This window comes from Perca fluviatilis, chromosome 1 (assembly GCF_010015445.1).
Source record: "Perca fluviatilis chromosome 1, GENO_Pfluv_1.0, whole genome shotgun sequence".
Lineage (NCBI taxonomy): Eukaryota > Metazoa > Chordata > Actinopteri > Perciformes > Percidae > Perca > Perca fluviatilis.
The window spans coordinates 31,855,380-31,916,327 of record NC_053112.1 but is presented as its reverse complement, the minus strand read 5'-3'; the positions used below and the strand labels follow the sequence as shown (position 1 = coordinate 31,916,327).

General features: G+C 40.1%; 2 protein-coding genes and 1 long non-coding RNA gene across 5 annotated transcripts; all 3 read right to left on the bottom strand.

The window, feature by feature from the left end:
- Positions 1–1,003: 1,003 nt before the first annotated feature.
- mmaa (metabolism of cobalamin associated A) lies at positions 1,004–10,955 on the bottom strand. 2 transcript variants are annotated; one of them, XM_039781573.1, is made up of 7 exons: positions 10,847–10,955; positions 10,214–10,643; positions 7,826–7,948; positions 7,464–7,634; positions 6,355–6,440; positions 5,194–5,343; positions 1,004–2,210 (listed from the first exon to the last, which is right to left on the bottom strand). In XM_039781573.1, exons 2-7 carry the CDS (start codon positions 10,641–10,643, stop codon positions 1,911–1,913), a joined length of 1,260 nt encoding a protein of 419 aa, XP_039637507.1. In that variant the 5' UTR covers positions 10,847–10,955; the 3' UTR covers positions 1,004–1,910. The 2 variants fall into 2 exon arrangements, with proteins under 2 accessions (XP_039637507.1, XP_039637425.1); XM_039781491.1 differs by having other exon boundaries at positions 10,854–10,924.
- Positions 10,956–14,895: 3,940 nt separating this feature from the next.
- smad1 (SMAD family member 1) lies at positions 14,896–32,441 on the bottom strand. Of its 2 annotated transcripts, XM_039780955.1 has the most exons (7): positions 32,294–32,441; positions 22,798–23,370; positions 20,284–20,556; positions 20,052–20,168; positions 17,403–17,624; positions 16,911–17,167; positions 14,897–15,472 (listed from the first exon to the last, which is right to left on the bottom strand). In XM_039780955.1, exons 2-7 carry the CDS (start codon positions 23,195–23,197, stop codon positions 15,329–15,331), a joined length of 1,413 nt encoding a protein of 470 aa, XP_039636889.1. In that variant the 5' UTR covers positions 23,198–23,370; positions 32,294–32,441; the 3' UTR covers positions 14,897–15,328. The 2 variants fall into 2 exon arrangements, with proteins under 2 accessions (XP_039636964.1, XP_039636889.1); XM_039781030.1 differs by lacking the exon at positions 32,294–32,441 and having other exon boundaries at positions 14,896–15,472; positions 22,798–23,270.
- A 7,707-nt stretch (positions 32,442–40,148) lies between these two features.
- On the bottom strand, positions 40,149–42,272 carry LOC120561691. The gene is made up of 3 exons (XR_005639636.1): positions 42,025–42,272; positions 40,566–40,737; positions 40,149–40,336 (listed from the first exon to the last, which is right to left on the bottom strand). It is a non-coding gene; the product is annotated as an uncharacterized LOC120561691 (long non-coding RNA).
- Between the last annotated feature and the right edge of the window lie 18,676 nt (positions 42,273–60,948).

The window sequence follows — 60,948 nt, the reverse complement described above, 5'->3', positions numbered from 1 at the left end:
TTACAAAAGTTATGGGAAAACGCATCAAAATAGAGTTTACTTACAACACAAGGTTTATTTCAACTGACGGTCAGATTGGACTGGTCCAACATGAATAAATAAATAAGGACCATGTCTACAGAACAGGACGTTTTACTGGTTGTACAGTATAAAATAAATAAAGAGAACAGGACACAACTTTTCTTTCGCTTCTCTGATTCATTCTGTTTTGTTTCTTCACTTACACGGTCTGTCGAAATATGCACACACGTGGTACGCTACATAGGGTTTGTCACGTAGTGCGTGCGCGGATGTGCACTAACATGTGCAAGTGGCACAGTAACTGGCCAATGAAACATGATCATTATAGCGTTTCAAGCGAGCTCTAAATCGAACACAACTAAGCCACGCAGCCAACAAACGGGACGCAGCACTCCACAAAATATTGCACACTTTCGATATATTGCGATAACGATATTGAGTCGATATATCTTGCACCTCTAGATATATCGCGCAACGTGATATTGCGATAACGATATTGAGTTTATATATCTTGCACCCCTAATTGACAGATCAATAGATAGTAAAAATAACAGTTGCAGCCCTCATTTGTACTGATATTTTAAGCAGGATATTACCACTATCCCCTTACCCTTAACATAGATTATACATACACGTCACTGACACTGTCGACAACTACTGTTATCCTTAATAAAGCAGCATTTCTGTTTAAATGAATACAGTAGCTGCACTGGAGTTATGAGTGTATGACTTCTCTTTGTCTTTAATTCTCAGGAGTGCAGTGCATTATGAAAGTAATTCTGAAAATATTAAAGTGTGTTTTGCCTGATTTAGAAGCAGCTGACTCATTCAGGGGATACCTAGCACTGACATTTCTGGCTCCAGAGTGCAGAAAAAATTCATTAGGTCTTTGACAAATCTCAGGACTAATATTCGTAGGAGGTAACATTAATCACTCCCTTTTTTCATATCATGAGCAAACACAAGGACGGAGAAAAGCTCGGCCAACTCTACTGACAAATTTAATGTTATTCACACCAATTTCTTTTTATATAATATTCAACTCAGTAACACACATAGTGAATAAAAACATTTTATAAGTCAAGTCGCTTTGCAAAGGGAAATGAGCTTTTGATACAAGAGCAATGACAGTTCAACAAGAGAAACACCTGACCATAACAAATCTGATTTCTCTAAGTCTGATCCTTTCATTTAAAATGTTATTTTTGGGTAATACATAGTGTGTATTATTGATCATTGGATGAGAAAAGGAGGACAACAGTGTCAGTAAAAATGATCACAGATCACACCACTACAGTACATGTCATGTCAATATTTATGGCATGAAGAACAAGTCACAGCTTCACCAAATAATGACCCTGTTCATAAAATTGATGGGTATTGTGCAAGCCCCAAATGTACCAACATGGCCTTTACACCCCTCTGTATGTTTTGCACTAATCTCATTAAAACAGATCCTGAGGGTCTGTAGTGTCTTTGTCCAAGTAGACAATCCCTAGTATCAGCTTTAGAAAAACCAGGCTATTGGCGGTGCAATATTTCGTATCTCGCAGTGACTGAAATGTATTATTTTGCTGTCTGCTGTCCAAATGGATGTGGATGTGTCTTAAAGCAGTAGGTGAGAAGTGGAAACTGTCAGCACTCTCTTCCCTCTCCTGATTTGAATTAAAGCATGCAGAAACCAAAGTTTCTGTGGAGGGGGTGACTTCTTTCTTAGGTGTTTTAAATTTCAAATTAAGTGTAAAAAGGGCAAGACAGCTTTTTTTGTGTGCAAACCACAGCGTCAAGGGCACTTATTCTCAATCTGTCCTGGCTTTCCTTTGCATTGAGTGGCCCTGATCAGCCATGAGGCATCTATCCATCCATCCCCAAAGGTGCAGTCCCACTGATTACTGTGGTGATGATGATGATGATGAGAAGGCTTTGAGAAGCAGGTCAGCAGCCAGGCCTGGGGAGATGGCTCCTTTGGTGACCCTCTCCTCGAGGTGGGGTAAAGCCTCTCTGACACTGGGGTGATTCTGGAAATGGCAGAGGGCGTTCTCCTGGATCAAACTCCACATCCAAACCTTCTGCTGGGCCCTCCGCCGCCCCTGCAGTTCACCGCTGGCTAGCATGGCGTCCCGGTACGACTCCATCTTGGCCCAGGCCTCTGGGATGCCCTCACTGGTGTGTGAGGAGGCACGCACCACCTGGAGGGGAGGGGAGGGGGATGCATGTGTGAATTTAAAGAGTCTCTTTTTCAACCACCAGGTAGTCACTTCATATAGTGTTTGCTTTTTCCCCCCATTTTTCTTTATGTTGGGCCTATGAATACAACCACGACACGTTTACATTGATTTTCTAAATGTCAGCGTTGATTAATGTGCATTGTGTATAAACAATAAAAAGTAGCCCTGAATATGTGTGTCGGTTTTAATTGACAAATACAGAATTGAATGGTGCATTACGCTTTGTTTTTTATAATACCAGAGGGTTTTGCATATAGTCAGTTGCAACTGAGTCTGGGGAGTTGCTGATTTTTCCTTTTTTTCCCCCCTATGTTTTAAGATGTTTTTCTTGTGATGCACTTCCATCCTGTAAGGAGCGGTCATGCCACTTCACAAACAGTATCTGTCATCCTAGAACACCTTGTTCACACAAGCAATCTCGGAGGCGGGTGGGTGTAAATGTCACTTATGTGTTTAGTTCAACTGCATGTCTCTTTTCAGAGCTTGCTGCGGATTTAAAAGCACATGATGAAATTTAGGGTAATGTTCAAGTTCAACGCAGACACAAAAGTGAAAGAGCCTCAGAATACAAAAAAAAGGTCAGGCCATTCATTCAGATGTGCATTTAGGACCCATGAAACTGCCTTTATAAAAGTTAACCTTCTGTTTTTTCTCACTTTATCACACTTGTGAATAAAAAAAAAAAGAGAAAGGGGATTTTGGCGGAGGAGAGACGAGACTAGACCTCAGTGTTGATGTCAAATAAAACCACAGATACTCAACAATCTCCAGGCTGCTAAAGTGTAATGAAATTACATGTATCATTTGGAGATAATTTGGCATCAACTGGTAAACGACAAAGTTGAATGTGACAGCCTGATAAATATTGGCGGCCAGTGATCCACAGCCAATTATAAATCCTCTAATTACATCATTATGTTAATCATTTTACGAGGACTTGATTTGAGTCTGATGCAGAAACAGGAAATCAAACTTTGTGAGCCTAAATGTACTGCACATTCACTAATTATCCCATTTAAAGGGCTAGATCAAAATCAAATCAAACATATTACCTTACTGGGGTCTAGCCATGCAGACAGATTTAGTTTTATTTGTTCATGTTTTAACATACCTTATCAGTCTCTAAGAGCTTCGCCTCCCCCCCGGTACATCGGAGTTGAATGGAATTGTGTTTATTGTGCAATAATTTTAATTTAAAGCGTTTTTTTTTTCTTCCAGAAACAAATGCTCCTGTTTCTCTGGATAATCCAGACCTCACTGTGAATGGTTTTCAGTGGAACAACTTTTCTCCTGATAAATTTGTCTTTTATGAAAACTGTTAAGAGGGGTAAGAGAGAAAATACATTGGTGAACTGACCCTATAAAGGGCTACTCTAGCAATTTAGTGTTGTACTTTCTTAAGATTGAAAGAAAACTTGCAAGAGACAGATCAAGCTCCAAAACACTGCATCCTACACTTCCCATAATCCAACACCTTTCAAACTCCACGCCACGGCCCTTACGTATGAGTAGTCTCCTATCTCAAACCGAGATTAGAACTAAGTAAAGTAAGTAAGGGTTTTCCCTCCCTTCCCTTATTTATACAGCACTTTTCAAAAGCGGGGTTACAAAGTGCTTGACTTTAATAAATATGTAAGACAATTGAAAATTGAGAATAAGAATAAGAATAAACTTTAAACAAAGTTTTTCCACCCTCAGGAGGCTAAGCCCAACTATTTTCATAATCAATTATATAAGGTCTTTTTTAACTCCAAATGTTCTCTTGATTCCAGCTTCCTTAACATGAGAATTTTCTGCTTTTCTGTGTTTTATATTGATGTCAATTGAATGTTGGAAGAGTTTTGGAATGTTAGGAGGACAACAAGACATTTGAAGATGCCTCCCTGGGCTCTTGAAACTTTTGATGTATTTCTCTTTAACAGTTTTCTGACATTTTATAGATCAAATAAGAATTGATTGAGAAAAGAACGGTTAGTTGCGGCCCTAATTGTTAGTTAAAGTTAATCATTAAGTCTCAAGATCTTTCACGTATTATCAAGAATTTAAGAAATCAAAGTAGAATTCATGTCATGCCATTCATGTTTTACGTTTTCACAGTGATCAAGGTGGACAAAAGAAGGGAGACTGATAGAGTGATGAGAGACTAAATCTTAGAATATGCTACTGTAGGCCACACAGACAGACACAAAAGGGGGCAAGACAGCAAAAGTAAGGATAAATACAGAGCGGAGACTACGAAGAGCAGCCTATCAGCTTTTATGTTGAGTGCGCAGGCTTCTAATCAGCAAAATGCATGACACAGCAGCAGAGTATTCAGAGCAGAGTAGGCGGATGGGGGTGAGGAGGAGAGGGGTGGGGGGTGGGAGGTGGGGGCGTTTCCTGGCAGCTTGCCCAGTGGGCAGATGCTGCATTGGGCTGGGAAAACAAAGGGACAAGGCCAGGCAAGCAGGCGGGTGAGCTGGGACATGCAGGGAGGGGTGAGACACTGCAGTACTGAAACCATGATGCCATGACATCATCACCATCATCATCACCCTCATTCTCCCGCCACCTCCTGGGTCAGCTGACCTCTCATTGGGGTGGCTTGTTGGGTCCACAGGGCAGCGAAACTGGCTCCCCAGTAGGTCAAACAGTTGTCAATTAACCCTTTTTTTTTTTTTTTTAATGCCTAATCATTCTGTTTGGCTCCGTCACTTACCACACACACACACACACACACACACACACACACACACACACACACACACCACACACACACACACACACACACACACACACACACACACACACACACACACACACACACACACACACACACACACACACACACACACACACACACACACACACACACACACACACACACACACACACACACACACACACACACACACACACACACACACACACACACACACACACACACACACACACACACACACACCTTAGGGTTCCAGGACTTGGACTGTCTCCTGAGCAGCTTGAGTGCGCTGGTGTATTCAGTCTGGATCCTCCTGGCTGGCACCACCAGGTCTCCATCCGACTTCGTCACCACCACCAAGTCTGCCCTCTCAATGATGCCCCTCTTGATACCCTGGACAGAGATTTTGGCATTAAACAGCGAGGCTCATTTACTTCTCAAAACACTGTCAATAAATGTCATGTCTAGACACCTAATCTGCTGAGGGATCTGTGTGTACAGAGTGATGGATGGATGGAGATGGGGTTGGCTGCCAGTTTACTTATTTATTATTTTGGATATTGTTGCTTTCTATCCATCCCTCACTGCTCTCTGCTTCTAACTGATCCAAAACAGGGAAAGCCTTTAAGCGTCTTTGTAACGGTTACTCTAAAAAGTGCCTTTCACCTTTTGAAATGTAGTTTCAGTCAAACCGTGCTGTTTTGAATACTGTACTTGCAATCTGAATAACATACGTTTACCGTTTAAGATATAATTACAACAATCAAAACAAATTCCAACTGAGCTGCTTAATGTCCCACACTAATCACCATAATATTAATCCTAATGAGTTGTGCTAATTAAGTCATTAATCTAGCTCTAATGATAAATTAGCATATAGTTTTTGTCAACATACTCCTCTTTACATACGAATGCGGACAGAAAAGTCAGTTTAGCGTAACAAACTACATCTATTTTCTTCATCACGGAGCCTGTGGTGTGTAATGAGGCTGAAATCAAAAAGTGTTTTCACTCCATAAAATGGAGGGGGATGACACGCAGCAAAGGGCAGCAGGTCGGATTCAAACCCTGCGCCGCTGCAGGCCTCAGCCAACATGGGGCAAACACTCTTACTGGGTGAGCTAGAGGCCACCCCCATAACATCTTTTTGCTAAAACTTTTAACTGAAAAGTTGTGTGCAAAGTAAACAAACATATCTGAAGCTTATATAGTGACAACAGCAGTAAAGAATAAAGTTCAGTAAACTGTTCTAATGCCACTAAGCAGAACCAACTTTATGCCTGCCAGATTAGACTTCAGCATTATTCAATCTGACACATCTTTTATTCTCTTTCTTCCAGCTCCCAAAAGTTGAAACAAGATCTCACACCGATGGGCTTGTTGCTGCTGGTGTTTTTCACTGACCTGGAGTTCATCGCCCCCTGCTGGCGGAATCAGCAGCACAAACATGTCAACCATGTCAGCTACTGCAAACTCTGACTGACCCACACCTGGAGACAAACAGACAGGGTTAAGTGTCACCACTGATCAGTAATATGACAAAATAACAATGCGTACTCTTACTGCAGATCACGTAAGTAAGTAAGTGAAAATCCTCAATCTAAAACTAAATCCACAATGATGAGCCCCCAATATGTTGTATCCTGCAGTGACATTGTAAGTTAAAGTGATTTTACAGTATCATGTATGATCAGGAAAAAAAATAAAAGCAATTCGCCATAAAAGGGTCTAGGTCAGGCCTTGTTCAGAAGTTCAAAAATGATTTTTTTAATAATCATGAGCTTCCACAAACTCACACTGAATCATTTCAAACCTCAACACTTTGTACTGTACTGACCAAACTGTGTCTGTAGCACTAAGTATATATGAGAGTTACAACAGATACGATTTTTGTTTAATTTCTTAATTCTTTGATCAGATAGTTCCTGACTTTAAAACGCAATTTTATTCATTTTATACTGTATTTAATTTGGCAAAGTTGTTGTAAGGAAATGAACAGCACTGAACATTGATGAATTAGTAAGGTTTGGCTTATTTTCTTAAACACACAAAAAGGGATTGTGTCATTTCTGACACTGGCATCTAAACATTTAGTAATATGCAGCCCTACTGAGAAATATGGGTGGGAATCCCCACAGTACGATATTATAATGATACTTATGTCACAATACGATATTATTGCGATTTTAAACATATTGTGATATTCTGCTATATATCGCAATGTTTTACCTTTTTTTCCAACTTCAAATTATTTCCCCAAAGGAAAACGATTTTCAACATCCGTTTTATCTAAAAACTCTACTCCGTTTGTTCATCTCACTTCAATTTTATTATTTCTTTTATTATTCTAGTACCAAAAAGTTTAATTCTCATGTGTTCAATTTAATATAACAATCAGTTAACAGGGTGAAACCAGGATTACTTCAAAAGAATCTCTTTAATGAGGATAAAAAAATACAATATTATAGCCTGAAAATTCACTTTGAGATACACGTGGAAACACAGCGTCTTACCTACGGTCTCTACAAGGACAATGTCATATCCCGCCCCCTCACAGAGAACAATGGCCTCATTAGTTGTTCTGGTGACTCCACCAAGTGTTCCTGAGGCCGGAGATGGCCTGATAAAAGCCTTCATGTCCCTGGAGAGTTCAGTCATACGAGTCTTATCACCCATCAAAGAGCCTGCAACGACAGGGATGAGTCTGGTTGTAGCATGAATTTGACATTCATACATTAGTTTAACAGTGCTACTGTTGATTCTACAAATACTATAGTTGTAGACTAAATTATACATCACAAACATAGTCACACAACTAAACTCTATTGTGCATCGTAAAGCACCCGATAAGTTTCATATGACGATCTGGGTTTACCTCCTGTAGTGCAGGAGGACGGGTCAACAGCCAGCACTGAAACCTTATGTCCACGTCCTGTCAACATCTTCCCCACCACCTCAATGAAGGACGACTTCCCTGCTCCTGGAGGACCGGACAGACCTGAAAAAAAATCAACAAAGCAATCGAATCAGCAACAAATGGCACCAAGAAGTGATTTCTCTGACTTTATATAACTTTAAAATAGGCTTCAATAAAAAAAAATGTAGCAGTGTAAATATCACCCCTACATGTTTTAAACTGGTGACTGAACTGATGTAGCAGCTCTCTAAAAATCTAATTATCATTGGAATGACAAGATGAAGAGTGCATCTGCATGCGGGATGCACTGCTCTCACTGTGTGTGTTCAAGGAGAATGACTTTAAAAAGGAACACGCCGAGTTATTGGGACTTTAGCTTATTCCTCGTATCCCCCAGAGTTAGAGAAGTCCATACATACCCTTATTCATACCCCTATACATACTGGGAACTATATTCTCAGAAAGGCGAAGCACTGCTACTTGGGCGGAGTGATAAGCGCAACACCTGAAAAGCACCGTTGTTACTCTCTGCTCCTCACCACAGGGCTTCAGGTGCTGCGAGCAAATCACTCCGCCCAAGTAGCAGAAGTAGCAGTGCTTCGCCTTTCTGAGAATATAGTTCCCAGTATGTATACGGTTAGAAGACGGCTGTGTCTCATGTGACCTTGTTATTTGTACACGCTGTGACTATACAAATCACAACATGTAAACAGGAAAATGATGGTGTTATTTTGTCACTTATTGGGAGCAGTAGGCTAGATGGAACCGGTTACCTCCAGGATCTGTGCTAAGCTAGGCTAGCGGTGGGTGCGTCAGACAGAGTTACAACACGCACGGAGATGAGAAGGGTACGTATGGACTTATCTAACTCTGAGGGATACGGTGAATAAGCTAAAGTCCCAATAAGTCAACGTGTTCCTTTAACAACAACAACGTCACGAAGGTTCAAGCCTGTGTATATAACAACTATGACTGCAAATGTGCATGACAAATCCGATCACCAAGTTTAAAAACTTCAAACCTCAAAAATATTCAGCAGTTTAAATCAGTTCACTTTGGATTTTAGGTTAGTTTAAAATTAATTTAGAAACTATGGCGCAATGTTTTGTTCACAAATGCAACGACGAAGCGTTTTGAATTTGCTTCAGAAGTTGGCATACAATAAGTCAATACTTTCGTTAAATTATCCAGGAGATTCCCGTGTTTCTGTGTTGAGGAACATGAGGAACACTTTATTTTGATAAGAAAACTTTGAAATGGAAATTCACAGTGAGGAAAAATGCATTCACAACCAGCAACTCCTCCAACCTCCCAACTGTAGATCATGGGTAGTGCATTTCTGTGTCTTGTAGAGGGGCCTTGTGTCAACACCTTTTCTAAAGAAGTTAATTTTAGCTTATATTGTGCTAACAGGTGCACAATCATAAATAAAGTTATGTTTAATCAAACTACCACAAACTAACTGACACACAGCAGATTGTGTTTTTACTTTACTTGCTAGGAACTTAAAGGAGGCATGGCATACGTATATACGTTAGTGGCCACTTTATTAGGTACACCTGTAAAAATCTAATGTAATCCAATAAAACAGCTCAGTCATAAACTCTACCTTTGCAAAGCCAATAATGTTCAGTTTTGATTGACACTGCTAGAGAGGTATCAAGTTAACTACAGTATATGTTTATTACTAAGGTTGTACTTTGCAGTAGTGTTGAACTGGACTGGATTATACTGGTGTTTCTAATGTTCTAATGCATGGGCTTGTAATAAAGTAAATTGTATATGTGTACCTAATGAAGTGGCCAAGAACTGTATAGTATAGTGCACAGGGGGTACTTCCCCTACAGCTTACTGTAAGCACCCATCCTGTAGAGCTGGGCAATATATCGATATTATATCGATATTGTTATATGAGACTGGATATCGTCTTACATTTTGGATATCGTAATATTGTGATATGACATAAGTGTTGTCTTTTCCTGGTTTTAATGGCTGGATTACAGTAGAGTGATGAGATTGTTTGAATTTACCAGACTGTTCTAGGTTTTCTATTATTTGCCTTAAGCCACTTAGTTATTATAAACACATTAATGATGATTATTTGTCAAAAATCTCATTGAGTAAATATTTTTTTGTAAGCACCAATTGTCAACCCTACAATATCGCCGCAATATCGATATTGAGGTATTTGGTTAAATATATGATAATGATATATATGATAATCGTGATATTAGATTTTTTCCATATCGCCCAGCTCTAGCATCCAGTTTGCATAGAAGAAGACACAGTTTCCCTTGGTGTGGTCTTCACAAAAAAGCATTAGCCGCTCAAACACCGGCCACACACCTACTCTGAAGGCTACTGGCTTTCCTCCATTACGACTCTCCTGCTCCCTCCTGTAGGCCAGCACCCTCTGCAGCAGCACCTGGGCCAGCTCTTTTTTCCTGGGATGCTGGGTCTCCACCAGAGTGATGGACTCAGCCAGAGACGCCCGCTGTCCTCCAATCAGCCCTTCGTACAGTTTCTCCAACAGCCTCTGCTCAGGCCCACTCAGGTCCTGGATGTGCCGCCTGAGGGCTGTGCTCACACCCCTCCTGTGCTGGCAGCTGTGACCCGGGAAGGTGCCCTGGTAACAGGTGGGCGAACCAGTAAAGACCCCTTGGTGGAGGGAGAAAGTCCTGGTGACCGAGGGGGCAGTGAACGAGGAGGGAAGGGAGGAGATGTGGCGGAGAAGGGAGAGGCCAAACCGTCGCATTTTATGGTAAATGTAGGGCATCTAGGAGAAACAAGGTGAGTCAGTGGTGATTTTTTTGGACTAACGTTAAGTAACTATCTCCAATGTTAGTTTTACGATGACTTTTGCGGTATCTCATGCTGAAACATGTGCCGTTTGCCCGTCCTGTAAGTGTAAATACAGCTGTCACAAATATAGCTAATAAAACACAACACACATTGTTTAAAATGAGAATTCATGCTGACCTCGTACCAGCTGCATGAAGATGTTCAACGGTTGTTGTTTAATTCATCTTTTTCCTGTTTCCGGTGACGTACGGCACCTCCCCCAACAGCAAATTCACGAATCATATTATGGCCACGCCAAGACCCGCCCTATGAAGCAGCTCGATTGGTTGGGGTTAGGCATTTGACCTCGTGAAAGAAAGGATAGGACCTGAACAAATGGGGTTACGTTACCTTGCGTAAGCATGGCCAATAAATGCTATTGAAGGGCGGGTCTTAAACGGTTCCGTCGATTCTTTTTTTTCGTTTTCAATAAAAATATCTTTAAAATCCCTAAAATAGCGATATATACTAAAGGTATTTAGACGGCCTTTGTAAAATTGATATATACATTATATGAACGTTATGAGTCGTTTACGAAAAGTAAAAGTCTAATGATGACAATAGACAACTTTAGCCAGCAGGTGGGAGCAAAGGTTCATTTTCACATCTCATCTGAATCGACAAGCTGGTTTTTTCCCTAAATCCATCAAATTTGACAACATGTAGCAATATTATGACTCCCATATTGTTAATTGTACCTTGTCTGCCGGTATTACTGCCAATGCATTCTTTATTAAATACTACGAACCTCGTTTTTCGTGAGCTGCAGAGTATTTTGGACAATCTCTTGACAGTAATGATAATAGAATATACAGCTTGCATTTCTTGCTTTTTGAATTCCTAATCACAAACACCTGTTTATCATTATCATCTCGTTGGTAGAAACCTTAAATCATTAAAAGTTTTTTTTTTAATGGTTATAATTTTTTTTAAATAGGACTGGTATAGGCTACTCCAAAGGGTTTGATCATAAGGGATACTTTGTTGAGCTCTTTTTAGTTGAGCTCTTGGACTCACAAAGTACATTGCAGGCATTGAAATAGTAAGAAAATAGTGGGCCTTCATTTTAGTAAACGAATGGAAATGTGAGTTATAATTTGACTTGCAATACTGAAAATAAATAAAACCATAAAATACAACTGTTGGCACAATAAAAAATGCACAAAATTTGCATCCATTAAAATGCATTTTATAGGACTATACTGCAAGACAAATCTTCATGACATTTGGTTTTCAGTCAGTTTGAAATTAAATAAGGGAGACACCTTGGGTGGATTATCAGTACATCACAGGGCTATAATACACAGCGTAGATAACCCAACACTGTAAGTCTTAGACATTCAGAGTCTCTAGTCCACCTGGCGTGCCTGTCTGTGGAATTTGTGAGAAACATGCAAACTCTTGGGGGGCAACAGTACTAACCACTGTGCAACCATACCACCCACGTCATGTACAGTCAAACGGAACTCCTGCACGCACAAACACACACACACACACAGGCACAAATTTAAGTCAGTGATTTCCAGGGGAAGATTGTTGTTACTGTTCCAGTACTATCACACTGTGCCCCATAAAACAAAGGCGAACACATTATTTCATGCATTTTCCAGCAATTTCCTGGAAAATGCAATTACGCTTAACATTAGTGCAGTTTGTGTGCTTTCAGATGCACTTGTAATTGTTGTGCCTCCCTAATTGAAGGTCTACGTCCACACACACACACACACACACACACACACACACACACAGGTTTATGTTTTTGAAAGTCCCTGACAATAATGAGATGCATATTTTCTTAGCATGGGTGGCCTGTAATTAAACAGACAGGCACACAAAAACACACAGATACACACATAGGCACACACATGCCCTGACACAGTGTTCATAAAAGAGACAGAGATAATGCAAAGTAATGAAACAAATTTATTGAATCTTCCAGTAGAGGCTTGATATTCATGGAATAAAACTGCTTTTCTGGGAGTTTTACTGAGCAAAACCACAAAGGAGAAAACAAAAACAACGAGGCAATGTGTGAAAGTGCAGACAAACAAAACAGAAAACATGTTCAAAAAATACAAAAAGAATGTAAAGAGTAATACAGTTTAATAGCAAAGAGGATTGCTCAAAGCATAAAAGAATTGAATGGCAAAATCTGCATTTTATAAAAAAAACAACTAACTGATACCCTTTTCTCAGTCGACAATTACAATTTGAATGCTCAACATTTTCCCATATCAGTCATTTAACAAGTTTTGTAATAAGAGAATGAAGCACAGTCACTGAAATATTGATGTCCTTAATGTGACTCATATTTGATACATCAGATTTTTCTGCAGAGTATACAGCAAGGGACAAACTACACTCTGCTGCATGTGGTGTTCAGCTACCAGTCTTAAATGTGTAACACTACACTAACCAAACTATGCTTTGCAAAACCAGACTGCACAGCACATATTCTAATAGTGAATATGTCTAAACACTATTCTTTTTTTTTTTTAAATCCATTTGAAACACGAGTGTAACACAAGATGAGCAACATTTAAACAAGTCTTTTTTCTCAAAAATCTGAAATGCCCTTTTAGTGCAATGCCCCACACTAAACCCCACTCTAAACTCTCAAACTCCCCCTAATTTTGCCCTCTTATTAGCATATTATTTTTCATGATCTGTTAGATGGGATTTTATTTTTCTAAGAACTTTGTACTGCTTTTATTTATTAGCCTAAAAAAAGAACATTTTGAGGAAACGGCATACTTGCTTAAGTATCTGGAGATGATTTGAATGATGACATTTTTCAGTCATACTGGTCAACCTCCAAGTTCCTGCTAACTTTTTACATGCCGTAAGTACATTTCATGCCAACCTCATTGCAGTCAGGGAGTAGACAGCAGCCGACTGCAATTTTGGTGACCTGGAATGTCCCATAATTATTGTTACTACACACGTATATATCTGGATTTCAGAGGGAATATTTAGATGAAAACTAGTTAATGAGTCAGAATAATAGAACAATGAAAAAGAGTCCTTGTTGGAGCAAGATCAGGGAGGATACTTGCGTCATGATGAGTGTGATGGTCTAATTATTACAGTTGGTCACAAAGATCAAGTATCTTCCAGATGCATCACGCTCACTTTACTTACTCCTCTCCCAGACTGTAAATGTGCCCAATTCAGACATCCTTCAAGTAGAGAACAAACCGACCCATTTAACAACCTGCCCAGCCCTACTGGTCCTAGATCAGAGGCCTGTACTACGAAGCAAGACATGCGTTAACGAGGTAACTTCAGGTTCAACCCAGGGTTTTGTGTATCACAACGTTGGATCACTTGTTACCGGGTTAAATGACCGTGGTAACTTATGCTGAACACCTAACCTGCTCGGGAGCAGGCGGTCCGCAGCCCTCCGGAGCTGATACGCAGAGCTTCTATTTTTGCCGGACGCCGGAGAGCTCCGCAGCAATTCAGCACACGGCAGATAGTGCGGGACAGGAAGTCGAGCACAGAAACAAAATAAACATCCGGTTAATTTTCAAAATAAAATACCGGATCATATTTCCCTGCACTACACCTTGAAAACACAGCACAGAGCTGTTTCCCCTCTACTCCTCTGGATGGAAACTGTTGTTGGTTTTGTGGTTCTATTCTACCTGAATTCGCGAGATCTCGTGGGTCCTCGTGACTACAGCTGTCAGTCATGGCCGCAGCCGTGCCGCAACAAATCTGGACCTGGTGGGTATTGACGGACGGCGGAGCACACAGCAGACACGCAGCGGAGACGGTCCGCAGACGTTCTGCATCCAGTGGAAATCTGGAGTTAGGAGATCAGGCGGAGCTCGGTGCGTGGAGAGAGAGAGGTGCACTCATAAAAGTTAAAACATTTAGAGACCGACAAACCCGTTTTATGAAAGATGTAGATTTTCAGTAGAGGGAATTACGTAGGCCTATAGGCTATTTGTCGGCTTCTTCAGCCGTGTGTTGCCAATGCGCACATCAGTTTGAATTATGTTTTTATATTTTTTATTTGCTCTCACGATCGCTTACCACTGCCAGGGTTACAACTGGAATAATAGGCTAAAGCAACGACAGTTTATGGAAAGCACAAGTGTAATTATGGTCAGATCTTGTGCCTGACTGATGGAGAAGTGATATTGATAAGTGTTTTTTTGCCAGCTTTCCTTCCTGTATTGCGTTTTGCCTGTAAAACCGTGTCTGTGTTCTTCATAATTATGTAGAATTATAGTTTGCTCTTCTTATGTAAAATATGCGGCTCTGGTAGATGTTTGCGATTGGTCGTGCTGTGTAAACACCACATCTTTTACGTGAACGCGCGCGTCGCTGGATTGGGAAACCCTGGGTTGATTAAACAAGTTGTTAACCACCGTCGTGACACAGCTTATGCGGGACCAAGGTTGTTAGGTTTGGTGAAGCCGGGTAACTGATATAAATCCAGGGCATGTTGAACTTGCTTCGTAGTACAGGCCTCAGCTTGTGTTTCAGTCAAAACCTCAGTTATCTGAAAAGGCAGACTGGCTGAGCCACAAGCCAATCTGTGACCCTATTCCTGCTACTTAGACCAAAATGCTGGGGTATGGACAGCTATGGGGCTGAGGACAGTGAAACCTATGAGACAGAGGATATAGGGTTGTGGGGGGAGCCCATCTGGGTTAGCACCTTATCCAACCACTGCAGGGGACCATGCAGGTGAATCTCAATCCAGCAGGGTGTGCTGGTCACATCCTGGCGGTGGTACTCTGCTCCCCAGCCCTGCAACACATGAAAACACATAATTTAGAATTTTTGCCACAAGTTGTATTAGTTCTTGTTGTACATGTTCCTAACTTTTAAGACTCATTCAAATTCTATTTTGACTGTCCAGTGTTGGTGTTGAGTTCTGCTTGAGTCCATGTTAAGATTGTACTTTGTATCAAAATGTCCCCTGTTAACATTTAAATGGATACCCAATTCAGAAAAAGGTTATTAGAATATCTGATGGGTTCATTTGTGTTTATATAGATTTTTCATTAAAAAGGTGCATCAAGTAATATAAAATAGAGAAAGTGAGGAGAAACCACAAATTAACTACTTATTACTGTGCTAGGGTTGGGTATTGTTTGGGGTTCTCTGATACCGGTTCTAAAACCATACTTTTAAAACAGTGCCGGTGCCTAAAAAGCGCGTGGACCGATACTCAAAAAAAGAAGAAGGTCAAAACGACAGTTGGCAACATTAAGGAACGGCTTGTTTATTGTTAAGGCCATACCGTCAACTTAAAATAATGTATTTAAAATAACAATAACTTATTTCACCAATCAATTGCTGTTAAACAACAATAAGAAGAACCACTAGATGGCAGAAGGGTACTTTACTTTCTCGAGGTACACTTGAATGCGCCATGAGCTTACAAGGTGCAATTGAACGCACCCTACAACTCCGACTCTGGCAGTGGCCATGGTGGCTCAAAGTGCAGCTAGTCTACTTTGTGTTTTTAGCTGCAGACTGTTATATGTCCCAGTGTTGGACTCCTTTCTAATGTAATAAAACCGTTTTGCATTTAACCGTGTTTACTAGTGTAATGTTAACTAGCGTCATGTGCACTGATGCTTCTGTTGCCTGTAACGTTCATTTTGGAGCAGATAGTTTGTGTTTTTTTAAATCCAATGTTCACTTAAAGGTAGAGTCTGAGATTCTAACCCAGTACACCTTTTGTTAAATTCAGTGAATATCTCCTCACGGTCTGCTACTGTCCATTCTGTGAGTGAGCTTTAAAAGAAATGCAGTGTTAATACACAGTCCTGGCTCTGAAATGCGAAACAAACAAAGTGACTCGGACCAAACCACACAACACTTTTCTGTATGTGCTCTTGCACAGGACAGGGGAAAGGCCATGGATCCATAAAGAGAAAGGCAGTGGGAGTGAGAGGGACGGTAAATCTGTTCTGTGCTAAAGTTCTGAAAGGAGGGATGTATTTGTTTGGAAGTTGAGTTCAAATCTCCAGAATCGCAGACCCCACCTTTAAATAAACTTATTTATGAACAAAATGTATGAACACTGAGATGTCTTAAAAATAAAAAAATAAAAACAATGGGCACATTGATACAAAGTATTAACAGTGACTCAACTGTAAAACTTGATCAAGTCAGTTCAAACTAAATATAGGAAGACAATCCCAAAATGTAACATTACTCAATCTGATCAGCGTACTTTAACGAAGCTCATGCGGATGGTACACATCTTGGTGAGCTCATAAACGGCCTCGAAGCCGTGGTTGACGGACTGGGCCAGCAGCTCAGCAAACTCCTGGTTGTTGAAGATTTTCAGGCTGCAGCCGCTGGGAATCTTACAGACAGTTGTTGGATGGAAGCCGTGGTGGAAGTTACAGTTACGACTCTGGACGAAGATACTGCTATCACTCAGACATTCTGCATACACCTCCCCACCAACATAATACAGATGGACACCTGAGAGGAAGCAGGAGAGAATAAAGTGTTGGTCACCTGGAGAAGCAGAGCTGTTGTGTCACTTTCATCAGCAAATACAACGGCCCCAAAACATCAGTGTGATCATCTTAAAATCAATACACTAAAATGTTTTCTCAATTTGTTGTTATTGTTCTTATTGACAACATTAATTGATTTAGTCTCGTCTGCTGACAGTCGGTGCATTGCATTAATTGACAGGCTTTCCATACTGCACCTTTGCCGATGTGCCGCCTGGTGTTTTCAATGGTGGAGTTGCGGTTGACGTTGGAGAGCAGGCCGAGGCAAAATCGGTTGCGGTTGTTGGAGGGATCTGTGAAGCCATCAACGAGCACGCTGGTGGAGGACGCTTGGAACGCCTCTCCAACCCGATTGTTGAGCTCATAGTAAACAATAGAGCACCAGTGCTTGGGTTCCTCATAGGCCACGGGCTGCACATCTACGCAGGAAACACATTAACAGTCACAGGAGTACACTGTACACGCAGACACATTTAATGCACATTTAAGACTCCTCTGAGCAGACTTCTGTGCAGACAAGCTGCAAGGAGCCACTGATGCTACAGAAGTTCAGCTGTAAATCTTACTCATCCGCAACAATTATTTCTTCCAAATTGTTCCCCATAGCCCATAACAGTGATTTGAATAAATATATAGGACCCACTGGCTACATTTGTGTACATTTATGCTGATCAAAATCAATGCAGATGCATCCTAAAGTATGCCTACTGTCTGAGGTCTGTGTGCCAGCCTTTATTGAGCAGAAAAACAGTCAATAGAAGGTGCCTGGCCATTCTCTCTGAGCCAGTGCCAGCTGGCCTCACCCACTCTTAGAGGCGAATAAATCATGTTTATCTAAGCACATACTTCTCCCAAACTTCCTCTGTAGCATGGCACTGGCTAGCAGGTGTGTTTTGTCTGTCCCCTTCCCAGAGCTGTTTTACAATAGAAGCCAGCTCCCCTGTACAGGATGCAGCTTGTGGAAAAGAACTAAAAAAACTCCCTAAACTCACACCCAGGGCTAACAGCAAACATTTCAGCTCATTCAACAGCTTTTCTCGCTATTGCTGTCACCATGTGTGGGCAGAAGTTTTGGGCCTTGGATGCATGATCATAAAACAGTACAAATATTTTGTTGGTCAGGTGTGTAAAACTGAAGTTCAGACCAAAGTCCAGCGGTTATTCCAATGTGAGGCGAGAATATTTTAATTGCAAACACCTGCATGATTTGTTAATGTAAAAATTTAAAATTTAACCATTCAAGAAAAGGTTTGGTTTATTAAAACTTGGGTCTAGTTCCGTATCGGTTGTGATAACATCATGCTCACCAGGCAGGCAAATCCTGAGATTTGAGAGCGTGGCTACATTGTTACAACCAAGTTTGATGGGGAAAGAAACAGGAACAAGTAAGTCAGTCAGACAGGTTGTAAATAAGGCAACAGGTTAGCCAGTAGCTTGCAGTCACAACATTAATTAATAGATTATAAAGATATTCTTTTGAAATACTGAATATTTTATCTCTTAATGCCTCTAAAATCATCCTGAGAAGGGAAAATCACTCTTTGATTGCACTGCTTGCAACTCACAGACATTGCTTTGTATAAAGATGTCACAAGCAAAAAAAGGTTGGGAGCCACTAATCTAAACCACCTGATATGTTGGTAACAATCCCTACTGTACTTGGTGTTAAACCTTAGTTAAAATGTGTACAATAGGTAACAGTTGTTCCAGTAAGTCAGTCTGTAGCTGTGATGGAAGATAATGATTTTACAATTCACCTGTTTTTCTAACCTGGGGGTTTGTTTGGACTTTTAGTAATGTTTCTGCGTTCTCAGATCCCACCCATTAACTTAGCAAGTATACTTCTTATCATTACTAATAGAAAATATGACAATTACCTTTAAATCAGATGGCTCTGTACATTGTTCTGTATCGTCTAATGTGTAGGGGTGGGAATCACCAGAGGCCTCACGATACGATATCATCACGATACTTATGTCACGATACAATATTATTGCGATTTTAAAGATATTACAATATTCTGCGATATATTGCAATTTATTACCTTTTTTCCAACTTCAAATTTTTCCCAATTTCAAATTATGTCCCCAAAAGAAAACTTTGTCAACATCTGTTTTATCTAAAAAGATACATTTCTCTGTTTGTTCATCTCACTTTAATTTTATTGCTGCAAAATGGGATTGTCAAGCAGACAAACTGACCAACACATGTATAATAAAAGATCGATACTTAGCGTCTGTGTATCGATACAGTATTGCCACGGAAAATATTGCGATACTATGCTGTATCGATTTCCCCCCCCACCCCTACTAATGTGTATTCATGAATGCAGGGTTCAGATGTGTCTCTAGCACAATAAAGCCCAAACCACAAAGCCGAGATAGCAGCAATTATACACCACATTACAGATCTGAAAGTTGGAGGTAATTAGTGAATCTTATCGTTAACGAGTTTCAAGTCATTACCACCAGCAGAGATGACATAAGCCCCAGCTTTTATAGACCTCATAAAACTGCTCTGAGGCCTGGCTTAATTTGCTGAGGCTTTGAGCTTCCCAGGGGCTCGCAACAACAAACTGAGCCTCACTGTAAACTAACAGATCCTTTCCACACACTGTTCAGGTTTAATCTGTCAGGATATGGCATACCAACTCAGTGGGCTTTTTCTTTCTATTTTGTATTTGTATTTTGACCACAAAAGAAAAAAAGCTTTAAAAACAACCAACTTCCCAGAAATCTTTGCACCTGCAGATCAAGGTGAGCAGGTGCAAACATTATTATGTGGATGATATCACTGTGAACACAAGGACGGGAGTATGTATGTGAGATCGTGACTGCCATGGTTACCTGGCCGGTTGTTACTCTCTAGAGGCAAAGGTGGAGCCAGGAGGTTGGTGTCCATTGGCTGGGGGCAATCCTGAGTCATCTGCTCCTCTGGGGGCATGTAGACAGGAGGGGGAGTCTCTGCATCAGGAAGGAGGCAAAAACAAAGAGCAGAGAAGTGAGTTGTTGTTGTTGTTGTTATTCAGTACAGAGAAAAATGAAGAAAAATGGAGAAAGGTTCACTGTTGGATCTCACCTGGCATCTGGAATGGACTGCCGGGGTCAGAGCTGGATGGTGAATGAGGGAACGTGGCGCTGCTGCTGCCGCTTCCTGGCGAGTTTGGGTAGCTGTTTCCCGGCGAATTGGGGAAATTGGGTTGCAATGTGTTGGCCTGAGCAAATGATTCTGGGAAGGTGGCATTCTGCGGCATGTGCGGCTCATTCTGTTGTAGAGGGTTGCGGAAGCGAGGCAACATTGTATGCTTGGCGTTGAACTCGCTGTTCCTCGGTACCAACACAGGGGGCAGCACTGAGAAAGACATAAAAATTGTGCTTTGATGCATCAGAAGTACTGCAACCAATCATTATGTGTTTTTGCAGTTTAGATCCTTTAACTCCATTAAAATGTTCAAGTCAAACCAACCACTGATTTGATAGAAAGCTTTAAAGCTCTTTTTTTCAGTTGACTTAAAAAAAAAATGTGTAGCACACTTTTTTTCTTTCTGTTCTGTGATACAATGCCATAAAGCATGACACGATCTAAATTTGTCCACCATACTGTTAAATACCATGGTAGCTCTCCCTTTAACATCTCTGGGTGTATGAGCTATTGTAGGTCAATGTTGTATGTATTGCAGTATTTTATTTTGCATAATTTATTCTATTTTGTTCCTTACCTGCCTCCTTAGGTCTCTTCATCTTATTGTTTTGTGATGTATGTGACTTGGCTACTGTGATAATTGACCTATCCATACAAACAGTGATTTGATTCCATAATAAAAAAATAAAAAATCTTTCTGGCACTCACAATGTTTCTACATTCTGAGTGCAGATGTCCCTGCATTTTTCAAATGTCAGTTTCCAGCATGTTAGTCTTAGCCAGCAGTATTTGGCCCAGACTCTCAGGCTTCTGCTCTGAAAAGACATTTTGAGGCAAGCCATTCTTGAGGAATTCATCACTTGGGGTAAATATCCTGGCTGATGTGAGGGCAATTCAGGTGCAGTACATAGAAACCACAGAGATATGCTCCACTTGTGTCTATAAATACCTGCGCAGATAAATAAAGCTGGTGCTGAGATTTTCGACAGGGCCCGCGCTGCTGTCAGTGTTCCTGCAGGTAGCCCAATGCATCAATGTAGCAGTTTATTTCAAAGATTATGTGGAGCAGGTGTTTGGTTGAATAGTGAAGGGAGATTGACAGGATGTTTGTGTAGGCGGGCAGTGTGGCAGTGTTAGTGGAGAAGGGAAGGGGTCGGTGTGGACAGACAGGTGCTGTGGGGTTTAATCACCTTAGCCCTCCGTCTTCCACCCGCTGCTAAAACAAAAAGTGTGCAAGGCAGGCAACAACTCTTTCCTCCCATTGTGTGTGGGTGACTGGCTTCCTGTTCCAGCTATCCTCAGAGAAATTGTGTGTGTGTGTGTGTGTGTGTGTGTGTGTGTGTGTGTGTGTGTATGTGTTTTTGTAACACGCCTGTGTGATTGTGTGTGTCTACATGTGCACGCATGTTTAAAAAAAGCCAGCAGCACAGAGCATGCCCAAAACAAAGCCCTCATTCTCCCCCAGATGGAATGTCCTGCTCCACACACACACACATGAACTAACACACTCACACACACAAAGGCACACGCACACACACACACACACACACACACACACACACACACACACACACACACACACACACACACACACACACACACACACACACACACACACACACACACATCTTGGCCCTTTACACACTTAGCACCCTGCACACAGCTGTTTCTATCTTGTCAGCTGACCCTTATTTTCTGTTTAGTAAGAGGCCAAGAAGTGTTTGATTTGTTTTGTTTCTGCACTACGTTTGCAGTGAAGGCCCCAAGGCTCTGGAATCTTTTTTAAATCTCTTCTAATATTGTAAGTTAAACATAGATTTATCGGAGAGCTCATCCTGATTTTATTTGAATTAGATTTGTACTTATATGGTCTTCTTATTTTTTTTATATTTTATATGATTGGAGTTAGTGTTGTCTATTTCATTATACTTTGATCTATTAGATTCAGTTTTTATATGATTGTAATTGGATGACTTTAATTTGCTGCCTTGAATGAAGTGTGAACTTGGGTTTAAGCAAAATCTCGTGATCCTGGATTTAATGTCCTCTCCTAATATTTTGCATATCAGTCTTTTAAATAAAAGGTGAGTGATGGTTTTTCTTGTCATTTTGAACAGATAAAAATACTTTCAGAAAACAGATAGGAGATGCAGTGGAAAAATTATACCGTGTCAGCATCTGTGATGTAATTTCTAAGAATGCACCAGTCCAGCTTTACCTCAACTCAGAGTATCTGCCATTGCTTTCTTTCTCCCAGATTTGTGTGAAACTCATAGGAATCATTCTTATGTAAGGTAACACAAGGAATGTTGTGACTAAATGAATGTAACTGATTGTGGTTTTATAAAAACACTGACAATGTGGTTCCGTCACATAATTCACTTAACAAGGTCAGTACTGGCCCTGATAGGATCGGTGCATCCCTAATTATTTTAGGATCATATCACTCACCTGGACTGTCCACTCGTTTGTAATGGTAGGGGTTGATACACACATCCTTCTGTTTGGAGCCAAAGGGGTACTCGCAGCACTCCAGGGCCTTCAGCTCGTGGTGGGACTGCAGGTCGGGCCAGCGCCACACCCGACAATAAATGACATGGGGAAGACCTTTCCTATGGGACACCTGCAGCCGTCCATCCAGGGAGCGGGGGATTGTCACACAGTTACTGGGCTGACCTGGGCAGCTGAGGGCCCTCTCCAGCTCCTCCATGGCTCCCTTCTTCTTTTTCAGTTTCTTAACCAGAGCATCCACGGCCTTTTCTGCCCATTTCTCTTCCTCGTCTCCCTGCTTCCAACCCAGCAGCCGTTTGACCGCCGGGCTGGTGAAGGAGAAGAGCGAGGTGACGTTCATGTTGGACAAGCCGCCCTCCTCCCCTCTCCTTTCTGTCCAAAAGAAGTGTGAGCAGCGGTGGCGGACAGGCCAGCCTTAGAAGAGACAGGGTAAAACGTGTGTTTGTCCTTTTGGAGTTTCAGATAATCCTCAGCTTCCAAGATGTAAGATTAGGTCCTCTCGACAGCCACTTACTAGAAGAAAAGGAGAGGTAGGTTAGCATCTATCAGTAAAAATGAAGAGATTTCAAACACACTTCTGCAGACCAGTCCTGCTTGCTGTGTCTTTTCTCTACCAAAATTGTAGCAACTATGGTACACATTAACGTCTCCCCTTTTGCCTCACTAGCAGCACTGGCGTCCCACCAGAAGATTGCCAGAACCCTTGATAAGGCGATGATGTCACCATTAAAGCTGTTATGGCCATGTCTGTCATAGCTTCTGGGAAACTGGCAGAGGAGTCACAACCGACACCCTCCTCTGAACATCAGCTCCAACCAGGCATTCTCTGGATAGCTTCCTGTCCGTATGGCTTGTCGCATTACCACCACTCACTAATGTCATTTACAGTAATGGACTTAAAATGCAGTATGTAGCCTACACAACCTGTAGGAATTTGGCCTGCAGGTTTAACACCTGATTTCAAGTTTGCAGACATGTATACTCTTTCACAGGTTAAATCTGCCACCCTGTCCATTTCTTTAACATCTATTTCACACAGTAGCTATATGGCAGCTCAAATTGTTTGGCCTATAAATCGTCAGTAAATAGTGAAAGTTTTCCAAGAGCCCAAATTAAATTTCTTAAAGTTTAAGTTTTTCTTTTGTCTGAACATCAGTACAAAACATTCATTGATTGATTAATTGACAGCTTTAGCTGCAAGTTATGATCATGTTCATTATCAATGAACCAATTCTCAAATAAATTAATTAAAATAATAATAAAGTCTGTAAATTTATAGAAAATGCCCCTCACACTTTCCTAGGGCCAGATTTACAATGATATACTGTAAAACAGACAGAGACAGACAAATTATTGAATTGATTAATTGTTTCAACTAGGGCTGTGCTCGACTGAAGAAATTCTTAGTCGACTAACACTCATTCAATTGTATCGACTAATCGATTAGTTGATTTAATCAACAGATCTGTAAATCTGAGTTTCTCCGCAAAGACTCATGCAAAAGCACCACTTTAATTATTGTGTTTACCAGAGGTGTGCTCGTACGTTTCTTGGAAATTAGTCATTCAGCATGAAAAAAGCATTAAACATGACTTATTGACTAAAGAAAGTTGACTAAGACCAAAACGACCGATTAGTCGACTAATCGACTAAGAGGGAGCAGCCCTAGTTTCAACACTGCACCAAACAACACCAAATTTAGAGTTATGAATTGGCGAACCCATAGATTTACTTGACACGACTATAATTCAAAGATTTTGAAATCCTCTGTGATGCTATCACAAACACAACTTGGTAGCAGCTAGGGTAAAACAAGTGTTTGCCTGACTACTCTGCCGATATGTGAAATTTGAAAAGGTCTTTCAGATGGAGACTTTCAATGAGCAGCCTGCTGAGGCAAATGTTCTATAAAGCTTTAACACCACCAACCAACAAACACTGGTTTTGGGCAGGAATCTGGCAATGTGCAGGACAATAAAAAGGAAGTGCATGTGGACCCCAGGATAAATGTACCCATTCACTGGGGTCCCACAGGACCAATTCAGTAGCCAGGACGTACACTCATTCTAGCTTTTAAAACAGAAAACAAGAGCACATTGAGCTCTCCCGGTTCCACCTTCTTGTTAAGTTTTTTTTTTTCTGAATGCAATTAGGGAAGATAAAAACATAGTTAGGGTTGAGGTTTGGCTTTGCACAAATGTTCAGATGCAATCCTACAATCAAATAACAGCTTGTCAGAAAGCCACCACCTTTTATCCGCACTGACTCACGGGTGAGGATGCATCACTCGCTACAGTAAAGCCTGCAGTATATTGGATTTCCTACGAGCAGGAACAAATACATCATTAAGGCCGCTCTGTAGTTATTCTTGGCCTTTCAGATTATGGGATAAATAGCCATTTCTATCTTTGTCAGCTACTGCATGTGTAGGCTACATCATACTGACAAACGGGCAGGGTAGTTTGATGAGAACAGGTGCTGTTTACAACATGTGTGTGTGTGTGTTTTTGTGTAGTGTGTTGTGGGGGCCCTGGACTCTTACTATTGCTAACCACACTGACAGGAAAGCAGCAAACTGTACCTATACTTAGCTTAGCCACCCGAATCACATTGGCTTATCAAAAGTGACGCTGGACAACTAACGTACCAGGGAGGGGACACTGGAGTTGTGTGTGTGTGTGTGTGTGTGTGTGTGTGTGTGTGTGTGTGTGTGTGTGTGTGTGTGTGTGTGTGTGTGTGTGTGTGTGAGAGAGAGAGACAGATCAAGTGAAAACATATCTCAACACTGATATCCCTTGTGCCTCAAGACCCCACTATGAGATCACAAACTACTAGCATCCTAAGAGAACCATTTTTAACCATCACAGAGACAGGAAACAGACTGTGTTAGTTACGTCTTCATTTCTGTCATCGCCCGCACAGCAGCGACATCACTTCCTCTTGCTGAGAGCTGCAGGTTTTTTCGCAGGTGCAGGGTTGGAGAGAAAAAGACAGTTTCCTAAACTGGCCACCCCTGACTTTCATCTTGCTTTCTCGCTCTTTCTTTCCTTTGCTGTGAAACTGTTAAGAGTAGAGGAGAATGGATCAGAAATATTATGGGCGTGGCTTCTGTTCCCGCCTGTTTAGGCATTGAAGTAGCTTTATTGCTGTAATGTTGCCTCACATTTCAAAGACCTAAAACTATTTTCGTTATTAGGGTTGGGTATCCTTTGTAATATTTTGATACTAAAAGCAATACAATGCCTGACTGTGGTACCAAGGCCAATTATTTTTAAACCTTCTTTTGATACCTAATTTTGAGGACTATAAACATGTTGTCTACAAATGTTAAATGTTGTCTAAACACAAGCAGCCGTACAAGAAATGTGTCTGAACAAAAAAATATGCAAATAAAATTAGCAACTAATCTAATAGCTAACGATTAAAAACCAAAAGATTTGAGGAGTTGAAACCATCCAATGTTTTACCTTTTGCTTGAAAAAGGACTTGAACGATTCATCGATTATCGAAAACAGATTGATTTTCTTTTGATTGACTTTTCGATGAATCATTTCTAAGCAAGGTTACAAATCTGACCAAACATTTAATTCCTGCTTTTGATATGTGACAGCAACGCACACATTTCATTAAGTGCCAAGAAAGTATGGTATGGAGTATTCAATACCCAACTGTAATCAGAAATGTCAAGGGTATGGCCTCTGCTCGCCCCCTTGTTCCACCATCGAAGTTTGGGGATTTTTGTGCTCATCCTACATTTACCATATAACTATTATTGTTAGTATAATATAATTTCAAAATATTCAAAAGCTGATTTATCGCACTACATTGTGACCTTGTCAGTGTCTGATACGACACATCTTCACACAAAGCAAAAGACGTACATGAATGCGAGTGTGGAGAAGAACAAAACAACATAAAGTTCAAAAGGCAATAACTGCAATATCATCTTTGTACCACGGTCACCGGCCAGACATACAGGGAGTCTTTTTGATCTACTTCCAGCCACAAAGCTGCTCTGATGGCCTCTCAGTAACAGCCAGCGCTATCAGCACAAGTTCAGGGCTAGCTGCAGAAAAACAACATTTAATCCATTTCAGATGGACCATTCCAGAAAGTTCTGTACTGTAACATCTGGAGCAGGTTTCACAATCCTCTACTGTCCTTCTGCTGCAGCTGGAGACCATATCTCTTGGATATTTCCAACACTGACAGTTAGAAATATCTGACTACTGGCTTGACCGCATGCTTATTTAAAGGTTCTGATATGGCTTTGTGTTGGTTCTTAGGACAATGCTAGTTTAGAGTTGTCTGTGAGGCAGTCAAAATATAAAGGCGCCATTGTGCCTCTCTGTTCCTATACCTATGTATAGACTAGGATATTCGCATGACATAAACAGGCTTTTTGTGCACCAACTTTCCGAATGACTCTCTGAAAACTTCACTTTAAATAGACTTGGTGTTCACATGCAGACAGTTTTGCAGCTGGTCTGTCGACATTCAAAAATGAATCTCGGATCGAATCTACATGCAAAATAAAAGTCCTTTATCTTGTCGCCTTCTAAAGATCTTGATTCTAGCAGTCTTCACTCAGAGAAAAGTTTGAGCCCCAGCTGATTGTGTTACTTCCTGATTTATGTTATCTGATTTCTGATTTAAAAGATAAAAATGTTCCAAAACAGGCCAAAACACAAATTTATTCGATTAACAATAATACAAAACAGAGAACAGCAGCAATGCTTGGGAGATAGATGACTGAGCGATTAACTGATTATCATTGATAAGGGATTAATTCTCTGTTGATTGACTAATCGTTTTAGCACTAATTCTCTTCCCTAAATACATGACTCAGTGAGCTCAATCAACATGTATTACTTGCATCAAATATCTATATGTAGTCATCAACCTTTGAGCCTCATCACTAGGGTTGCAAAGGGGCGGAAATTTTCCGGAAATTTCCAGAAACTTTCCATGGAAAGTTTAGCTGGGGAATTTTGGAAACATTCCAATTTGGAAACTATCATGGGAATTAACGGGAATTAACTGGAATTAACGGGAATAAATGGGAATTAACTGGAATTAATGGGAATAAACTGGATATTTTTAATATTGCTTTCCATGGAAAGTTTAGCTGGGGAATTTTGTAATCATTCCAATTTGGAAACTTTTATGGGAGTTAATGGAAATTATGGGAATTTGGATGGGATGTAGTCCTTGGGCTCAAATGCAGTACTGTCTTCAATCAGCTTCAATCTGCTGCTGAATGTTGGATTCTAGAAATGATCTGTGCAGTGGGTGTGACCTCAATAGCCCTGCAGTAGGCTAAGCAGTAGCCCAAATCATTGACCTTTAGCTTAACATATGACAGTAGCTAGCATGCTGCCTTTGATTTACTATGGTTATGGTTATATGCGTGCTAAGTTAACCATCAGCGCTGTCTATTGTTTCCAGCCTATCAAGAACAAGTGGGCTATACATTTAACACACATAGGTTAATAGCAATGGGTTATATATTACACCCGCCAAATAAAAATAAACTCCTGTATTTTAAAAACTAAATGTTGGCAAGTATGTAGTAGCCTATGCTGATTACTGCGTGCATGCATGTCATTGACAAATATAAGGAGGACATTCAACTGAAGTTGCATTAAAACAGGTTGTTTTAACCAAGATTATGCTGCAAGATGTTTTTTTTCCAACTACATTTAAGCTCCCTGTTATAGACTAACAGTATTATAACAAGCAATATTAAAAATATTCAGTTTATTCCCATTAATTCCCGTTAATTCCCATGGAAAGTTTCCAACTTTGAAAATTCCCAGAATTTTGCAACCCTACTCATCACCCATGTCTCACACAGTCAATGAAGAGACACACAGATGCCTGCAGTGGCCTTGGCCACTACTTTCCTCCCTATAAAAGCTGAAACACACACCATCATTTACACAACAGCGCCATAAAAAACACTCTGACATTCCCTACAGCTGAGGCCGGGCCCTGCTCTCTCGCTATTGTGTTAGCAATAGCTTGTTATGACCATCAACCGTTAGCCCACAGGACAGAGTCTGAGGCTAATGGGAGCACAGAATGGGATCATGCGACACTGACAGGCGGAGGCTTTGACCCACCTGATGCGAGCTGTTAGCCACTACACTAGCCCCATGGATCATTTTGCACCGCTCCAGTGTCTGTTAATCAATTTAGGACTGGGCTGTGTAGGATGAGGAGGCAGTAATGATGCTCTCTGGACCCTCCCCAGGGACGGAGCATTATAAAGAAGCTACATTATTTATCAGCAGGGTCCTGGATCGGGCCTCCATTAGCCCCCACTCAATGGAGTCACTGGCTATAAACAGAGGAGTGCAGGAAGAGAGAGAGTGGTAGATAAAGAGCGAGAGAGGGGGATGCAGAAAGAGAAAGAGAGGACGAAAGTGAGAGTGACGCCAAAGCCAGAGACGTAAGACAGAGTGATTGTTTTGGAGAGAGAGAGAGAGAGAGAGAGAGAGAGATGGAAAACACTCGTATATCTGGTCTCTGTGAAGTGCCTTCAAGGGTCGTTACTGAGTAAAGAGTCACACTACAGGAAGCAATATGCTTTTTTATAAATACAAATCATAGCAATGCAGCAATGACGTATGAAAGCATCTCTAGAATAGCAGCTATCGCAAAGTTCAATATCACTTGAGTTATGATTTATTTCACGGTTTTACATCTTTGTAGATTGAATATATTTGGGGTTTGGACTGTTAGTCAGACAAAATAATCAATTAGAAGATGTCATCTTGGGCTCTGGAAAATTGTGGTGAGCATGTTTCTCTATTTTTTTGATATTTTATAGAATAAATTATTCACCCAACAAGCTATCGGCAGATTAATCAACAATGAAAATAATCGTTAGCTGCAGTCCCAGTAGACAAAAACCTTTTTTTTTTTCAATAAACAGAAGTCAAACTTCTCAAATATTAAAAAGTGTCTAAATAAAAGCAGCTGCACAATAACTGCCTAAATACAATGGCTTAATTTTAATAGGATTCCTTAAAAGAATTGTGACTAAAGTACATACAGAGAGGGACATTTTACAGTTGAAAAACAAGTCTGTCATAGCTCTCTGGTGGATAAACTTCTTCTATCTTTAGAATTTCTGTAATGCAATTTCTTGCTAATTATTGGCCAACATAGCCTATACGGCAATATACAGTATTTGCAATAATCTAATATTGGCTGATTTATCAGCCCATCCTGAGCTCAACTATTGGTTCCAAAAAAGTATTGAGACTCAATAGCCAGCCCTAGTAGCCAGCAAATGCAGATATTTACCACAGCCACTCGTGTCTTATGAAACAGTCGAAGAGCAAAGCTTGAAATAACCACAGTCAGACATGAGGTGCTGCCCTTAGTGACTAGACATGGCTTTGACCTGGGAGGCTCCTTAAACTCACTGGGGTCACTTTCGCCACAGCTCTGATCAAGAAAAGATTACACTGGCATACAAGTGAGAGAATTCTAGCATGACACACACAAACACAAAACAAAAACCTTCTGATTGGGGACAGTATTGTCCTGACTTTCAATAAGGCTGATTTGGGATCAGATTCTTTTGTCCCAGACACACCAGCCCCACACACGACTGCAGACATAACTAGCAAACACATGGGGTTTCAACCAGCTATCTCAACCATGCTTGGCACTCAGTGTTGTGTTAGGGTGGACACCTCACCCCGACACATGGCAGGCTGTGTTGTCCGGGCCGTGCAGACACACGGGAGGGTTTTGACGTTGTTCACTACTGTTGTGACTGACTCTCTGGATACAGGAATGCTGCTAACCTATATTTACACCTTGTTGTTGAGTAGTTTTTTGCCTTTGCTATGATCATATATAGATAGATAGATAGAAAAATAGATAGATTGTAATGTTTGCCTTAGGTATAAAGAGGCAAATATAATGTTATGTTCTGTAAGTACAAAGAAGGAAATGAAGCTGATAAAATCATCTGACAATCACATCTGCATTGCCATTTATTAAAGAGGCTTTATCCTGACGTAAAACTAACCCAGTCATTTCAATCCCATAAAAACACCATTTGTTTAAATTTCAAACCAAATTTAAAGCAGCATACCCTGAGAATGCAGGAACGATAAAACAATTGGAAGTAAATCACGGACAAGGACAAATTCCTGTCCTTTGGGTAATCTGATATGTCATCTTCAATAATGTCAGGAGATCTAGCCTTAGCTGCTATAGATCTCTCTCTCTCTCTCTCTCTCTCACTGTCCCTCCTGTCTCTCTCTCTCTCTCACACACACGCATTTATGGACACAAATTCATAAACACATTGACATAACTAAAACCACACACGTCCTTTGCAGCACACTGGTGCACCAGTTGATATAGCCTCAGCAAGTCTCCACCAGCCAAAAATCAGTGAAATTATGAAAACTTAAAAAACAAATATGGCAAGATGTAAAGGGATGGCATGTTGGGATTTCTAACCAGAGTGGGGGAGTATACTGCATGTATAGTTCCTTATACACTGGTTCTGTGACGTCAAAATAATATCAGTTAACAAGTGCATGATGCAAAAAGACTACAGATCATCACATCCTGTTTAATAACCCAAAAGCCATAAACCATACCAATATATATTATAGAGCTAAAAGGTTAATTATTTATCACTCAGGACATTAAATTTGTCAAGGAAAAAATGCTAAATATTCAGAAAAATGTAAGGATTTGCTGCCTATCTGTGTTTCATATCATTGTAAATCATTGAAAATCTTTTTGTTTTAACAATATGAAGACATCTTGGGACATTGGCCCTTAGAAATTGTCATGAGCATTTTTCACAATTTTCTGACATTTCATAGGCCATGCAATTTATTTTGTATGACACATCCTGTAGCTTAATGAACCAAATAGCCCCATACCATGTGTTTAATAACTGCAGTTTCATCTTTCACCTCCTGCATAATCACTGTGTACAGAACTATGCCTATGCATTTACTAGTGCCTCCACTGATACCAGCTTAAGAGTGATTTTATCCCAAATACAGCGTTTTTAGTGTCCAAAAGCAGAACTTTTACAGTATTTCTTTAAAAACTTACTATTTTTCTGTACTGTATACAGTAAGATATCCTGCATTGTTACAATATTCCCATAGTTATTTATCAAAACACTTATGTTTTTAACACGTAGCTAGCCTTAACAATTAGCTTGCACCTTCATGAAAATGTGGCTAAATGTGCAGCTCCAGTCTGAAACTGTGAGAAAAAGGAAGAAAAAAAAGTTTGAAGCTGCCAACTGACACACTGTTGAGTTGATAACCGTTGGGATCTACTTCCCTACAAACAGAGCAATGCACACTACAACAGGTGAAAATACAGATAAAGAAACTTTTCATTTAGCATATTGAAAAAGAAAACAAAAAGTTTACAATACCTTTTTCTTTCTCTGCTGCTCTCTCTCTCTCTCTCTCTCTCTCTCTCTCTCTCTCTCTGTGTGTGTGTGTGTGTCTCCTCTCTCTGCCTGTCTTGGGTCTGCTCGGCCTGGCGTCAGTGAGTCGCGGAGCCGTCTCACCCTCCGCTGAGCGCCAGTATCACGCCGCGGGGATGCAGCCCCGGCAATAACAAGACCTACTTTTCACACATCTAACATCTTCATTCACTGTGTGGAAATGGATTATGTAACTGTAAAACAATGCGGGTTTCACGTTAAATACGAAGAGTTTCTCACCACAGGAGAGTTTCTTTTCAGATGTCTGAGTTTGTTGTTGCAATTGGTGGTGAAATGTTGCTTATTTCATGGCGTTTTAGAGAGAAAGAAAGCAGAAAGCAGGTCTCTTACTTCAGAGGCCCCCAGAACACCCCTGCAAAATGTGGGATAGTTGTTTGATTTTGCTCTGTTCTACATGTGTTACCAGTGACTGCACAATGAGGAAATCCGAGGACTTTTGCTGATCTGATTTTCACTCCTCCCACTAAAAGCTCATAAAATACAACAAAAGTGGCTTAGCCTAAATGGGGAATTATAGGACAAAACTAGACTATTCGTTCTAAATAGGTAACTTCAGCCTATGATTGACCAATGCAGAGGCATTCATTCATTCTTCCTCGCTCTGTTTTTATTAAATAAAACAGCTATTCTTCTCCAAATTTGGCCAGTATTCTCTTGCAGTAGCCTAGTTTTAAGTGATAGACAGGCAACTCTGTGGTTTATCTGGTGAACTCCTGAACTGCACCGTGTTAAGCCTGCCTCTCAGTTCCCCTCTTGCTTTGATTGTGATATGATAAGCACTATTTATGTTGCCAGGAGAACAAAAGTGTCCAAGAGCAGGGTAAGCACAGGAGCATGCTTACACATGCCATCTTCTCAACTTCTCACCTCCAGACAATAATGCATTGCACACACACAGCCAGCATAGCCCTGATGCAGGCTCTTCAGCTGGTGGGTATGTAGAGGGAATTTTGCAATGTCAAGAGTGATATTTCCAACAGTTCTTCAAGCCATCTCATTAATATTGAATGATAATGCATGAAAATAGCCTTCAGGCAGGGCAGCAGCAGAGGACATGAAGTGTCATTTCCTCAAAAGTGAGCTATATCAATCCATACATAGGTCTATGTGCATCAGAAATACTGTAATGTGAGTCTGAGAAGAATCCAGAATAACGTTTGATCAGATATTTTTTTTATCTGATCAAAACAGAGTTGAAGAGGTGAATTCCCTGCCACAAAATTATTAAAAATATACTTCCCTAGAAATAGAAAGCTAAAATGCCTGACAAATAGCCTATAGCATCTAAAAAATACTAAATAACGTCCACTACAGGCGTTTATTGCAGTGCCAAGCATACTTTAATTATTTAGAATAGGGTAAAATTATCGAAACATTATTAAAATAAAGTCTAGTGATGTGATACAAAACGCAAACTAAATCTTTTCAGGTTTTTGCGAGTTTCAATAATCAAGTTCAGGGTCGCCACGGTGAGGAGGGACTAGATTATCTTGAAGACAGGCGGAGGGAAACGTTCAGAGCGGAGGAGGCTCCTGGCGTAGGTGACGTCACGGCGCTGGCGACAGAATGTCTGAGTGAGGCGGGAGCTAGCTGCACGTGAATAAATCTGGGAAAAGAGTGCGAGGAGGGGGGAGGGAGGGGCGGGGACGATGATGGTTATGAGTAGGAATAGAAAGAAGGTTCCCCGAACTTTTTTAGTTGAAGGATTCCCCACACACACACACACACACACACACACACACACACACACACACACACACACACACACTAGGCAACTGCATATTCATTAGACATTTACAGACCTAATGCTTAGGAGAGGGCTATACAGAATTTAAATACAGACTCTTATCAGGCTTCATGGCATTTTATCTCATTATAACATTGCAATCAACTGGTAATATAACACTAGATTTAGACTTTCTACCCCTTTTTACCTTACTACATTTATCTGACAGTACAGAATTGCCATAGTTATTTTGCATACAATTTAACATACATAACATATAATCAGCTCATAAAATATTATGCATTGTTTTATATATATATATATATATATATATATATATATATATATATATATATATATATATATATATATATATATATTCATGTGTATTTGTGTGTGTGTGTGTGTGTGTGTGTAAGTCTAGATTGGGTTGGTATGCGTTGCCCAGTGCTGGAGATATCTGCCATCGAGATGCCTGCCTTCTCTCCATGTATTGGAACTATATTGTACTCGGCTTGTGGTGCCAAAAAATACATTTGGAAAACTCAACAGCAAGGTCTCTTTCCAGAAATTAAGACCAGTCTACTCAAGATAATCCACAGACCTGGTTATGAGCAGTTTCATGTAGGAAAATAGCAAATAGGACACAAAATCATGTTATGTTTTGCATGTATATACTGTATATATTAAATAATTTGTTTGACAAATTAACAGTTAAATTATATTGTCTTTAAATTTGATCTAAATTTAGGCTACTGTTTCAAAAGCCATCTCCACACTGTAAAGAATAAGATTGTTCGGGGGGGAAATCCTTTATTTATTTACTAGTTGATATACATAATAAATACTGGATTCAGACTATAAAATATCCATATAGTTTTATAGATAATTTGGGAATAATTGCAAGACGCACAAATAAAGTCTTACAGATGCTCAAAACATTTGTTGGCAAATTGAATTACTTGGCTGAAGAGTCTGGGCCATCCTGTCTTTATGCTGCATAAAGCAGCCGTATGAAGAAAATTATATTTTACATCACACAAATTCACTAATGCAGTTGCTGGTATCAGGATTATGTGTGCTTTAAAAATGAAAATCAATTACTGTTGCATGTACTTTACTAATGTACTTATTATTGTTGCATCATGGCGATGAAGCTACCTAAACAATCACAAAGAGGGACCTTCTCCCTCGTAACAGTAATGGCTATGACAGCTGACACTGTAATGGCTTTAATATCTCACTTATTATACACACTGAAGACTGAATATTGTTATCCTGGTAAAAAAGAAAAAGAAAAACTTTCATACATATTCTGAACAGACAAAGAGAGGGTGCTGTTATTTCCTGTCCTATAAACTAGTCTTGCACTGTGGCGGTAAGAACTGAATGTAGAGGCAATTAGATGACAGTCCTATTGTTGAGTCATCACACAGCAGGACACCAACCACTGATGGAGAAGAAAAAAGGCCAACAGAGGGGTCAGCTCCTTCCCATCTCTCCAAAGTTGGAGTACATGTCTCCTACCTTAAGGTAAGCTGTAACTGAAAGAGACACAGTAAGCACCCGGTGAATCTGAAGCCATGGCAAGACAGGGGAGATATAATGACATTCAGGCTGTGAGATAAGTTTATCACAACCACATGATTCCCAGGTGCCATCCAAGATCCACATCTGTCATGTTCATGGGGTGCAAACCTGGCAAAAGATCCTAAATGGTCACTACACTATAGTACAATAAAAACTGCAGCACATTTTGGGAGTTACCATTGACTAAATTGGGAATTGTCAATGATAAAATGTGAAGGTGAAGAAAATTAGGTAAAATCCAAACCTTGTGACCTAAGATTGTTTATTTGTTCTGGACCAAGGAAAAAAATAGTTGCCTCTTAATTCTGGTCTCACTGGTCACAATGGCTTTTTACAAACGAACACTTATCCAGTCCATTTGGGGTTAAAGTCTAGTCAGCCATGATTGGATCATAATGCTATCTCTATGGTTTATAGATTTGTGGACAACTAATCAGTTTCTAATGTCCCATCATTTGCCTTTAATCATTGTCCTGAGGAAAAACTAAAAAAATATGGCCTATATATATATATATATATATAGGCCATATTTTTATATATATATATATATATATGTGTGTGTTTGTGTGTGTGTGTGTGTATACAGAGATGGCAAAAGTACTCACTTCCCGGACTCAAGTAGAAGTAAAGATACAAAAGATACTCTGGTAAAAGTAGAAGTACTGATTTAACTTCTTTATTCAAGTAAAGGTAACAAAATACTGGCTTGGAAATTTACTTAAAAGTATAAAAGTAAAAGTAGCCTTGCAAATGACAACCATTTTTTATGCAAAGCTACCTGGACCACACAAATGTTACTAGAGTGCAAGCTGAGAAACTTCAGAGGACATGGAAAAAAAACTGGGATCTCCGTTTTCTTCATTTTCAATCATGTTGCCATCCACACTACTGCAGTATGTGCTAACGTTACCGCCATCAAGCCGCAATGATTTGCCGTGAATGAATGCTGCCGAATCGGTCGAGTCATCTTGTAGTGGTGCGTCAAGTCCAACGTATATTCCCATCCAATTAGATTGAATTCGGTGCTGATGACGCAAAAAATAATAACGGTAACTCCACTGAAATTATTTGAAACTAAAGTAGTACTTCTTTAGCCTCGTGAGACCGTCCTGATCTAACCAGTATTTTCGCCCCTTCCAAAAAGTTCTCCAACGGAAAGTTCCCAGATGGATATGCCGAGCAAATGCGAAGCAATCCATCTGGCGGAGTCAGGTTAGTACTTCTTGGGGGAATTACTGGAATTGTTGGGTCTTTGTATATTATAGAGTGTGGTCTAGACCTACTCTATCTGTAAAGTGTCTTGAGATAACTCTTGTTATGATTTGATACTATAAATAAAATTGAATTGAATTGATGTAACGAGCCAATTTTGTAAAATGTAAGGAGTAGAAAGTACCGATATTCGTGTTAAAAATGTAAGGAGTAAAAGTAAAAAGTTGGCAGATAAATAAATAGTAAAGTAAAATAAAAATATATATGCAGTATAAAGCCCCAAATCACAAATTACTTGCCTCAGAGGGCAATACTATCTGTACAACATAATGCATCTTTAAATCAGATAAAGAAAAACTTCACACACACAAAAAAAGACAACTTTAACAGAAACAAGAGCAGGAACCTCAGGAAAAGTATCGGGATCCCTCAAGCTGTTGTACATTCAGAGATAACAGAAGTAGCGGTTGTAAAACTATATTTATATTGTTCCTAAAGGACATACAATTTCATGCTCAAATTTAATTTCTCATCCTGTCACCTCAGCATTTCTTCGGAAGTAAGTCCCGTTCTACTTTCCAATACAGAAATCACAATCATACTGGAGGGCAGGAAGAAAACATATCTTCATCTAAGAGAAGAGCTACAGGTCCTCAAATAGTAAAATACTTCTCTGTTCCCTCAACCCAAAACAGGACAAGAACTTCAAGGCCAACATGTTGCCTATAAAGCGTGTAGACAGGACATTAACATTTGAACCACTTAGTAGGCTCTATTAGGTCAGGGTTCATATAGAGCCGGGAGCCATTTAGAAACTTTGGAGCGCTGCCTGTCTCTAACCGGACAGAGGAAGAGCGGACTCACGGGTTAGGATTGATTACAACATTAACTCCATAGACTTCCATGAATTAGCACGGGGTTGAAATGCTTAAAGCTGACTGACACAAGTGTTTAGATGACACTCCTTCACACATGCAATTCATTTTGCCATCCGAAGGCTCATGGCAAGCCCATCACATTTTTTGCAGCAATGCGAAGCATGGCAGCAGTGCATCAGGCCAGCTCACATTTCAAACGGGTGGCTCATTTGGCACGGCTTTTTGCAAGTCCTTCTAGAAATAATGTCTGGGGTGGTAATATTTAAATGCTGTCTCCAGGGGCTCTCGGTTTACCTCTTCTACCTTCACTGCACAGAGACAGAGGATGCACCAATCAGAGTGGGACACTACCTTAGGTCCTACTTGCTCGCCACTTAAATCATGATATGTCCATTTACATGCAGTAAGGTTCATAGATAAGTTGTGTGCATGATGGTCAGACATACACCTTATCTATCTATATCTTACACTATTTTCACAGTCTCTCAAACATATTTGATTTATTGTTCTCATGGGTCTTTTAGAGAGTTAATCACTGGCCCTCTCACTAGACAATGCCGCGTTTCCAATCTAAACCCACTGTGTAAAATGAGACTCCTTGAGGATCCTTGTCTATATCCCTCAATTTAAACCAGCTGCCGACGCTTGTATACACAGTGCACCTGTATGTTGGCCAGCTGTCCCTCACTATACAGGTGCACTCTCAGAAGAATTTCTTCACTTTTGTCCTAATATATATATCACGTTTGACGGTATTGCCTATGTTTGTGTGAAAAAGACATGCAGGTCAAGTACATTTTGGCTACGTTCACACTGCAAGTCTTAATGCTTAATTCAGATTTTTTGCTTAGATCAGATTTTTTGTTTGGCTGTTCACATTACCTTGTGGCCTATATCAGATTCCAGTGTGAACTGTTTGCGGTTTCGAACTGACCCGCATGCGCAAAAGAACAATATCAATGACATCAGACGCAGCACGCTGTTGCACTAAAGTTAGGGAGGTTATGGAGGAAGTAAGCATTTTCGCTTTCATTTCAAAATGTTGGTGTAACGGCAGCCATAACATTAAATGAGAAGGTGCTGAGGAGGAGAAGATTGAAGAGAAAGAGAGCCAAATTGGCTATTTTGGCCTTTTGCAGGGTTTTGGCTGGTTATGGTTATGTTGTCCTGTGTCCCCGTTCTTCCATTTCGTTTGCTATTTTTTCAAAAACTGAGCGGTTACGGTATGATCCTTTTAGTTTTGATTGAAGTATCTACCCATACACTAATTAGGTCTAACACCTCACTCTCCCTCCATTGACTTGCTCCATCACTGTTCTCCATTTTGTAGGCCTAGTCAGGTTTTTATTTTTTACTGTCTGTGTCCAGGGCTAACTCCCGCCGGTGCATAATTGCGACAAAAAAATAAATAATCAGACCTGGGTCTGATTCAGGACCACATATGGAAATGGTCTAAATCTGATCTGAAAAAAAAAAAATCTGATCTGGGCAAGATTTGAGTGTTCACACTACTTCTGAAGAAGTCTGATTTGGGCCACTTTTGCCTGCAGTCTGAACATAGCCTTTGAGACGCCAAATTGCCAAGGGGTGTTCTGCTTTAGACATGCAAAGGAAAGGTTTCTCTTTGGTTGATAAATTTATGCTTGACACATACCTTTGAAGATCCTTCTGAGCTTAGCTTCTAAACAAAGGTTTGCTGGTACCTACGAGTCACATTTCTTTGTGAAGTCTTGTCAGTTTGCCTTCATGAGACAGTAAAAAGTAACGTAAAAACCAACCACTTCTGACAGTTTATTGTAATGTTAACATATAAAGCTAAATATTTTCTTTAAGTTTGATAATTAGGCCTGCTATGACATTTATTACAGGTTATGTTGTCAACATCTTAACTTAATTTAAACTCTTAATCAAATAACACTTAATGACAACAGTCATAAACATTCAAAAAGACTCAAACTTGATGTTCAGGACTGGTGCCATGTCATGGTTATAACAGTGTCATATCAGTCTTATGCACACCCTTTCATATAAAGTGTTACCAAAGTCATCTTAAGAAAGCAAATTAAAAATCAAAAAAAAAAAAATTGAGTAAGATGGTATGCAACATATGCACAGACTTGTATGTGTCAATATACAGCTACAGCTGGTTGGCTTAGCTTAGCATAATGACTGGAACAGCAAGCCTGGTTCTGTCTAAAGCTAACAAAATAAACCTACCACCACCTCTAAAGCTCACTAATTAACACACTTTAGTTTGTTTAATGTACAAAAAACAAAGTGTAAAAATGTCAAGTTGTGGTTTTATAAAGGCTTATGTGCCAGAATATGTCATGATTCAGGAAGTAACTGCTCCTGGCCAAGAAACAGACCTTACTCACTAATAAAAGGTTTAATTTGATAGCGTGTTTTACAATGGACAGGACATCTTGTGATAGATCATCATTGGAGTGAGAAGATATGCTGAGTCATCTGATGCAGTGCTGAAGAATGTAAAGGTCACAGTTTCAAGCAGTATATTTAGTATTTAGCTGGATCTTCTTGCCAGAGGTATTTCCATGACGTCTGGAACAAAAATGAAACATTTCACAGGCAAATAGTATCTACAATGTCCTCGCCAGTCAAGGTGCATAAATTAGTACAGTGTAGTATACAAGGGGACACACTAACTAGTCTTCTTGTTTGTGATCTATTTCAAAACACCAATAGCTACGGTAGAGGAGGACTGATCAAATACTTTCAACGAGATCATACAAGAAACCTCTCTAGTGTAATGTCTTGCGTCAGATCAAACCTGCATCCTGCCAACCAGATCATCAAGCAGATGTTCCCTCTGTAGAACCAGGATGAGGTCATCATACCTCAGGAGACAAGGGGGGGGTCTGTACATCTGGAGCTGGCTGGAGCATTGTAAGCGATAGCCATCATGACATCACCTCTTCCTGGTTTGGCCTCCAAAGACAGATCTGCAGGGCAAAAATAGACCACTCCTCAAAGCTGATGACTGATTGTTTGCAGTGAAAATGATTACGCTAGTGGATAAACCACAAAGACATTTCAGGTCAAAGATCATAGAGAAGAGCAGTGAATGATTAGATTCTATATAACTGCTTAGGTTACAGATATAACAAGATTCTATATAACTGTTAAATTGCTTATAGAGATATTTCTATCAAATGTGGGAATCATTAATTGTCTGTATGAGACTAATGAATTGAAGATTTCTGGACAGAAGTTTTATATATTACTTTACATGTGTAAGGTTATCTGTAAACCCTAGATTATGTATCATTTGAGTCTTTTCAGCACAACGTAACTTGGGATGACAATAGCGGTCCACCAATTTGCCCAAGACTGAGATATCTCAACTATTAGCCTACTGTAGATGGAATACCATGAAACTCTGTATAGACAGTTGTGGTTCCCAGAGGATGAATTGCAATAACTGGTGACCCCTTAGCTTTTCAGCTAGTGCCATCATTGGGTCACATTAGTTCGTCCAATAAAATACCTTCAAAACCAACTACATTCCCATCAGCCTCAGCTGCTCTTTGTGTTAGCCTAAGTGCTATTTAGCAAATGGTGACTTTAGCATCCTGACACACCAAACTAAGCTGGTGAACATGGAAAACCTGCTAAACATTAGCATTGTAAGCATGTTGCCATTGTTTTTGTCGTTTGTTTTGTATGAGTAAGCACATTGTGAGAAATGTATAATCCAAAGCAAAAGTCCTCGTAGGTGTCCTCATACCTGGCAAATGAAGCGGATTCTGATTGGTCTTAAATATTTTGATGTATTCTGTGTGTATTGATAGAAACCATGTGCGGTTGACTGCCTTGGTTTTAGGTGCTCTTGTTGGCACCTTTTGATTTGTTTGCATGCTCATGTGAACATGTGTGGCGAGGGGTGGGGTTACGGTGGTTTAAAAAATAAATAATTAAAAATACATAAAATAAATGTACTTTAAAAAAAAAAAAAAAAAGGCACAGGTTCGAGCAGTGTGATCCAACAGAACAAATGACACAGACAGGTTAAAATACAACAAGATAATTTATTTTAACACCATAAATGAGACCCTAAAAAAAAAAATATAAAAAAAAAAAAAAATTCTAAAAACCCTTAAAAAAATAAAAGACAAAATGTCTTAAATTAAAACCCCTATTTAAAAATCAAAAAGGTGAGGGAGCTCAGCTTGGTTACCGCATTAGAGTCCATTATGCTAGGTACAGCCACACCGGTTTGTTGTCTCTACCTTCAGCTTCATGGAACGCTCGTCCTGGTGTCCAGCAGCTCTCTCCAGTCAAAGCTTCCCCTGTCTCGTCTCCAGCAGCGGTGCCAAATCAGTGCGTTTCGTTCTTCTTGCCATTCTCATCTCTTTCTTTCTTTCTTTCTTTCTTTCTTTCTTTCTTTCTTTCTTTCTTTTTATTTATATATTTTTTTTCTCATCTCCTTCTCGGCGTGTTTCTCCTGCTGCTCAGCTCTCTGGTCACCTCTTAAAACATGACCTGTTCACTGCCCCACAGGTGACTCACATCAATGCTCATTAAGCACAGTGCCAAAGGAAGGTGTAGTAACCGCACACAGCAAAAATCAAACACTACAAAATAAAAGCCTGCCAGGCCCAAGCAACACAACAAAACAAACCATGCAAACATAAATTGAATCAATAATTAAAGCACAGCAAACAAATTAACATGCAAAACAGACGACAAATCAGGAATAAATAAATCAGAGCAAACCAAAACATACTTGCACAAAACTATAACCAAACACCAAAACTCTGCCGTGTGACACATGTATTTGTATAGATGTGCTAAAAAATTCAATAAACATGTGTTTTAAAAAAGGAGAACAGCTTGAATTCTGGACCAGTCATTTACAGAAAAGAGATGAAGAAAAATGGTTTGGAATACAGCACTCATACATAGCCTACATAACAATACCACACTGAGTTGGTCCAACTCAATGGGTGGTGAGCTGGTATTTGCTCTACTGTGGTATCATGACACCATATGAAATGAATGTTGCCTCCACATTGCAAATGTGTAGACTGCAAATCACATGCTAAAAATGTAATATGAGTTCAAACCATTTTCTGAGCCAATGCTTACTTGAACCCATAACAACAGCAGGCCACAGAGCTGTAAATGAAGAAAAGCACATACATGGCCAACCTGGGAATTCCCTCCTCACACAGGGGACTCAGGGATAGAAACTGTACCCAGACAGTGTGATGATGTCACCAATCTTTAATTGATCCCTGTGGTTACAGCTGTCATGAGACCAGGATAGATGTGTGTGTGTGTGTGTGTATAACAGGGACAGAGAGGGGGTTGATATGTTTTATAGGGACTTGAACAGGATGAAACATTTACAGACCAAGCTCACTTAACTGCACAATGCTCCATATAAACTCCCATTCACTTAATTCCTGAGTAAACTAACCGAGGCTTTGCTCATGTATGAACGTGGTGTCATGTGTTGCTTTCAGCCAGATAAGTGCACCACCCGTCTCCTCTCCCCACCTCCCCTCCACCCTCAGTTTAAAGACTTGGCCCTTGGGGTGGGGGCCCATCGATCATGACTATTTACAACAGGACACCAGAGCAACACTGCTGCTCAGCCCAGTTAGCTGATCCACCTTCCTTTGACCTGATTTTTTGACCTGAGTTCTGAGAATTACATTTTTTCCTCTTTGTCAGGTGAGGATGCCAATCTCCTTCTCCTCACACTAAAATAAATATTGTCCTTTAGTACAAGAAGAAAGCTCATCAAGTCAACTAAACATAACTTGTCACAAGTCCCCACCATAAACAGACATAATGCATTGTGTTTTGAAATAAGCACAAAGTGATCTCATGTACCTCAGTGGTAGGAAATTAATTTTCCTAAACCACCTATCTACAGCTCCATTTACATTTCCCATATAAAATCAAAATAAGTATGAGTAAATGCACACAGTAACAGAAAAACACACAATCCTTAAAGGCTCTATCTATATTTAAATTATAATGTCAGTGGTTGACAGCATAAACCATGGATTTTATTACAATCAATACAAGTCCTTGGACGATAATAAAGGTTTTATTTACATAACCTTTTTCATTGTAAACATTTAGTGTACATACAACATGTGGACAGAAATGCCCACTGGTATAGAAGAGCAGCTAATTTGTAAGTAGATATGGAGCACCATCTAGTGGTAAAGAGTGGTCAGTGAAATAATTTGCTGATTTTGGGCTGCAAACTCCTAATCTTAGTGTACAGTATACCAAGTAGATTTGATAAATGGCACATCAAATTTCCACTGCTGGAAATGTCTACACGTAAATGTAACTTGGTGACATTATCTTAAGAGACAGAAATGTCCTCAAATATACATTCAACTTCATAAAAAGGTATACAAATAATTACAACAAGCATAATGAGACAACTTTAGTGCATTACTTATTTAAGAGTTTAAAAAAAAAAAATGACAGATAGTAATGTGTTTGTGCGGATGCATGAGCAAGGTCTTTAAACCAGTGTTCTCAGTGATATCCCAGATATATCATGTTATTTCAGCACTATCTCATCTGACCACATCAGTCAGGAGCAAGCGTCAACCTCCGGGCCTGAAAAGTGAAGCCAATGTGGATGTGCCTCAAATCTGCATTCTTTCTAATACCCAACAGGGGGCGACTCCACTGGCTCCAAAAAAAAGTCTGATTGTTTAGAAGTCTATATGAAAATGATCATACTTCTCACTTGATGTATTACCTCAGTAAACATTTTCATAATGAGTTTATGGTCTCAGTTGCAAGTTTTAAGTCTTGTTCAATAAAGCATGTTCATTTTGTAAGTTAAGGTCCCATTTAGAGTAAAATAGATGATAAAGCAGGGTATTCCGCTACTATGGCGATCTGTCAATCAGGATATAGGCTTAGAAACAAAGAGATGAAAAAGCTAACGAAAATAATGAATGAGTCATATCAATTATATATTTGTGTGATAAAGGTGCATTTGATGGCCCTGAATCCTGCTTTTGTAGGTCTAAGCTATGTTTTCTGAGCTACACCACCTGTGGATTGTTTGAATCCATGTCAAAGGGTCATTTGGGATAAGCAAGCTGTGGTCTAGTAGAGTTAATGGAGTTTTTCCATCCCCTTCATCCAAAGTGAATCAGAAAGTCAACCCCCATGCCTTACTATCTTTTACTCTTGGCAGAATAGAGAGGAACTTTGTTATACTGTATGTGTTACATTGTCCCTGTACATCATGAGGTTAATCAAGCAGGAAATCTGGAGGAGAAATAAGATTAAGTTGATAAAAGAGGAAACATACTTTATGAACATGTGAGTCGTTGGATTTAGCCTTCTGAATACAGCCCCTGTCTATCTATTATCACATTAAGAGGGAAACTCCATTTAAGACTATGTGCAGAGAGAGACAGTGTACATTTTGGTATTAGCTATTCAATTTTTTTTAAACGGACACAGCTGCAACACTCCCCTTAATTACATCCGTATATCCTAAGAGGTTTGTGAACCCTTAATGTTTTGGGGATCCGATCCACATAATGAGGCTCTAATAGCCTCTAATAGCCTTAATCTTTATACCACAAAAAATAGGTCATAATCTCTTGTCAGTCTGGAGTGTCCTTGGGAGTCATAGAGCACATACGATCTGATCATTTGTAAAAATCTTGGAGAAAATGCAAATGTAGAAAACATTCTCCTCTACTCCTTTGTTGCCGTTATACTCTTCTATCTGGATGTAGTTTGTAAATTACTGTGTGTACACTCACTCACATCACTTTTTTTTGGGGGGGGAATCAATTTTTTAAATTATTTTTTAGCACCATTTATCATACAGACATACAGAACAGATTCCACAATATGTACCAGGTAATGTCAAGTGGTGCATAGAACAGATGAACACAAATTGAACAAGAACAAAAACCCTCTCCCACCCCCCACCCTCTGCGGTCTCGAGGAAAACAAAAGAAACAAACAAACAGAAATCACACCTTGCCCAGTCGCTCTCCTCTAGTTCTTGTGTGGTGTTGAGGCCATTAGGTCTGATATTTGTGCTGCTGCACTTTCCCATAGGCTGATAGTTGATGGTTTAGCTTTGTTAATCCTTGCTGTACAGAGCTCAAGCATAACTATGTCTAGGAAATACACTAACCACTGTTTTATACAAAGCGAGTGGGGGGAGAGCCAGCGTTGAGCTATTATTTTCTTGGTTGCAGTTGAGCCGGCTAGCCAAATCTTCCTCTGTCTCTCAAGCAGGTGTAATTTAGAGTCATCATTAAGTAGCAAAACAATCGGGTCAGTAGGGCTTAGATATCCTATCACATCAGATATTATTGATGTTGTTTTATGCCAGAACTCATGCACCTGTTCACAATCCCAGACCATATGTAGGAAAGTTCCAGTTTGTTCAGGTTGACAGAATGTACAATAGGGAGTGGGAATGGCTTTCGAGACGTATCTCTTCTGAGGAGTCCAATATGTCCTATGACATATGTTGTATAAGTGGATATACTGGTGATTTGGGTTCTTTGAACAGTGGAAAATGTTGTCCCAAACTGTCTCCCAATTAATTGTGTTCCCCTCAGGGCACAGCTCTCGTTCCCATTGCTTTACTATTGGGAGTTCTCCTATGGATATTTGCATCAGTTTAGCATAAATCTTGGACACTAATCCTCTCACAGGGGAATCAACAAACCATTTAATGACTGGGTGTGCCTCAAGACTGAGACCTGTTTCCCCATGGCACTCCATAACATTTTAGGGCTGATCTTAAGCACAGATAAAAGTAGAAGGATGTCCTGGGGACCTCAAAACTAGCTCTCAGGTATTCAAAACTCAACATACCTTTCTCATTGAATAGCTGGTCTAAAGTATAAATACCTCTGTCACTCCACTGCTTACAAGCAAATGGTTTGTTACCAGACAGTAAGTGCCATATTGGGGTATTCAAATGCCACTTACTGGTGTAGCGTAGTTGCTCCTCCATCTGTTTAAAGTTGGTCAGTGTGTTGGTGATAATAGGGCCATGGGCCAGCATACACTTTTTTTGGACACACACCTGCAAAGGCAAGGTCTTAGCCTTCCAGTGAGGTTTTGCTCTATTTCTCTGTAGATGAGGGGTGCATCCACAATCTGAGGGTCCGTAGCTCAAAGGCTCTGTGATACACTAAGGTTAGGGAGGGCCAAGCCTCCCGTGTTTGTGGCACGTTGCAGGGTAGAGTATTTTAGCCTTGGTTGTTGTATTATTCCAAATATACTGCCAAATTAAGGTATCAAGTTTCTTCCAGAAATGTATTGGTGGGGGTAGGGGGATCATTGTACTTAAGAAATTCACACAAGGAACTATGTTCATTTTAACAACAGCAATCCTGGACCGTAGCGATGCCGGCAGCGCAGACCAATTGGCCAGATCCCTTTGAACACTACTCAATATAGTTTCATAGTTGTCCTGGACAACTCGCTGTAGCGACGCGTTTATGCACTCACATCACTTTTCAGTTATCTTTATGAGTTAAAAATGTTGGTGTCAAAGAACATAAATCATATAAGACAAACAAGTAAGTTGTCTTGTTCACTTACATTGTACATTGTACATTTCTCAGGTTAGGTTTCTGTTTTCCAGACAAGATGTTTTGTTGGATTTCCAAAATCCAATGATTCCAACCAGCCCCAACACCTCTTCGCGTCTGGTTTGTGTTGGATTGGCAGTCTGTGTGTAAGTGTGTATAATTAGTAAGATACAATATTATTCAATAAAAATATGCTTCACCCAGACCACTTTTTCTTTTCCAGCCTGCTGCTAATGTTTAAAGACTTTACACCCTTATTATGTGGAATAAAGTACTTTCTTTGAATGTATACATGTTCATATTTCTCAGTTGGATGCTAAAATTAAGGACTTAACGATCATATACGTAATGAAGATAGCGATCGAGGATTGCACGTGTGTTTTTTCCAAATATTTTCACCTTTACTTATGTGTGTTTCTGAACCTAGACTGGTTTCTGCTGAAGCATAGGTGCACACTTTTAAAACATACAACTTTAACTAATTTTTCACATCCTTGATCAAAATAGTTTTTGTTACTCAAAATTTACATTTTGCAACATTCAGACCACTGTTTTGATTGCATATCTTTCGCTTGTCCATGAGATGTCAGTATTGCACTGCAGACAGTTATCATCCCTCAAGAAGTTGTGTGAAAGTAGCCTTTGACAGTCTCTTGGCAGCACCTGACTCAGAGCTAAACACTGGTACTATTGGATGGAAAATCAAACTCTCTATTTAAACTTTTCCGTTAAAATAGAAGAATTTTTTTTCGAGAACCTTTTTAAACTGAAATGGTTTACCAGTAATTCCTGGATCTAACATGGAGTCAAGTGTTGATTTCTATGGTGCCAAAATAGACAGAGTAAAGCCTAAAGTAAAACAATATCTCAACCAATGGTTCATAACATCTCAGCGATGGGACAGGCTGCCAGCAGTGGTTGCTGTGCGGTCAGGTTGAGGTGAGGTTTTGGGGTTGTCGGTTCTTCCTCAAGTTTACCTTAAGTGGAAATTGAGGTTCAGTTTGGCCTGGCTCGTGTGGGTTTAGAAATGGAGCGGGAAATAGGGGAATTTTTCTTGGGCAACACACTCTTTGTTTGCATTGTCAAAATATAGATAGGACAACAATCAGCAGGACATAAAAATATGTTTGTGTCTAAATTGTATGTCTTGCTCCTGTTCTGCCCTGTCAGAGCAGTTAAGTTGGACATGAAATCAAGCATTTGAACATGCAATTTTAGCACTACAGTAATAAAACAATTTCTCTCATTGTTAGTAGTTTTTAGCGGAACACACTGTTTTCATTTCTCAGTTCCACATGGGCAGGGTGGGGTGGCAGCTAGGCAGGGTGAATGGGAAGGTATTACACAGCATGACTACAGTCCGTCTCTGTGTCTACGTCTATGTTCCCCGACTACTGCCCTTATGAGCTCACCGGCTACTGACAGGGAATTGGCTGCTGTCTGCTCACACTGAGTGATTCCCCAGCGGGACAACCTGCCAAGCAGCAAGCTTGCCAGCAACCCTCTCATACATTCCTTAACAGAGTAGCCGCTGCCAGCTCGGCGAGTCTGGGTGGATGCCACCCAGTGCTTCCTTAGCTGCCCCAGACACCTGAACTAGCACAGGAGTGGAGACAGAGAGAGAAACGGGGATAGCTGGAAGGTTGCACAATGGGAGTGAGAGCTATGTTAAATAGCCAGCAAAGCTGTCGTGGCCTTTTCCACAATGATTCCACTGTTTCAGCTTTAAGTTCAGCACTAATTAAAAATGTGCCCATCCCTCTTCTTGCCTGAACTTTCCTTACATACTTTCATATATGCACATTCAGACACATGCTCTCTCTCTCAAATATATACAAATCCCTGTCATCCAACTCCTGCCCATAACTCCAAAGTTGCCCTCTCCAACATGTTCAGTTACTGACCACCCTTTGGTAAGAACACAACTTAATACCTTTGTACTATTCCCCGATTTCAACTGCTGCAATTTTTGTTGGCCACTTGGGGGCAGCAGAACAAGATGGCAACACAACACCTTGTGAAGTTGTTATGGTGAACAAGTTATCCAACAACTGCTAATTTACACATTCAGCTAATATGGAGCAACATTAGCATTTATTTAGAGTCTGTGTTTCTTGCCATCTGATGAATGTCAGTCCAATATTCACTCTCCTTTTAGCTCTATTTTTGGTCTTTTGGAAAATGTCTGGCTCTTTAGCTGCTAAAAGCTCCGCCTTGTGCAATAGGACAGCTCAACGGACGGAGGTGCATCTTTCAAAGAAGCAAAAAAGTAGGCAAACTCCTCTGTCGAGACACCAAAACTAGCCCCAAAAAGTGTTAGTTGTAGTCCATATAAAGTCAGAAAACAGTAAAAATGCATTTTAACAGAGCGCAGGTGACATCTTCAAATTGTTTGCTTTGTCCGACCAACATCCCAAAATTCCAAGATATTCTGTAGAAAAGCAACAAATCCTCCTATTCAATAAGATGGAACCTTGAAATGTTTGGCAATTAATCAATTATCAAAATGGTTGACAAATCGACTAATCACGACTTTCCGCACGAACAGGAAGCAATCTCTTCTCTCCGTATTTTGGAGGACACACATGTTGTAAAAGAACAGAATTATATTGCTTTTCTCTGTGGTTGGGCTCTAATTGCTCCACAAAAGAATAATGAAGTGTGTTGGCTTCCAAGAGAAACCTTTGGGCCCAGCCACTTCCCTTCACCTTCTCCAGAGTGGGCATTCCTATATAGATTAGCTGGAAATCTTTCCTGTTCTATCAAGGATAATCCCCCGAACAAGGCTGCTCTCATATTAAGAATGATTTAGGCACAGTGAATTCCGGTCAGGTCTAGGCTCCACTTTCATGTTATGATCTGGCTGTTCCAATTGTTATACGTACCTTGTGGAGAGAATAGGAGCAGACAGAAGAAAAGAGAAGAAACAGAGTTCAAAGTCATTGTGTGAATTTGAAACATGAATTAAGGTCACTGATTTACACGACAGCTCAGTCCATTTGAAAGAAAGTGTGTGTGTGCTTGAACAAGGGTGTCTGGGAGTTAACTTCTTAAGACGTTTGAGGTCTTTCGGATACTTCCACATCAGGTTTTCCTTCAGCCTCACACAAGCTACCCACCACATAGTAGAACATTCATCGGGAGTGTATTAGTATGAATGAAAATTACAAGGAAGCACAGCTTTTTTTCCTCCTGAGGTCACACAGAAGAGAGTGACTCACATGTATTTACTCCACATAATGTGATTTAAAAGTGACTGAGAGGACAGTGCTGCCTTAACGATAACAGGAAGTTTTAATTATCCCCGTGGCAAAATTGTGCATAGTGAGTTAGTTAAGCTGCTGTGATGTGATTCTATTTTCATTTCTAAACTGAAACAAATGAACCTTGTTCATTTCTTTTTGGCACAGATTCATGAATACGGGGAATGATTTGGCAACAGAACCAATAAGATCAGCTTTATTTAGTTCAGCTCATTTTAGTCGAATTCAACAGTGTATAAAAGAAATCTTGGAGGATTGCTGTAGGCAGTGAGCTGTCACACTCCCTCTACTCTATTGCAGATTTTGTAGTCAAAGGCAAGCAAGAGAAAATGGATCCGTAACAAGATTTATAATTTTACGCCAAGGGTTCAAGCTTTGGCTCATTCCCTGTGAGTGGGATTGGTCAGCATTTATAATTTTAATTCATTCATAGAAACACTGCACTGTGTTTCTCCTTATAGTGACTGTGTGTCAGAAGAGATGTGGGTCCAATAGGAACATAATACCAGAATTAGCCGTGGAAAAGCCTTTTCTGATGGAGCACGGGGAGAAAAGACTGGCTTATTTCAAGCGAAAGTGAAAAGGACAGTATGGGCAAGACAGGGGTTTTAGTGGTTTTACAGTTCAGTGGTGGCGTTTGAAAGCAAGGTCGTTCAGCAACGTGGGTGGTACGGTTTTTCCTAGCATCTCTGCTATTGTATTGTCATTGGCTCTATGCACTTGTCAGCATCATTGCTCACTTTCTCAGGATAAATGTTGATTTTGCTTTATATAGGGAAAGCCGAGGCAGCAGCGCTTTGATTCGTGAAATTGCCACGGCCTCAGTGTGAGAGCTTGTGTCGCTGCAGATGTCCAAATTCCTCTGCCATGTTTATTGTTTTCTTTTTTTTTGCGAAGGCCAATCTGCAGGGCTCTAGCGCCACTGTTCCTGTAGCTACTCCTCCATGCAAAATATTGTCGTGTAAACAGAGAACCTGAAAATAACAAGCACAAGAAAAGGGAAAATTTCCACCCCGCCGTCGTCCTCCTTCTTCTCCCTCCTCGCCCCTTTCAGTGTACCCACCACTTGTTGTCCTTTATTTGTGGCCTAAGTGCTTTGGCATTAAATCTTATTATTTTTTGGTAAATAAACCAGTTTCTGGTAGGAATTACACACAACTTGGTGTGAGGTCCTTTTCAGAAAGGGGCCTGGATCCTTTTATCTAAAATGTTTTCTATTTCTGCTTTTGTAAGACACTTTTGACTGCTTTGAAAGAGAGAAACAAGGTTTTTCTTGCGTTTCTGGGGGTGAGGTTGGGGATTTTTCTCAGCATTGTGGTGAGATTTATTCGAAGAGGCTGCATTTTTTCCTGATTTCCCTCTTTGTTCTCTCTAAGTAGTTCCAGGTCCCCCCTCAGAGAGAGAGAGAGAGAAAGAGAGAGAGAGAGTGTGTGTGTGTGTGTGTGTGTGTGTAAACGTGCACGAGGCTCTGTGATTTCGCACATGGGTGTGTGTGTGTGTATGTGTGTGTGTGAGTGTGTGGGTGTGTGTGTGTGTGCGTGCATGTAGAGCACATGTGTGAATGTGTGTGCTCGAGGGTGAGGAGGGGACTTGGTGTGACACCTGCTGTTGGGATGAATAGGGTCAGTGGCAGGGCCCTTCAGCAGGCAGCAGCTGCTTGTTCTCACTGCGACTCTCTCTCAGGACTACAACTAAGGCCCTGACACACCACATAGTGCCCCCTACCACCATCTCCTATCATTACAGTTATTATCTTCAAGTATTGCAATTCCCCCTCTCCCAGGGTCACGATCCTAATCGTTTGGACGGAAACGTGAAATTGACCTGAGGAAAACATCAAAAAACGAACTTCAATTTCCAATCTTGCGCTCTCTGAACGCAGGAAGAGGTTTCCAGACAGCTGCTGACAGACAAAGATTCTTGGTATTTGGTTGGTCTGACCTGTCTATGCTCTCTTGCTGTGTGGTAGTCTGCCCTGCATGTGACTTGGTAGGTCTGAAAACATTCCCTGTGGCATAACAGAGGAAGAGGGCAGAAGATAAACAGCGAGGTATGAAAACATCAGTCTGCGTTTTAGCAAGGTTTCAAATGCCTCTAAATGCATGTTAAATTTGTCATCTTTCCTTGATACATTTTTTATTTGAAATTCAGAAAAACTGCATCATAATAACCCTTTACAGACACAACATATGGTAGATGTACAAATAACAGTTAATATCCTTTGATAGAATTTTGTTTCAGCCACATTCTTTAGTTCAGTGTAAAGGCAGCAGAGGTGTAGCATCTTCTCTTATCTATCCACCAGAGGTCAGCCTTTTATTAACAAATTCTGATGAAGGCTCACAAAACCGCTTTTTTCATGAAGAAAACTTAATTAAATTGTTAATGTTTCATAAGCAATGTTTGCAATTTTAAAGTTTTCAAAGTAGGTCCCACACCCACTAACAAGGCTGGCATTTCGGAGACACTGGTGATGTCAACGCAAGGAAAACCCTCCTGTCATCGCAGTCCATTTGGGGCTGCAGCGCACACAAGCAAAGTAGAGAGTGTGGTCCTGTTGTGGTGCATTTCTTAAATGAAGGGTTCCTTTAACAGACAGCTAATAGTGCTGGGGGTATTCCAGGTTTTTGCTTTGCTGACTGGGAATAGAAATAACAGCCTTAATAATAATTACAACAACAAAAAAAGTTTACAGTTGTGCTGAAATTAATATTACTTAATAAAATACTTTGTTCTGAGAGTGTTGAAAACATCCTCACATCTGTTAACCACTGTTTTAACCTGAACATCTCTTTAATTTCCCTCTGATGTTGCATGCCCCTTTTGGTATGTAGGCTACGTAGGTTTAAAGAAGTAGCTCTAAGATGAAGGACTCATGTGCTTGGTCCTTTTGGAGAGTTTGTAGTTGAAATACATGGCAGCCTTGGACTGTGGGGCTCTCCTGGGCCAGCAGGTGCGTCCGTTGCCAAAGTAGTCCTCCGAACACTGACAGGTGTAGGAACCATCTGTGTTTACGCACTGAGCATGGCGGCTGCACCGGTGGGAACCGGTTAAACATTCATCCTTATCTGTGGAATGGAGGAGAGGGAGATGTTTATAGATGACGAATGCTTGTCAGATATTAAATCATTTCTTATCAGAGTGAGGCTGCTTCATAGCTAAGTCATATTAGATCTGCATGGACAGAGCAAAGGGTTTCGAGAATATCTGTTTCAGACCTGCTCGAGAGATAATTTTGCAATGCTCATCACATGGATGAAAACAAAAACAGCTCGTGGGTGAGCCCACAGCTGAGTGGGTGAGCGATGAGTGCTCATTAAATAAACATGGTCTCTGGATCGTCTACTGCCAAAGCACATCTTCACATGATCCCTCTCTCTGCCAAATAACACAGATGAGGAGAACATGTGGAGCTGTGCTGTGATCCATTGAGTCATTTACAGGATTGGACATGGAACCGATCTGAATGTGGCTTAAAACATTTTTATACACTGTGGCCGAGTGGTCTTAGAAGCACAAGACGTCGGTTTTACATCCCTGGATCGATTCTGTTGCATGATATCCACTTACTCCTCTCCCCAAGAAAACCTCACACATACCTCAACATTCAAGCACATTCTCACATATACCACTTTTTTATGAGATTTCATGAGAAACGAGACCATCTGCTTAACAACAATTGAAACTACTGGTTATTTAGGTGCTCAAAATCGCAATAAATCATTAACTTTGTTTAATAAGAAATAAAGACCACACCTCGACATTGCACAGAGCCCTGGAGCATCCCCATCACAAAGCCATCTTGGCACACACAGACAAAGCTGCCGAAAGTGTTCTTGCAGGTCTGCCGTAGTGGACACACATCAGCACCCCGCCGACACTCATCAACATCTGCAACACAACATGTGTCAAACACCAGCAACACATTTGGCTAATTTCATTGCACAACAGACCGCATTGTTGGCCTTCCTGTCTGCACAACACAGCTTAAATGTTTCTTGTCTTTGCTAAAAACAATAATTATCTTCAAAAAGACACAAGAGGCACAAATGAGTACCTTGGCCTTGCAATCACCTCTTTTGTACTGACGCTTTGAAAGGTGCACTGTTGTTCAAAAACAAGGAATGACCCAAAATACAAAAATGTCTCACTTCAGGTGTGCAGAATAAAGTCCTTTATGGCGATTTCTGGAATACATTTACTATTATCACACACAAATAAAAGGTTAAATAAAATGTATCACAGGTCAGTCGTGACTTTAGATTGAGTAACAAGTTTATTATAGACACACCCAGCTATATCTATCGTTTTTAAGATTTTTGTTGAAACTTTATTTTACCGGATAGTGTCTTTTCTTACCTGTCAAAAATGGCAACAGATTGAAAGATGAAAAACGTGAAAGAAAATACCTATATCTAAAAAGTCTCAACTCAGTGTATCCTACCTTCCTTACTAATCACCTGTAAGTTTGATTATTGATGTAAGAACCCAGAAAAATACAAACTGTACTGCTCCATGAACAGTACCTTGTATACTTGTCACACACTACTTTAAAGACAGTTGTGCATCGGTGAGACAAAAGCTATGATATCTCTCTGTCTTGGACGTTAAATGGTTCCCACCAAAGGCTCTCCCACAGTGTGAAAAGGTCTTAACAGTCGTGAGAGAGACTGCTGAAGGCTGGCTTCATTACAGGACAGGAGGTGTCTACTGCTTAGGTATCGAGGGGGACTTCAGTCATAAAGCGGTTGGACACCGAGGACAGAGTCCAGGGCATGTTTTCCTTGAGATCAGGTAATTAAAGGCTTTTTACCATTGAGTGGACAGTCCCAGTGGAAAGGTGCCCCTGGTAAGTTTGCTGCAGGTAGTTAACAGAATGCGCAATTTTTACTGTATTTTAAAACAGCCAGCCTTTCCAGCTCTTTGCTTTAATATAGCCACAGAGAAGGTTTTATGATTAGCTTTGTTTATCCTGCAAGAACAGAAACTGTTATATTGTACATACTTTTAATAGTATTTGTATTGTAATTTTTGTATTCTATATTTCTGTTTCTTGACTTTTGCAGTACTTTACTTACTTTTTATGTCCTCTCAAAATATGTATTGCCCATCAAGGCAAATTCCTTGTATGTGTACACCTACTTAGCAATAAACTTGATTTTGATTATTTTATTATATTATATTTTTGGCCACTTATAATCACTGTAAGCACAACATTGACATATTATCACCCTTTAAAGTTCAAATGGCGAACTTGTTAGCATTTACCTATTTACTCATCCAGCAGATATGGAGCAACATTAGCATTCACTTGGAGTTGTGTTTGTGGCCACCTGATAGATATTCATTCAAATTAAAATTGTTGGTCTCCACCAACTCCTGAGAAAATTATCTTACTATTGCTTGTAAATGCTACCCTATGTTCACAGTCGCTAACTTTGTCTGTCTACAATATGGTCCTGGGTAGGTATGCAGTGGGTAGTTAGAGTTTATCGTTAGAAAAAAGGGAAAGAGGGCTGATGAGAGCGGTGAGAGGGAACCAAAACAGGAAAGTTGTGGGCCGCAAAACCAAAACAATTTTCTGAAAGATGCTAAATGCCCCTGGAGCAGAGAGGTGATAATTCTGTATGGGTTTATCACCACAAGCTGAAAATGATTTTACTATCATGTTAACATGAACCTTGAAAAGCACTAATTCGTCCTACTATAAAGTGAAGTGTGTTGTAGTGATAAGCCGAGGGGTGTTTCTGAAGGAGCGTTACCTTCACAGGTCTTGTTGTCAGCGGCCAGGTGGAGGCCGGGGGGACACAGACAGCGCACCGCTCCCCCTCTCTCCATCTGGCAACCAAACTGGCAGCGCAGGGAGAAACATGCGGCCTCTCCTGGAAGACAGACAGGGAAACACTGGCTGAGGATCGGTCAGAGAAATGGGCCACTGGATCACCACTGAGAGGACACACACACACACACACACACACACACACACACACACACACACACACACACACACACACACACACACACACACACACACAGCTCACTGGGACTGGTGATGAAGCCATAAACAAAAATGGTGACCAAACACTACTTAAAAACAATAATAAGCATCTTACATAAATTACTTATTTATATTTTGTGCCTTTTAAACTCCCTGTCACCACTTAACTTTGTTATGATATCACTTTCTATAATATAAACTGTGAATATCTGTCATAAATATTTATATTAGGCTAAAAAGGTGTGTAAACAGAGTACCAAGTCCTCAGATACTTTAACCTCCTATTATGGTATAAAGAGACATCAACCTGCTGGGGACTGCAGATGAAAATTAGCCTGCATGGCTATATCTGGCACATTTACATGTTGGACTCTGTGCTTGTGTTGATTTATGTGCTTTGTCCCTTTTAAATAAAGAAATCTAAATAAAAAATAAAAAATAAAGAAAAGATGGCAGATGGCTTTTGTGTAAAACTGATCCAATATCATAAATATCACCTGTCAGTTTACAGATTTTCATCATTTGGGTTTTAGATACTGGGGTTTCAAATGTTCTGTTTGAACAGGAAATTACTCACTGGTGCAGGTGTATCCATCTGCACTGAGTGTGTATCCAGGTTCACAGTAACAGCGATAGCTACCGTGTGTATTCATGCAGCGCTGGGAACACGGTCTCTCCAGGAAACCGCACTCATTCACATCTGGAGTCAATATGAAACATTATTCGAGCAGCAGATAGAAATCCTTGCAGTAAATGATGCATGAGACTGGGTTAAGAAATTAGAAACATAAGACTGACAATGATTTTATGCATCAAATCTACCTTCATCACACTGAGGTCCTTTGTACCCTGGGGAGCATAAACACTTGTCTGGTCCCACACATTTTCCATTTACACACAACTTCTTGCACACAGCTGTGGAGGATGACAGACACAATATAAACCAAATCATGCTAACATCACTTGGACCCCCTTGAAAACAAGATGGTTCATCTCAAGGGGCTATCCTTCAATACATTTCTTCAATCGCTAACGTCTCTTCACTGGTATATGATAAGATCCATCATTAAAGTAAAGGTACCAGTATACCACCTATATGTAAAAAATGAAAGCAACATTAATTTCCTTTTTGTCCATTAGAGGGCAACAGAAAAAACTGTAAACACATTAACATGTATCATGTTATAAAGTTGATATTGCGATCTTGTTAGCAAACAGATGCCTATTTATACATCCAGCAGATAAGGAGCAACATTAGCATACATTTTGAGTCATGTTTAATGATGCCTCGCGAATGTAAGTCCAATATTAACTCTTGTCTTACCCCTGTTTTGGTCTCCACCAACTCCTGAGGGAAATATTGATAATTTTGCTGCTAAAAGCTGCACGGTGTTCACCAGCTAGTCGCAAACTTTGTCTATCTGTCGTTTGGTGCTGAGCAGATAGAGTACAGTGGCTTATTAGAGATTGTTCACTGGAAACAGCTGCTTTGTGCGGCTTGAAACGATGAGAGCATTGAAAGGCAATGAAAACAATGAAGTTGTGCTCCTTAAAACCAAAACAATGAGCAGAAAGATGCTAAAATGATCCGCAAAGCTGAGGGGAACTGCAGAGTTAGATGATGAATCTCTGTAATTTGTTAATATGATATTGATATGAAATACGATACGATATTTCCTTCTAAAATGTGGAATGAGGCATAACATGTAAAAACACAAAGTTAAGCACAAGTACCTCAAAACTGTACTTAACTATTTGAGTAAATTTACTTATTTACTTTCCAACACTGATGATTCTAATTCTAATATGTCAGTATAGAAGAAAAACTAAATATGGGGACAAATGCAAAAAAAAAAAGAACCAGAAATGCAAGAATCACAACTTCCTCACACTTATTTTCTATTTGTTGTTTTGCAGGGATGCCGAACTGATAACTTGTGAACTGTGGGTAATGTGTCATTGTACTGCTGTCACTGAATCGCAGAATGACTTACGCTGACAAATGCCTTTAACATTCCTCCATCCCAAACAACAGGAAGTAGTCTGACCATAGTGGCAGAGTCCTGGCTGTGCGCGACCCCCAGTGTGCTCCAGCGCATCCTCCACTGACCTGTGGAGGCTGGGACAAAAGGTTATCAGATCATCAAGCATCGTCAAGCCTTCAGGGCTTCAATTTCAGCATAGAACTCACACAGACTGATGTCCAGAAAGAAGGGGATACACTTCAGTATTAGAAAAGCACAGAGATAGGCTATTCGTCTGCCCTCACTATGCATGTAAGTATACAGCAAGCTAAATAAACATACTTTGAATAAAGGTTTTTTAATGAAAGCACTTGTGGAACGGAAAACAGTATTGGACAACAAATTGAATGATAGGGCTCACAAATCCGAAAAATGAGACACTTTAAACAGTGGTTTAGACCAATTGTATCTCAAACATGAATTAGTAACAAGGGAACTGTATTCACAAAAGTATAGACTAACTGTCAAAATACTTACATTGTCCATGCCAGAAAAGAAACAAATTATCACAGGTGAGAGATCAACATTTAGTCTCCAAAGGAAATACAACACAGTAATTAATCTAGTAAACATACACAAGTCCAAAATCACTCCCTCGTTCGCCACCTCCTACATAATAAACACGTTGCAGTTTACTCTATTGTGAGCAGTAAATTGAGATTTCAAAACACTTATTAATCATTGTCATTTTGCATCATTACCGCCAGGTTCTTATAATACATCTATAGTCACATAACGGTAATTTTCACATCTGTATAACGTGATGCCGTGGACACTACTTTTTCAGACAATAAATAACTAAAAAGACAGTAGGATTAAAACTAAAGAAAAACATGATCAAGAATAAATCTAGTCTACACTGAAAAGTCACTAAATTACAATCCCATATTCAGATAAATATCTCATGCGTTTTTATAGCTTACCAGATCTTTTGAACACACTAGAACCCATTTACTGCAGCTGTACACCGTAACTACTTATGAAACACCTTCTTCATTCCCAAGCATTCACAAGAAAAGACCTTAAATTATCATTTCTTTTCCTTTATTAAAATCTGCTGTCATAAACAAAAGTGCAAGGCCTACAGAACCACTGAACAAGCTTCATTAATAGATCTGCTGTTAAATCTCCTCACACCCACACAGCAATAAGAGGATATTAAATGATTAGACACAGGCCAATAAGGTTAATTTCCCCCAAACAGTGTGTGTGAGAAAGACCTTCCTGTTTTTTGAAGAAGTTGACTAAAATGCACAGATTCTTGTTGTCCTGATAGTTGTATAAATTCTTTCTTACCTGTCCTGATGACCAGCCACGCAGAGCGTAACAAAATGCAGCATCACCACAAAGACCCTTCGACTTATTTCAATCATTTTCTTCCACCGCAGTCTCTATTATAAGTTCATATTAGCTACATCTATCCTGCGAAACCTTCTCTCTGTCAAACAAGACACTTGTTCTGTGTTGTGTGTGTGTTTAAGAGGCAATTGTAGAGGTGTCTTCTGTGCCAAAGGGGTTTGTGTGTGTGTGTGTGTGTGTGTGTGTGTGTGTGTGTGTATGTGTGTGTGTATGTGTGTGTGTGTGTGTGTGTGTGTGTGTGTGTGTGTGTGTGTGTGTGTGTGTGTGTGTGTGTGTGTGAGTGTTTAAGGAGTAGAGGGTGGGGGCGGGGGGAAACTGGTGTAATTGCAGGGTGCAGGTGGTGTGACAGCTCACCTGTGTGCAAAAACAGAGGGACAGACAAAGAGAGGCAGGGAGAAAAAGAAAAAGAGGAAGACAGATGAAGAATGGAGCTATAGGGGAATGCACAAATACTGGAAAAATATATTAGTTGGCAAAACAATATGCAATCAATGTCCAATTACTACCTTGTTCTGGTCTGTATCAGATAGTTCTTATCTTCAGATGCTTTTAGGACTCTAAATTCATGTTCATGCTGTTTCAAATTTTAAAGGCTGCTATGCTAAATATGAAGCTAGAATCAGGAAACATTAAGCTTAGCATAAAACTAGAAGCAGGGGGAAACAGCAAGCCTGGATCTGTTCAAGGTTTTGAAAATCCCATGTACTGCATCAGCACATCTACATTTTACAACAAAATGATATCTCCTTTGTTTGTATGGTTTCACGGGGAGTTATGTACTGGAAGTATTTCTCTGTAAAAATCTGAAGGTCCATGACAACAAAACTTCACCTGCTGATAAAGACCGTTTGATTTAGAATATGATGTTATTACATTTTTGTTATCTTCACTACTGATTTTTTTTTTAAGTTTGTTTGTAAAGACCATATTTTAGCATTATATCTTG

Coding starts and splice junctions, on each gene's coding strand:
- mmaa (XM_039781491.1), bottom strand. Junction 7,635..7,825: donor GTCCTCCTGCACTACAGGAG/GTAAACCCAGAT, acceptor CTGTCGTTGCAG/GCTCTTTGATGGGTGATAAG. Junction 2,211..5,193: donor CCAAGTCCTGGAACCCTAAG/GTGTGTGTGTGT, acceptor CCTCCCCTCCAG/GTGGTGCGTGCCTCCTCACA.
- smad1 (XM_039780955.1), bottom strand. CDS start 23,197: ATGAACGTCACCTCGCTCTTCTCCTTCACCAGCCCGGCGGTCAAACGG. Junction 17,168..17,402: donor CAGGCGGCACATCGGCAAAG/GTGCAGTATGGA, acceptor GCTTCCTCTCAG/GTGTCCATCTGTATTATGTT. Junction 15,473..16,910: donor TCCGCATGAGCTTCGTTAAA/GTACGCTGATCA, acceptor CATGTGTTGCAG/GGCTGGGGAGCAGAGTACCA.